This window comes from Muntiacus reevesi, chromosome 20 (genome assembly GCF_963930625.1).
Source record: "Muntiacus reevesi chromosome 20, mMunRee1.1, whole genome shotgun sequence".
In the NCBI taxonomy this organism is placed as follows: Eukaryota; Metazoa; Chordata; class Mammalia; order Artiodactyla; family Cervidae; genus Muntiacus; species Muntiacus reevesi.
In genome coordinates, this window is record NC_089268.1 from 12824286 (window position 1) to 12877250 (window position 52965).

At 52.4% G+C, this 52965-nt stretch overlaps 2 protein-coding genes across 6 annotated transcripts; one reads left to right on the forward strand and one right to left on the reverse strand.

Annotated features, from left to right (window-relative positions):
* The first annotated feature begins 4150 nt into the window (after positions 1-4150).
* On the forward strand, positions 4151-17850 carry PI16 (peptidase inhibitor 16). 4 transcript variants are annotated; one of them, XM_065913027.1, is made up of 7 exons: positions 4151-4348; positions 9424-9645; positions 12343-12452; positions 12727-12815; positions 13461-14141; positions 14354-14493; positions 16615-17849. In XM_065913027.1, exons 1-6 carry the CDS (start codon positions 4172-4174, stop codon positions 14473-14475), a joined length of 1401 nt encoding a protein of 466 aa, XP_065769099.1. In that variant the 5' UTR covers positions 4151-4171; the 3' UTR covers positions 14476-14493; positions 16615-17849. The 4 variants fall into 4 exon arrangements, with proteins under 4 accessions (XP_065769099.1, XP_065769100.1, XP_065769101.1 ...); XM_065913028.1 differs by lacking the exon at positions 16615-17849 and adding an exon at positions 14886-15362; XM_065913029.1 differs by lacking the exon at positions 16615-17849 and adding an exon at positions 14906-15362.
* A 2535-nt stretch (positions 17851-20385) lies between these two features.
* Positions 20386-37542, reverse strand: MTCH1 (mitochondrial carrier 1). 2 transcript variants are annotated; one of them, XM_065912492.1, is made up of 12 exons: positions 37206-37542; positions 32918-33002; positions 29834-29940; positions 29352-29429; positions 29024-29081; positions 28666-28717; positions 27198-27257; positions 24722-24815; positions 22703-22750; positions 22455-22522; positions 22155-22230; positions 20386-21206 (listed from the first exon to the last, which is right to left on the reverse strand). In XM_065912492.1, exons 1-12 carry the CDS (start codon positions 37524-37526, stop codon positions 21135-21137), a joined length of 1119 nt encoding a protein of 372 aa, XP_065768564.1. In that variant the 5' UTR covers positions 37527-37542; the 3' UTR covers positions 20386-21134. The 2 variants fall into 2 exon arrangements, with proteins under 2 accessions (XP_065768564.1, XP_065768563.1); XM_065912491.1 differs by having other exon boundaries at positions 24671-24815; positions 37206-37541.
* Positions 37543-52965: the final 15423 nt, after the last annotated feature.

The following is a 52965-nucleotide window of genomic DNA, read 5'->3' on the forward strand; positions in this document are numbered from 1 at the left end:
TTGCTGCTTTAGAGGTGTTTTTGCTGTTTAATAGTTAATCGTTGTAAATTGAGATTTTGTGGTTTCAGGTAAAGAAAAATATCAGGTTTTTCTCATGGTACTATTCTCAGAAATGTCAAACATGTTACTGTGACCCTTCCCATGTATTGTTTTATTGTCCAAAGAATTTACACTATACCTGAGATTTGTGGAATATTGTTTTTGTTAGAGTGAGAATGTTAGTCCATTGAGGCAAGAAGACTATGTTTGGGACATTTAAGTATAAACCTTGTAATCAGAAACGTTCTAGATGAATGCATGGGGAAAAACATGGGAACAAAATATTGACGGAAGCACAAACCAATATCTGATGTAATATGTGGTGACTTAAGGGGGAGGTAGCATTCATTCTATAAAAACTGAGCTATCCCCCTCCCCCCAAAAAAAGCTACCTCTTCTACGCAACCTTCTGTGTGTCTGTCTGTCTGTCTGTCTTCCTCACCGACGCCACTCATCCCTTGGGTATTCCTGGTCCTGCCGGGGCTGGACCTCGGCAAAGATCCATCCATATAGTCAAAGCTATGGTTTTTCCAGTAGTCATGTGTGGATGTGAGAGTAGGACCATAAAGAAGGCTGAACGCCGAAGAATTGGTGCTTTCAAATTGTGGTGCTGGAGAAGACTCTGGAGAGTCCCTTGGACTGCAAGGAGATCCAACCAGTCACTCTTAAAGGAAATCAGTCCTGAATATTCATTGGAAGGACTGCTGCTGAAGCTGAAGCTCCGATAATTTGGCCACCTGAATTGAAGAGCTGACTTATTGAAAAAGACCCTGATGCTTGGAAAGACTGAAGGCAAAAGGAGAAGTGGGCAACAGAGGATGAGATGGTTAGATAGCATCATCGACTCAATGGACATGAATTTAAGCGAACTCCGGGAGATAGTGGAGGACAGAGGAGCCTGGCATCTGCAGTCCATAAGATTGCAGAGTCTGACACAACTTAGTGACTGAACAACAATGACAGTACAAGATGCCTCAATTTTTGAATCACATGTTCAACAGACATAAAACAATTATGCCAAATTATGTCAAATGGTAACAGTACTTCAGTGCCTGCTCTTGTCTTCTGAACCTGTTGTGCTAAGGAATAGCAGTGAACATCTGGCAGAATGGCACTGGGCCATGGACCATATTTTGAGTAGCACTTACTCAAAGACTAGAAGCGAACACTATAGAGGTGGAATTTTCCCCTCTTTTTGGCTTGATTTTTTGTTGTGGAATTATATTGCTATGCAAAATTTGGGGAATTCCCTGGTGGTCTAGTGGTTAGGACTCACACTTTCACTGCTGGGGCCCCGGTTCAATCCTTGGTCAGGGAACTAAGATCCAGTAAGCCATGCAGCAAAGCCAAAAAAGTGAACGAGAGAAAAGAAACAATTTAAAATACGTACAGATAATAACTCAAAAAATAAATTTCCTCCAAGTCCTGGTTAAAGAGAAAAACGTATTTGACGTAAACCACAGCCAAGCCTGCATGCTTCCTCCCTCTCCTCCTCCCCTGACTTCACCTCCTGACCTCCACCCCTCTGTCCCCAGCCTGCTTGCCCTCAATCTCCCTCTCTGCCTGGTGGGAGGTTCCAGGCTCTGGTGCACCCCTTCCTGGCCCTGAACATTGGGGACATCACTTCATCTCTCTGAGCATCAGTTTTCTCGTGCGTGGTGATTACAGTACCCACCTCAGAGCTGTCGTCTGAGGAATAAATGAGATCACCCACACAGCAAGAGCTCTGAGCCCCTGGGGGGACATGTGCATGTGGAGTAGGGCCCTCTGGCTGCCCATAGCGGTCCCCAAACAGTCAGGCCAGCTCTGGGCAGCCTCCCAGTCTCATTCCCATCTCACCCTCCCCTCTCAGACAAGCCGGCTCCTCCTTCTCTGCCTCCGCAGTCTACCTCCCTTCCAAGTGTACACGTCCTCCCCTTCCAGCTGTGAGCTCCCCCAGTCCAAAGGGGATCCTCCCCAGAGGAAAAGTCAGGCCAGCCTGCTGTATTATTTTTCCCTATTAGAACTGAAGACCCTGTAATTCCTCCCACCTGTAATAATAATAATAACAATACATTCATACTGGCTAATTCAATGAGAGCTTAGTGTGTGCCAGGCACCATCCCAAGCCCTGTCCATGTTTAAATTCATTTAATGCTCACAACCATCCTATGAGGTAGGTTCTCTTCTAAGCCCAATTTACAGTTGAGGAAACTGAGGCCAGCAAGCAAGGAAATAGATTGCCCAAGGCCACCCAGACGATAAGCCCCACACTCTTATCCACAAAACTATACATGCTTCCTGGTGGTTTTCCTCCTTCTTGATGGTTGGGATCAGATCTCTCTTACTCACCCAGCTCAGGGCCTGGCACGATGGAGCGTGTGTGTGTACTAAGTTCTTCAGTCATGTCCAACGCTGTGCGACCCTATGAAATATAGCCGTCCAAGCTCCACTGTCCATGGGATTCTCCAGGCAAGAAATACTGGCAAGGTTTACCATGCCCTCCTCCAGGGGATCTTCGCCACCCAGAGAAGCTCTGTAAAACCTTTGTTGAATGAATGAATGAATGGGTGGATAAATTCTGCCCACTGTGCTATCTTGACTATTCTTATGTGTATAGTTCACCGAGAGTGCAGGCTTCGAGGATCCCAGCTGAACTCTGGAAGTAATGGTTCCAGGACCTCCCTGATTGTCCAATGGTTAAGAATCTGCCTGCCAAAGCAGGGGACATGGGTTAGATCCCTAATCTGGGAAGATTCCATGCGCCACAACTACTGAAGCCTGAGTGCCCTAGAGCCAGCGCTCAGCAACAAGAGGAGCCACGGCAATGAGGAGCCCGCCAACCACTGCTAGAGAGCCTGTGCTCAGCAACAAAGACCCAGGGCAGCCAAAAACTAATTAATTCATTAAAAAGATTACTGACTCCAGCTTCCTACCGCGTGAAGGCCAAGAACTTGGTCCCTGCTCGGTCATTACAATGCAAGGGCTTGACCACTGCAACTGGGCCTGTTTCCCTTCCAACACCCTCCCCTCAGAGTCCTTGCTACAGCAGCTCACTCATGGCTCTGCTTTTCTGCTCTCTCTTGATTAAAAAACAACAACAACAACAAAAACAGATACGTTCTATCTTCTATATATTCAGAGTAGAAAGGGTCCCAGCATCCCACCTCCAAATAAGCACCTCTAGTACATGCATTCACTCAGGGCACATGGAGGCCACAGTTTTGTCCAGAGTGAAAAACCCTATTCCAAGGCAGTGTGGTTGCTGTCTATTGTGAGGGCCTGTTGTTTAGTTGCAAAGTTGCATCTGACTCTCTTGCGACCCCATGGACTATATAGCCCACCAGGCTTCTCTGTCCATGGAATTCTCCAGGCAAAAATACTGGAGTGGGTTGCCATGCCCTCCTCCAGGGGATCTTCCCAACCCAGGGACTGAACCCACATCTCCTGCATCACAGGCAGATTCTTTACCACTGAGCCACCAGGGAAGGCCCATCGAAGGCCTGCAATGTGCCAGGTACCATACTGGGTGCTTTTTGTATATCTGATCTCATTTAATCCTTCCAGCTCCATCAGGTAGGTACTAAGACTGTCACTGGTTCAGTTGAGAAAACTGCCAAAAACACAGCTAGGAAAGGAGCAGAACCAGGATTCAGACTGAGGTAGTTGGCCCAACCTTTACCAAACATACCCTGTCTTCCTCTACCCTTCCACAAGGCACCTGCAGCTTTCTTATCTTGCCCAGTGCTCTGAGCGTGGAGTCCATGTGGCTTCCTTCCTCTTATGTGTCCTTAGCACCCAGTGGGTGTGACCCACGGTGCATGCAGTCATTGCAGAAGTTACTGTGATTCTGTGGACTGGAGGACCTGTCAGGAGGGACCGCAGAACTTACATGGCTCTTGGCCTGAGCCCCCGTTACTGAGAGAAAGGAGGCTCTGGCCAAGGACTCTTGAGGGGGGAGAAATGCTGGGAGTAGACTCAGCTCTGGTCGGGACCCAAGCACCCTGCCCTCCCCGAGACATTGTGTGAGCAGGGCCAGGCCTCCAGATTCAGCCCCTCCCGCCCGCCCCAGCCAGGGTGGTGCTTGTGGAGGAAGGACTTTAAATCCAGCTGCCAGACCCCTGAACGGGAGAGGCAGAGAGGACTGGCCACCATGCAGAGCTCCGGCAGTCTCCTGGTATATCTGCTGCTGCCGCTGCCGCTGCTACTGCTAGGGGCTGCCCCAGGCCCCGCCGGCGCCCTCAGTGAAGATGAGAAACACGTGATGGTGGAGCTGCACAACCTCTACCGAGCCCAGGTGTCCCCGCCAGCCGCCAGCATGCTGCGAATGGTGAGTGCAGCCCAGACCCCCGCCAACCCCTTCCTCCCCACGAGTGGAAGCTCCCTCGGATTCCTCTCTCCGGCCCCATAAGCGGTCTCATTATACAGATGAGCAAACCGAGGCTTAGAGGGGCTCACCGGCCCCTTAGGAGCTTGCAGGTCCCACACCTGGTAGAGCTGGGCTGGAAGCCCTGCTTCCTGACCCAGTGACCCCTTCCCAGCACCTCCTAAAATGCACATGCCCCTGGGAGAGGGAACCCAGGAAGCGCCTAACACCTGGGTGAAATCATCTTTCAAATGCCCTCCAAGGAGAGGAACAGAAAAAACAGGCAGCAGGATGGGAACCAGCACCTAGGGTAGGAGGGATGGACTAAGGAGGTGGGGTGAGAACAGGAACCAGAAGCAGAGAAGGCTCTGGATCACACACATCAAATTCTGCTCGACCACCCAACAGGCCAGTGATTCAGGGTGAGTCCCATAACCTAGTGTGCATGCGCGCGTTCAGTCGCTTCAGATGTGTCTGACTCCCGGCAACCCTGTGGACCATAGCCCACCAGGCTCCTCGGTCCATGGGGTTCTCCAGGCAAGAACACTGGAGTAGGTTGCCTTGCTCTCCTTCAGGGGATCTTCCCAACCCAAAGATCAAACCTGCGTCTCCTGCATTGCCGGCAGATTCTTTACCGCTGAGCCACCAGGGAAGGCCCCTTAACCTAATAAAGATCCTCAGTTTCCCATCTGTAAAATGAGGTCATAATTAGAGCTCCATAAATATCAACATACACGCTTCCTGGTGGTTCAGTGGTAAAGAATCCACCTGCCGATGCAGGAGACGCAAGAGATGCAGGTTCAATCCCTGGGTCGGGAAGATCCCCGGAGGAGGAAATGGGAACCCACTCCAGTATTCTCGCTGGGCCATGGACAGAGAAGCCTGGTGGACTATAGAGTCCATGGGGTCGCAAAGAGTCTGACACAACTTAGCTACTAAAACAACAACTAATATCAACATGACTGAATCTCAAAGATATAATATTGAATAGGGGGAAGTGAAATCTCAAAAAATATATATATATTCATTTTTTAAGTAGAGTAGGGTATATTTGCATGAGGTTTAAAAACATGTAAAAAGTTCTATTGCAAACTGGTGGAGGACATATGCAGATGGACATACCTAAGGATGACAGAAGCCAGATTTGGGGAGGTAGTTACCACTTTCAGAGGGGGAATTTTTTGATGCAGGGTTAGGGGGCAGGATGCTCGGGATTAAAAGAGAGAAAGTGAGCAATTGACCCCTTTCCTCCCCCTCCGCCCCAAGAGCTAGATCGGCCCACCTTCTCCAGTCACCCTTAGGTGGGGAGCGGCGTCCAGGGTCCCTTAGCCGGTGCCGAAGAGCAAGGCTGCACCTGTGGGGTCCAAGCCCAGGGTTCTAACAGCTTTGTCCAACCTGGTTAAGTGACTCTGGGTGACATGCCCTCAAAAGCCTCTGTTTCCTGATCACATGGCACTGGCAACCCCTGCCCTGGGGGTCAGACAGGAAGACCTGTGAGAAAGATCTACAGCTCCGCAGGTGCACGCAGCACCCCCCTTCCCAGTTCTGTTGGCCTTGGCAACCGACAGGAGCTGCAGACAACAAATTGGGAGCCCCCGATGCTGGTACCAGGGCTTCCCTGGTGGCTCAGTTGGTAAAGAATCCACCTGCAATTTGGGAGACCTGGGTTCGATCCCTGGGTTGGGAAGATCCCCTGGAGGAGAGCATGGCAACCCACTCCAGTATTCCTGCCTGGAGAATCCCATGGACAGAGGAGCCTGGTGGGCTACAGTCCGTGGGGTCTCAAAGAGTTGGACGCTACTGAGCAACTAAGCACAGCACAGATGGTGGTACCAGCTCTTCCTCCAGTTCCCTGATTGAGGCCTGGAGCTCACTGTTGGGCCTTGGTTTCCCCATCGGTAGGTTCCTGATGCCCTGCATTCTTGCTGGCTGAGGCTGGGGGCAACACAGGCTGGGAACTGCTTTGCAGTCAGAGGTGGACCTCAGGAGTGGGGCAACACTTTCTGAAGCAGTTCAGGTACTGGTGAGATATGCTGCTGCCTGGTAGGAAGTGATCTGAGGAAGGGGGGATAAGGCTGGATTGGGACATAAGGCTAAATTTGGGACAAGGTTCAGGCTCAGCTTCAGCAGTGATAAATGCGACTCTGGAGTTAGATGGCCTGGGTTCACATTTGACTTTGCCTTTTACTAGCTGTGTGACCTCAGCCAAGTTACTTACCCTCTCTGTGCCCCAGCTGTAAATCAGAGATGACAACACTAGCAATTCTCGTAGGGTGGTTGTAAGGACAAAATGAGTGACTCTGTGTAAAGTACTTAGGACAGTGCCTGGCACACAGTAAGTGCTCAATAAGTGATACAGAAGAGGGAATGGATCCAGGGTGAGGCAGGTGGGTGTTATCATAGACTCTTCTCTCTCCCTCAGCCTCCAAGTCTAATTATCACCACTTTTACCTCCCAGAAGACCCAACTGTTCTTGAATTGCATCTCCTCTCACCTCCCACCATCTCTTTGACACAACCCTGCTTCAGTGTTTCTTTTCCCACAGACTTCTAGAACAGCCTCAACCTGCTTCCCCAGCCTCTGGCCTCTACAACCAGCATGAAGATCCAATACATTGGTCTGACCTTGCTCAAAACCCTTCCTTGGCTCCCACTGGCTCCCTGCTGCCTCCAGCTAAAGCCCCAGCCCCTGATGGGCCCTGCTCTGGATGTCTGGCCCTGCACACCTCTCCAACCTTGCCTCCTGCACACTTTCTCCCTCTAACCCAGCAGCTGTCTTTCCCCCACCAAGACCTTGTTTCCCATCTCCACCTGCTGGCTCATGTTTTGCCTCAGCTCACGCTGCCTTTCCCCTCTCCACATGGCCAGTGCCTTACTTTTTAACACTTAGCTTCACGTTTCCTTCTCCATCCTCGTGCATGCATGCTCCGTTGCTCAGTCATGTACGACTCTTTGCGACCCCATGGGTCCGCCAGGCTTCTCTCTCCATGGAATTCTCCAGGCAAGAATCTCGGTGTAGGTTGCCATGCCTCCTCTAGCCTCCATTCTCAGGTTGGGCTAAATGGCCCTCTCTGGTAAGGGTTAGGCCATTGGATAGCTGCCAGTGACCACATAGTGGCCTAATTAATGGTTTATAACACTGAAATCTTGGGCTTCTTAGTTCTGGCCGTCACCCCAGGGCTGACATAGTGCCCAGGACTGTTGAATGAGTGAAGGAGTGAATGAATGGACTTGCTTTCAGATGGTGACCAACTGGCTACTGTGGGTGGGTGTTGTGACCCTTGAACCTCTCCACAAGTGTCTGTGGACAACTGACAAGCCTTAAGACCCGAGGAGCGACTCTCTAACGGTGGGGCTCAAGGCATCTAATTGGAACAGAAAATACAGCCAAGGTCTGTAGAGGAGCCTGCTTTGAGCAGGGCTGTGTCGCAGTCATTAACAGCGGACAAATGTCTTCTGAGCACCTGCTCTATGCCGGCCACCCTGAAGGAGCTTACGGTCTAGTCTGGAGCCCCGAAGGTCATCCCAGGCTCCCCGAGCCTGGTCCCCAGCACCCTGTCCCTTTCCCCCTCCCTGCTCTCCACCACTCCCCATTTGCGAGAACCTCAGAGACCAGTGACTTGGGACAAAAAGCCCACAGAGGGGAAGGGGATTCACACGAAAGTTATAGCAGTAGAGCTATCCAGCCAGGGTTCCCATTCCTACCCCAGGCAGCTCCTCTTGAGAACCGTGTCGTGTGTTGGGGGAGGAGTGGGTGTGACCACACGGCCCCCTCCCTTCGGGGTCACCCACGCTCTTGGCCCTTTATGGGCCGTCTGGCTCCTGCAGCTGGCGGGTCCCCCAGAGGGTGGAGCAAGAGTTGCTGCCAGGCCATCCATTTCCAGGAGAGGCCAAGGACAAAGTTTAATGGGATCCAGGCTTCCCTCCTCAATCCTTTGGTCAGATGCCTCGTTAATTCCCTCTTCCCACCCACCCTGGGCCTGTCCTCCCTGCCAGGGACACAAAACCTCTGAGGCCCCCTAACCTGAAATGCCCCTTCCTACCATCTCACTGGAGGTCCCCACTGGAGAATCCTGCCTTTGGGACTAGACAGCTCTCTGGGCCACCAAAGCTCTGAAATCCTTCTCTCAGTGAGCATCGCACAGAGATACTTCACTTTCTTGGGGAAAGTGGTTGTCTAGTTGACAAGAGAGCAATTGGGAGGACAGCCTGGAACTAGAAAAGTCATGGAGGCCGGGTCATCCCAAGAGGAGTGCGTGAAAGTGGTAGTCACTCAGTCGTGTCTGACTCTTTGCAACCCCATGGACTGTAGGCTCCTCTGTCCACGAAATTCTCCAGGCAAGAATACTGGTGTGGTTTGCCACGGGAGATTCTTCAGGGGATCCCCTCCTCCAGGGGATCTTCCCGACCCAGGGATCAAACTCAGGTCTCCTGCATTGCAAGCAGATTCTTAACCATCTGAGCCACGGAGAGTGGGAGGTTATAGGGGAGTGCTGGCCCCTCAGTCAGATTTCTGGTGGGTGGGTAGAGGGAACAGAATGGCTGAATAAACCACCCAGCCCCGGAACATCTCACTGGACATCTGGTGTGTCAGAACAGTTCAGGCAGCCCTAGCAGGGCACCAGCACCCACCTTTCATGTAGACAGATATTAGTATTAATTAATTCCACTGTCAAAAACATCATCCCATTTATTCCTCCCGAAGGCCTGTCTGAGTTCAGAATGGTAGGCAATCTGTCTGAAACCACACAGCTGGGGAACAGTCCCAAGTTTGGCTAACTCCTCCTGGGGTGCCACCCTCCCACCTCCCCACAGAAGCCCACCGGGACCAGAGTTCTGCTCCAGATCACAGCCACGGGTCACCCCACAAGGAGGGGAGGGTCTTCCTCCTCCAGAGGGCCCCCCAGGACACCCTCAACCTTTTTTTCTCACCCCCACAGAATCGTGGGCATCCTCCCCTCCCCTCTCCCACCCTCCTCTCTCGCCTCCCCTGAGCCCGAGGCGTCCTCACCTCCCTGATCCCTGACCCTGCCCCTGCAGAGGTGGGACGAGGAGCTGGCCGCCTTCGCCAAGGCCTACGCGCAGCAGTGCGTGTGGGGCCACAACAAGGAGCGAGGGCGACGCGGCGAGAACCTGTTTGCCATCACGGGCGAGGGTCTGGACGTGCCGCTGGCCATGGAGGAGTGGCACCACGAGCGCGAGCACTACAACCTCAGCGCCATCAGCTGCGCTGCGGGCCAGATGTGCGGCCACTACACGCAGGTGAGGGGCTGGCCGGGGGGCGGGGCCCGCGGCAATGGGGCGGGGCCGCACGGCGATGGGCGGGGCCGCACGGCGATGGGCGGGGCCACCTCTCCCCTCAGGGAGATCCCAGGAGGCCCTAAGCCCCGCTTCCATCCTTCATAAAAGTCGTCTCTCCACAGCAATTCGGGTGTTATCCAGGCCCCCAACGAAGTTCCGTTTCTCACAAACCATCTTTAGTTGTTTGTCTCTTTTGAAAACAGGCGCACCCCGTCCCCCGGCCTCCCGGTCCTGAAGAGACCTGAACTAGGTGTTCCTAAACCTCTCTCCCAGAGAAGGCAACAGCACCCCACTCCAGTACTCTTGCCTGGAAAATCCCATGGACGGAGGAGCCTGGTGGGCTGCAGGCCATGGGGTCGCTAAAAGTCAGACAGGACTGAGCGACTTCACTTTCACTTCTCACTTTCATGCACTGGAGAAGGAAATGGCAACCCACTCCAGTGTTCTTGCCTGGAGAATTCCAGGGACGGGGGAGCCTGGTGGGCTGCCGTCTATGGGGTCGCATAGAGTCGGACACGATTGAAGTGACTTAGCAGCAGCAGCAAGCCTCTCTCCTGGAGAATAGTTACTGTGCCAGCCGATCCTGACCAAACTCTAAGCTATCTTGTCCTCTGGTCGAGGTTACACATGGCTGTTGGCCCCAGCAGTAAACACATCCCTCCTTTCTCCTGTCCCTCTCTCACTGTCCTTCTTTTGTCCTTTCTCAGAGTGTCTAGGTTGCTTCTTCTAATCTGCCAGGGACTGATAAAGCAAATACACAATCTTACTCTTGTCTTTAAAAACAACATAAAAAATAAGAGAATCAGTTCAGTCGCTCAGTCGTGTCCGACTCTTTGTGACCCCATGGACTGCAGCACGCCAGGTTTCCCTGTCCATCACCCACTCCCAGAGCTTGTTCAAACTCATGTCCATCGAGTCAGTGATGCCATCTAACTATCTCATCCTCTGTTGTCCACTTCTCCTCCCGCCTTCAATCTTTCCCAGCATCAGGGTCTTTCCCAATATGTCAGTTTTTCCATCAGGTGGCCAAAGTAATTGTAGCTTCAGCCTCAGCATCAGTCCTTCCAGTTAATATTCAGGACTGATTTTCTTTAGGATGGACTGGTTGGATCTCCTTGCAGTCCAAGGGACTCTCAAGAGTCTTCCCCAACACCATAGTTCAAAAGCATCAATTCTTCATGCTCAGCTTTCTTTAAGGTCCAACTCTCACATCCATGCATGACTACTGGAAACACCTTAGCTTTGACTAGACGGCCCTATGTCGGCAAAGTAATGTCTCTGCTTTTTAATATGCTGTCTAGGTTGGTCATAGCTTTTCTTCCAAGGAGCAGTCGTCTTTTAACTTCATGTGTGCAGTCACCATCTGCAGTGATTTTGGAGCCCAAGAAAATAAAGTCTGTCAATGTTTCCATTGTTTCCCCATCTATATGCCATGAAGTGACAGGACCAGATGCCGTGATCTTAGTTTTTGAATGTTGAGTTTTAAGCTAGCTTCTAATAATTTTAAAATAAGAGAATAATAAATAAATAAATAAAAATTTAGATAAGAGACTACATGGTCACAGAGTGAAGGTTTCAGAGAGCCTTCTGAGAGTATTTCCTGACTCTTGCAGTCACTCATTGCTTTATTGCATTTTGAAAATTTGCATTTGCAGACAAGGGGTGTAGGGGTGTGTGTAGAGGAATTAACATTAGTGTTATTGAATTCTTTCTTTTTCTCCTCCCAATGATCTTTTGTTGTTCAAACAATAACACGACAAATTTTTTTTAAAAGGAAAAGGAAATGAACCAGCCACCTTCCCACCCATATCCACCAGTTCCTCTTTCCAATGTTTCTTTTGGGTGGTATTTTTAGTGCTGATCTTTAGGGAAGGAAATCCCAACATCACCCATCCATATCAGGAAGTTGTGAAACCACAGCACTCCCTGCCCTCTTCCCCCTCTCACACGCCCATACATGTATCCACCTGCAGGAATCGCTGGCAGAAGCCAGCAGGAGAGGCCTGCTCCACCTCCACCCCTGTGTTCTCCTAGGCTGAGTGCATGTGCACTCTAGGGTCATTTCTGCCTGGCAGATGCTCAACAGTGGTACCTAGGGAACTCTTAGCTGAGTCAAGCCACAAGACCCTAATCCTGGGAAGTTGTGCAGAGTTAACAGTGAGAGCCCGATCTTACCACACAAAAAATCCAAACAAAACAAACAAACAAGGAAACTGACTTCAGATTGAGTGACTTCTCGGCAGACTGAAATTAGAAATAGCAAAGGGAGGCTATATTGGCTTGTTTCAGCCAATGGCAGTGCATAAAGGTTGTTTTGATTTGTTGCTAATGTTTAAGATTCTCCCGTTTAAGATTCATTCCTTTGTTACATCCCTCGTTTAAAATGTAAGGGACTCTAGGAAGAGCCCACAGGAAGAATTCATGAGGGTCTGTCAAAGGGGGAGGTTTTCAGAGGGATAGAGTCCTGGTGAAACAGTGTGTGTGGTTGGTTAAGAGTAGAACTGCTTGGGACAGTTTTGTCCTGAAGTTGTGCATCCTTAGGAATTTGGCTCTTACATACAGGGTTTCTCCTCTCTCACGCACGGAAGGCTGATGTAGAGAGGTGCTAGCTAGGAGCCATCTTGCCCAGGCTAAACTGTTGGATTTGCCTTCCTTCAGGTGGTCTGGGCCAAGACAGAGAGGATTGGTTGTGGTTCCCACTTCTGTGAGAAGCTCCAGGGCGTTGAGGAGACCAACATCCACTTGCTGGTTTGCAACTATGAGCCCCCGTGAGTGGGGTAGGGAGCCCTGGGGGAAGGGGGTGGGCAGGAACCAAGGGGAGGGCTGGGCTGGACACAGTCTCAGGAAGAGGAAGCGGGCCGATCTGGGCCCCGTCTCCTGGGGAGCTATGAGGGCACCGGTGGAGTCTGATCTCATCGGTCCAGCAAGTTAGTTCTGGGTGAGTAAGACCCAGGGAGCACTTCCAGACAAGGCTTGTGTATGAGGGATAGGGTCAGCTGTTGGCCGGGACCCTGCCCCCAGCATTCTTCTCGCCTCCTGCAGGGGGAACGTGAAGGGCCAGAGGCCCTACCAAGAGGGGACTCCATGCTCCCAATGTCCCTTGGGCTACCACTGCAAAAACTCCCTTTGTGGTGAGTCTGGTTGGTTGGGGGGGGCGTGGCACTGGGGGAGGAAGGTGAGGCAGGGGGACACCTACTGGATGGTCTAGAGCCTCCTGAGGCTCCAGAGCAGCTGTGTGGGCCGCGGGAGGAACCCCCAGCAGCCCCAATGCATCCAGGTTCCCAAGCCCACTTGGCCCGCTTTGCCCTCCTTGCATACCCACTTCAGCACCCTGGCATTCCAAGTGACCAACTTCCTACCCTCCAAGCAGAGGGTGGAGGAGTCCGGGGCTCCTCGAGCAAGTGCAGGGGTGGGGGTGGGGGTGTGTGGACAGATGGGTGATCAGAGGGACCAGGGCCTGAGATGCAATGGGTGTGCTAGGAACAGTAATCCAGCTGAAGTCCCCTATAAAAGTGGAAGTGTGAGTGTGGGGAGAGGAAGACTTGGGCAAGGCGGTGGATGGAGGGGCAAATGTCAATCACAAGAAACAACAATGAGGGACATATTCACTGGAGAGGGTGCGTGCGTGCGTGCGTGCGTGCGTGCGTGCGTGCGTGTGTGTGTGTGTGTGTGTGTGTGTTCACAGTACATTTGGTCTCCTCACCTTGATTGTGGTGGGGTGAGAAATGCAGGATCCTGTTTGCAGCACTAATGCCAGACCTTGCCTCTCTTCTCAGAACCCATCAGAGGCCAGGAAGAGGCTCAGGATTTGTCTTCCCTGGTAACTGAGGCCCCATCTCCCCTAGCAACAGAAGCCTCAAGCTCTAGGAAAGAGGGGATCGATTCTTCCTTAGCAACAGAACCTCCACCCCTCTTGATAACAGAGGTCTCAAGCTCCCTGGCAACAAAGGTTCTATCGTCTGTAGAAACCAAGGCCCCATCTTCCTTAGTAACAGAAGACTCCCCTTCCACGGCAACAAAGACTCCACTTTCCTTAGCAACTAAGGTCCCTTCCGTTTTGGCCACTCACAGCCCGCTCTCCTTGGATAAGAGGCCAGCTACCCTCCTCCCCAAATCAACCCATGATCCCACCCCCAAATCGGCAGACAAAGAGGCCAGCAGTACAAGAATGCCTTCCAGGATCCCGGAGAGTTCTCTGCACCCCAAGATATCCTTGATGGGGACACGGGAGCTGCTACCCCTCTCCCAGGAGGAGGGTGAGGCTGAGGCCGAGTTGCTTCATTCCAGTGAGATCTTGGCCTCAGTCTTTCCAGCCCAGGACAAGCCAGGTGAGCCACAGACCACATCACAGCACAAAGGGCACTCCTCCTCCAAGTCCCTGTCCAACTCCCCCAGCGCCTCTGCCACCGCCAACGCCATGGGTGGGCGTACCCTGGCCTTGCAGTCCTCCTTGCCAGGTAAGGCCTGTAGCGCCCATCCTACCTCCCCTCCGAGCTGCAGAATGTCAGTACCCCACTCGAGCATAGGCAGTGTGGGCAAGGTGGGGTGTGCACCCCCCAAGTAAGAGCTTCCTCCCTGGCTGCTGGGTCCCCCCATGTGTGCCAGGTAGGGTGGGCGGGAGGGCAGGGAGAGACGTCCAGGCTGAGGCCAAGCCTCTCCCTTCCTGCAGATGCGGAGGGCTCTGGAAAGCATGGCTTCAGGTCAGGGTCAAATGCAAGCCCTGGGCACGTCGGGGGCCTCCTCCTGGGACTGCTGCTACTGCTTCCCCTGGTGTTGGCTGGAATCTTCTGAAGGGGTCACCACTCAAAGGCAAGGCCTCACGTGGGGATCCCTCGCCTCTGGATTGTTTTCCTCCAATAAGAGACCACAGTTTCCAGGGAGGTCCTCTCTGGGATCCAGCAACCCTCCTTCACCCCAGCCAGACCCCAGGCCAGAGGCCTTGTGCCCACAGGAGGCCTCTACAGGGCCGACCCATGGCGCTGCCCGAGTGCCTCTGCCTCTGGGGAGGTGCACCCCTTAGCCAGCTGCAGGGGGCTCTGAGCACATTCCCGTGGCGTCAGGGACCAGCTCTCCAGGTGTCTTGTGGGCACAGTCCCGCTCTTCCGGGAACAGAAGGTCTCAGGGCTTCCCAGGGGCCCCCTCGGCCCCTTCCAGTCCCCTGGCCTCTCCTTTGGGCCACTGGAGCCTTGACCTGTTCCCAGGGGTGCTTCCTGCTTCTCAGGGTGAAGAGGTCAGCCGTCCTCCAGCCATCTCCCCTACCCTGGCCCCAGCCCGTCCCAAACGAGACACTTCATGGCCGAAGTCCCTCTGGAAGGGAAAGGCTGTGGGGCGTCTGCCTGATCCACACCTCTCTGGGGGCACAGGGCCTGGCCTCCGTGAGCTGATTGCTGCCTGCTGACTGCACACATCACCTGGGCCCCTCCGGTTCCTCCCTTCTCAGTCTGGGGGTGGGGTGGGGGTGAGGATTCTGGGGAGGTCTCTGCCTGCCTCGGCCTTGGGTTGTCTGCCGAGGCAAGATAAGGGTTCTCCCTGAGTGTCCCCCTCCCTGAACTTGCCTGTATAGCTGGCAGGGGGTGCTGAGAGGCAGATGAAGGACAAGCCCCATCTGAGAGGGGTTCTACAGGAGGGCGGGGAGCAGGGACTGGGGAAGGGAGGCGGCCCCTGACTCCCGAATAAAAGCCTGTGTATGAGCGCTGGTCTCCGTGCTTGTGAAGGGTGGGGGGCAGGGGAGGGCTCGCTAGGGGCCCTGGGAGACTCACCTCTTCTGCTGCTGACTCACAACAACCGTTCCCTCTTCTTCACACCCCGTCTCCCCCAAACACTCCACTGAGTTCTTTGAAGCACCTTTCCAACTGCACACCCCTTCCAACAAAAAAAATCTTCAGGTAGCTGGCGGGAGGCAGACTCGTTGGGCTGACTCTCCCAGGAGTGGTGGAGCCCAGCTGGGCTCGTGACCCAAGATGGGAGCAGCACACAACCTCTTCTCGGGGGTGCTGCCGCCCAGGCCTGTCCTGGACATAAGATCAGCAACATACCTCAGGGATGGCTGGGCCAACCCCTGGGACGTGGAGGAGTCCTGAGAAAAGGCTCTGGATTCCCAGACACCTGTCTCCCCCTGACACTGCCTCAAGGAAGCAGGAGACAAGTGTGTGTGCGTAGAGCTCACAACGGTAGGTGACGAGGGCAGCTCGGGACCCAACTGGGGCTGGTGGGGAGGGGCAGGCAACCGTCTCCAGGCAAAGCGGGCTGTGAAACAGTTAAATAGGAAATCTGTCCAGAGCTGCACACTGCATGTGTGTATGTATGTGTATGTATACATACATATATTTATATATCTATATACATACACACATATGTGATATATACATATTAAGCAGTAACTCATAGAACATAAAATTCACCGATTTATAGTTATCACTCAGTGGTTTTTAGTATATTCACAGGGTTATGCAACTGTCACAATTTTTGAACATTTTTATCACCCCAAACAAAAACTCCATACCTGTCAACAGTCCCTTTCTCCTTTCTTCCACCCGCCAGCCCCTGCCCTAAACAACCACTCATCTATTGTCTCTATGGATTTGTCTATTCTGAGATTTTGTATAAAGAGAATCATAGAATATGTGGGCTTTTGTATCTGGCTCCTTTCACTTAGCATATGTTCAAGGTTCATCCATGTAGCATGAAATAGTACTGTATGCCTTCTGATTACCAAGTAATATTCCTTTATGTGAAATATAACTTCATCCATCCGTCAATTGGTAGACACTGGGTGTGTTCTACAATTTGGCTATTGTAAATGCTGCTGCTGTAAACATTCATGTAAAAATCTTTGTATGGTCATACGTCTTCATTTCTCTTGGGTACATGCTAGGAGTGGTATCATATGGTTAACTGGTCATGGAGTAACTCTATGTTTCATTCTTTCAGGTACTGCCAAAGACTACTTTCCACAGTGACTGCACCATTTTACAATCCCACCAGCAATGTACAAGGGTTTCAGTTTCTCCACATTGCCAACACTTGTCTTTTTTGATTATAGTCATTGTAGCAAGCATGAAGTAGCATCCTGCTGTGGTTTTGATTCTCTTCTCCCTGATGGCTACTGATGTTGAGCATCCTTCCACGTGCTTAGTGGCCATCTGGGTATTTTTCTTTGGAGAAATGTCTACTCAAGTCTTCTGCCCATTTTTTAACTGGGGTATTTGTCTTTTGAGTTGTAGCAATTCCTTATATATTCTAGATACAAATCCCCTATCAGATAAATGATTTGCAAACATTTTTTCATATTCTGAGGGTTGTCTTTTCTTGATGGTATCCTTCAAAGTTGCTCATTTTGATGGCTTCTGACATCAATGGTTTTCCTTTGTTATTTGTGCTTTTGGTGTTATATCTAGGAAACTCTTGCTATCTAGGTCATGGAGATTTATGCCTATTTTTAAGAGTTTTATAGTTAATTGTGTGAATTAAAATGTAAACATTTCTAAACTGTCAATCATATTCCATTGATTTATGTCTCTTTATGCTATTACCTACCATACCATCTTCATTACTATAGTATTGCAGTTAAGTTTTGAAATTGGTAAATGTAAGTCCTCCAACTTTGATTTTTTTTTTTCCCAAGATTGTTTAGGTTTTCTACGTCCCTTGAATTTCCGTAACTTTTAGGACCAGCTTGTCAAATTTCTGCAAATTTTTATAGGGATTATGCAATACATCATTTTGGCAATATGAAGGCTTCCAATCCAAGAACATGCGCTGTCTCACCATTTATTTAGGTTTTTCTTTACTTTCTTTCAACAATGTTTTATAGTTTTCAAAATAAAAATTTTATAATTCTTTTGTTAAATTTGTTTATAAGTATTTTATTTTTATGCTATTGTAAATGAGACTGTTTCATTAATTTCATTTCATTCTGATTACAAGCATATAGAAATACAATCAACTTTATATACCACAACCTTGTTGAATTCATTTATTACTTGTAACAGCATTTTTAGTGGCTTCCTTAGGATTTCCTATATACATGATCGTGTCATCTGCAGTTTTACTTCTGCCTTCTAACCCAGATAACTTTTCATTTTCTTGCCTAACTGCCCTGGCTAGACCCTCCAGCACAATGTCAAGTAATGGTAAGAGCAGTTTTTTCCTATTCCTGATCTTAACGGGGAAAACATTCCACCATCTGGTAAAATATTGACTATGGGTTTTTTCATAGATGCCGTTTATCAGGTCAGGGAAGCTCTCTTTTTAGGTTTTTGAATGTTTTCATCATGAACGGATGTTGACTTTTGTTACACACTGTGCCTATTGAGATGATCATGTGGTTTTGTTCCTTCTGTGGTGAGAATGTGACACTAATTGATTTTCAGAGGCTGACCCTGCTTGCCTTCCTGAGGTGGGAAGGGTACCTCTGCCTTCGTGAGCCTGTTTTCTCAAGCAAGTCCAAAGTCTTGTGAGGTGCTCAGCTGAGGCAGCCTCAGGGCAGAGCCAGCGGGTGGAGGCCTAAGCCATCCTCCTCCATTTTGGGGTGGGATCTGCTGGCGTCCCCCCAGTAAACGGCGCCTGTGTCCACAGCCTTCAGGAAACCTGTCATGTCAGGGACCTCTTTGGAAATTTTTGGGAAATAACTGAAGCCAAGAGATGGCATCCCAGAGTAGACAGGCAGGGCTGTGACAGCTGGCCAGGAGCAGGGGTGGCTGGGAGAGAACGGGAGGCACGTTCAAAAGGAGGGGGAACGGGGTCTTGCACCCTGAGCCCTCGGGGACCAGAGCGGGGTGGGTCTGCTCCCGTGCACTGCTGCATGCCGCCCAGACATCTGCGCACAGCCACAGGCTCCAGTGGGGCCCCACACACACCACCACCGCCTTTACACGTGATGTGGGCTTCATCACAAGGGGACCCGGAAGGCCTGTCAGGGGACAGTCCAGCTGTGTCCACTGGAATTAGGTTTTCTAGGAGGGGAGGGAGGTGTCCACAGGATATCCCCACTCCCATCACCCCTCCTTTTGCAGACAGCTCCGCCCCTCTCCCACTCTAGTTCAATCCACTCTTTTCTCAGATCAGGACCCTGTCACTCTAGTTTTCAGGACTGGGAGCAAACATGCCAGGTGCTATGGGGGGTTAGGGGAGCGGGTGGCAGGGGTGGATTCAATCCTCAAAGAATGAAAGGTCCAGAAAACAAAGAGAGCATTTAACATATATAATACACGCACCTGAATACTGAACTGAAAATGGTTAGGCATAAGAAAACCTTTGCTCAACTAAAAACTGAGATGGAGCCTGAAATTCAGAAATCCCAGGGTATTACCTGGGAATGGCACTGCCTCTCCTCAAAGTGACTCACCAGGCTCACCCAGGCTGGCTCTTCACCTCGGTGGCTTCTCCAAACACCTGGGAGGAGGCGGCTGTCAGAGGGAGGGGTTCTTAGGACTAGCTCAGCTCTGACTCTTGAATCTGGGGTCCCACAGGAAGCAATTAATGCAAGAACAGGACCTGAGGGTGGAGCAACGGGAAGAACAGCTACCCCAGGGCAGTGGTCAGTGCCAGGGGAGACCACGCTGAGCTAGAGAAAGGTCACGCGCTGTGTGGCAGAGCCGCCTCTGAAGGGTACTCCTTCTCTACAGAATCCACGCCAGCGAGCCCTGGCCCACTCGCCTTGCCGTGTGCTTTCCCTCCCGGGCACTTCGGTTGTCTGAGGTGGAGTGTAAGATCTTAGTGACTCCCCACCAATGTACATTTACAGGACACCTGCACGGGCAGGCTCCCGTGTTCCTGGGGAACAAGGATATGCGAGGTTAACCAGGGCAAAAGCATTCCAGGGCCGTTCCTGGGCAGGACCCAGCCACACTCTGAGGAAGTATGACCTAAGTCCCAAACCCCAACTCCCAATGCCCGCTCCCCTAGAGCAAGGGCAGAGAACACTTGGGGAACCCAGCTGGCCCTCAACTGGTATTACCACCCCATCAGCTGGAAATCTACAGTCTCCAGGGACCAGCATGTTTGATCTCTAAGTTTTGCCTGTTTATAGGCCCTGGTGTTCGGCAGAAGCAAACGGAGGGAGCTTTGCCTTTTCTAGAGAAGGCCTAGCTCGGTGCTACAGCTGGGCCACCTACCCCTTCTGCTGTACCCACGTGACTGCTACCCAATCAACTTGGTAAAACCCGACAATATTATCTGCAAATGGTGCTGAGGATACCTGGACTTTTGCATGGAACATTTTCTGATGCTGGCAGGACTTTTCAAGGGCCTGTCTCCCTGGGAAGAGGCCTGTGCACTACCTGTTGCTCTGTGAACTGGCATCTCGGCCTGTCTAATTCAGAAAACCGTCCAACAACCGGAGCCCCCACCCTCCCCCTGCCCCCGCCCACTGATCTATGCCAAGTCCGGGCTGCCCCCAGTCCTGTCACTTTATAGCCCCTTCTCATACAACAGGGCTTCTCTTGTGGCTCAGCTGGTAAAGAATCCGCCTGCAATGTGGGAGACCTGGTTCGATCTCTAGATTGGGAAGATCCTCTGGAGAAAGGAACAGCTACCCACTCCAGTATTCTGGCCTGGCGAATTCGATGGACTGTAAAGTCCATGGGGTTGCAGAGAGGTGGACACGACTTTCACTTCATTTCACTTCTCATACAACCACAAAGGACTGAGAAACACCCTGCAGACAGTTAAGCTCATAAAAATAAGAGACTCCCCACAAAGTTCCAAATCACCACCGATGCATTTATTTGCGGGAGAAAGGGTCAGATCTTATTAGGAACTTTAAACTGGATATGACTAGAGACACTGATCTGCCTAACATCTGGGTGTTCACAACTGCACAGATAACCATACCCTGCACGTGAGGAGTCACCATTAAACCGACGAGCCTTTAACTTGACGGGGAGGGGAACACATTCTGAGCAGACACATGATTTCCCATTTAGAAGGTGCTGCCGTGATCAGACAAGTAGTGTTGAGAAAAACAAAGACAGCTGCCTAGCTGGACGTGACGGCAGCCTCCTGAAAGGGGATCACCCCCTATTTACAGAGCAAGAGCACGAAGCCCCCAGCTGAGCTGCAGGATGACGGCTGGGGCTGACGTGAGGGGTGTGAGTGGGCAGCGCCACCTGACCTCAGGAGCCTGTGGCCTCCGCAAGCCCGTCTCTGGCCCCCTGCGCGAGGCCGACTGGGGAAATCTGCAGAGTAAGTGGATTGGGCCCCCACCCCCCAGCCCCACCCTACCTTCCCCGGGTCCAACAATGCCCAGGCCACTGGACACAGCCTCACCCCCACCAGGCCCTGCTTCTGGAGAGACACATGGGAAACATGGAAACTGAAGCCCAGCGTGCTAGAGCACATCTAGGTGATGCTGGGGTGGTTGTCTGACAGGTGCCCCGAGATGATCAGGCCTCACCCGCGGTGGCCAGGCTGAGACAGCATGGTTTGTTTTGTTTTTTAGGTGATTCAGGTTACTCCAGGGCAAAGCACGATCCTGATGACACCCGGCGGAAAAGCAGGCTGGAGCCTCGGAAGAGCTGGCCCTGGATTGGAAAGAGCAGTCAGGTCAGTTGAGAGGGGAGGCCAGGCTCCTCAACCCACGCAGAGCCAGGCCAGCGTGTAACCAACAAAGGGCCAGGAGCTGTGGGCCCCCAGGGTGGGAGGCAGCCGGTCTGGGTTTGCATTCCTCGGTGGCAATGTCAGAATCTGCTCTGAGCTGAAGCACAGAGTGTCCAGTGCCGACGGGACTCCTGAGTAGGACACCACCAGAGGATATTCACTGCCCTCTGGCATCAGAGCCAAGTGGCCTAGGGCTCCTCCCATACACAGGCCGCGATGCACGTGGAACCACCAGAGACACTGAAGGCCTGCGTCTGTCTCACGCCTCCCTGCTTCCCTCCCATCCATCATCCTTTTCTCAAGCCAGAGGCCAGTCAGTGTGCTGGTTCCTCCTGCCCAGGCCCCTGCCTCATCCTACTGAGGCCAACCAGGGCCGGGGAGCCAAGGATCTGCCCTGGGCCAGCCACCTGGACCTCTGACCCAGAGCTCCAGCCAGCAGGAGTGTGCATCGGCACAGAACACAAAGACTTCAAGACTGGCACTCTCACCAAGCTCAGGCTCTCCTGGGCACCCGGGGCATCCTGCGGGAAGAAGGGGCCAGCCTCCGACAGGCCAGGAGTGTCTTCAGCCCAGGTTACTCACGGTTATAAGGAGTTCTTGGGCTTCACCTCCTACCCTATGTGCTCGCCCATACCTGTTCTAAGAGTCTTTAAGAGGTGAAGAAAAGACCTAGTCTGATGTCTAATTCTTAAGGAAATTCAGATCCAAGCACCTCAAACCCCTTCTAAATATAGAGTAAAATTTACTTTTAAAAGGTATGGATTCCATGACAAGCCCTTAACTTCCCATGTAATGAAAGGTATACAAAAATCTTTCCATCTGATCACTGTTGTAGAGAAATGAGGAGAAAACTCCCTGGAGTGCATGCTTACCTGCACACTCAGGTACTTCCAGCAGTGGATCCAGGATTTGAACACTGGGGAGTAAGGAGGGAGCCCAGCCTGCAGCCTGCCCGGGAAGGAGAGCGTGTCAGACCCAGAAGACGGCGAGAGGAGCCAGAGCTGCCACCACCCACATACCGACCCACATATTCCTCCCAAAGGGGTTCAAGAACCCCAGAGGAAGCCGGAGTGCCAGGTGGGCGGAGGCCACACACAGAGCGGACGGGAGGGGCTCAGCCAGGTGCCCCCAGCACCCCTGGCAGGGTGCCTGGGGGAGGGGCACACACTTACCCGCAGTTGTTCACGGCCATGAGATCGCCAACCAGCAGGAAGGGGTAGGTCAGCATGCTCACCGCAATCTGCAGGGAGACCCGAGGGTCAGTGACCCCACCCACCGCCACCCCGGCCCCGGGTTCAGGGGGCAGGGACACCCTGTGCCAGCAGCCTTCACTGAGGCCTGCCTCCAACCACCGGAGCTGGCCTCCCAGCCGCCACCCAGGCCCCCAGCACCATGGAAAGGGCCGCGAGGCCCGACTTACCCCCATCACAAATTTGGTGTAGCTCCGGATGGCCAGCGCCTGGCTGAACTGGAGAGACACAAAGGGAGACGGGTTTGCCTTGGGAGCTCAGGAAGCAGACTTCAGACGTGCAGGTCCCGTCCTCACTGCCTGCTCTGTGGCCCCCTTCACCCTGCCGTCCACACTGGCCTCGCACCCCGCTAGCACTCAGCTCCTCACACGCCCGCCACACCCGCAGCACCCACTTTCAGGGCCTGCCCGCGGCTCCTACAGCCTGGGAGTCAGAGCCGCGATCATCTGGGGGGCGGAATTGGGTTATCCGGACTGAAGGGGCCTCTGTGACCCCACCAGGGGTGGTGAGAGGTGAGGGGCAGGAAGGTGGGCTTCTGGCCTGCAGCCTAAGTCCTGAGGACTAGACCTTTGTTTGACCAGTGCCCAGGGCTCGGCACATGCGAGTGCTGACTGAGCGGAAAGCCAGGTGCCCGTCTGAACCACCCAGACAGGACCCTGGGTCCCGCAGTGAAAGGTGAGGGGCAACCCTGGGTTTTCTGTCCCCTACCTCACCAAACTCTCACTCCCTTTAGGCCCAACTCCTGAATTCAACTTTGCCCACAAAACAGCCCCAAACCACGAAGCGTGACGACCTATCCCTCAGCCTCTGGTGGGGCCGCCCCACCAGATGGACGCCTTGCAACCCTGGGCGGAGGTCTGCTGGGCCCTCTGCTTGAGCGGCAGCCTCACCCTAGCCTTAAGCACTTGAAAAGTACTTTCAGTCAAGCGCTGACAGCTGCTGTCAGAGTTTAAGCGAAGCAGCCCCTGGCCAAACACCTGCCCACCTGGACCGGAGGACGCCGTCAGCCGTGGGATGACCGCCCCACCGACACCCCAGCTCTCCCAAGCTTGTTCTCTGTGTGACGGTAGGGCCATGGGTGTGCTACTGTAATTACTGTGACTTGCATTTGCTTACATTAAAAGGCCAGTAAGACTCCACTTACTCAATTCAAATGGCCCGTTTCCCTCTGCCCTAGCTACGAGTTCTGAGGCACTCTTCACCATGAACTCTTTCCCAGACCACCCTCACCCCGCAACTGCCATTCTGGGGCCCAGACACAGACACAAGACGATGAGCCCCCCACCCCCAACAAGGCGATTCTGGCAGACAAGTCCCCAGGCCCTCGTCAACCATCCTAGGGTGGGCGATCCCTGCTGTTGGGATGTCTGGCTACCAGGAGCCCTGGCCCATCACGGCCCCCCCCAACTCGTATCTTGGTTCAGGCAGAACGAGTCAACCTATCAAGTCCCCAACTTTCTTAACCAGTGCCTTTTAGAAGGATCAAGGCCTCCCCAAGACTGACTCAATCAGCTGAGAGGTCTGTGCAGACTCCTGCTAACAAGAGTGGGCTGCGCCTGCGTGGCACATGTCCCAGCTGACTGGAGCACCCTCAGCTGGGCCCAGGGAGACAGACTTAGCCCCAGCCCTGTCGACTCACAGCCAAGGGCCTCAGGAGAGCCCTTCAATCTCTGGGGCTCATCTGTCTGTAAAACATGGTGTCACCCCCACTCTGCTCCTTTCACAACTGGGGTGCTGTCAGGATCAGACACCCACGTTCACAAAACGGCCTGAGCGAGCCCCAAACAGTGAAGGCTGACAAGTTATCACGAGCTGGTCTATCTCCTGACTTCCTAGGGACCCCTAGCTGGGTCACTGTCTCAAACCAGCCTTGGATAAAGTCCGCATCCATGTTATCAGTGAAGCTGCCCAGGGGTGGGCATCCCGTAAGCCCCTCTAGGTCTCCTTAGCGATCTCATCTCCTCGGAGACAAAGTTCACCCAGGGACCGTCAGAGGTCTTCTGCTCAGACCCCTCCCCGCCAGGGACCCTCTCCAGCCCCCGAGCCCAGTGCTCAGAATCCCAGAGTCCTCGAGTCTGCCCCAGACCCTGGGCATCAGCAGTACATGGAAAGATGGACAAGTCCTTGTTCCAACCAACCTGGGAACCTGGATTCTGGTCGTTCCCCAGCCCCCCTGGGGTGTCACTCACGCTGTCATCCACCAGGTAGGCATTGATGAAGTGGGCCAGCAGGTTACAGCCCCACAAGAAAACGACATCGCCCAGGAGGTGAGGGATTAAGCCGCTAAAAAAACAAGGTGAGCAGAGATGAGCAGGAGAGGGAAGGGAGCAATTCCCTGGGGCTCTGCACCCAGGAAGCAGGCAAGGACGTTCCAAGCTCTAAACTTTAGCGTTATCTACCAGCACCACCTCAGGAAGGGAGCCTGCAGGGGCCGCGTGGGCCAGCGGCTATCCACACCAAGGAGGCAGTGTTCCTTTCTTCGCTGGGTGTGGGGAGGTGGGGGTGTGCGCTACATGCCACATATGATAGCACAAGTTAAGCCTATGATCTCAGAAGTGGTTTTTAAACTACAGAAGCTGGCCTTGGGATATGAATGTTGCAAAATCTGGGATTTTCAAATGCAGATAAGGAAAAAGTACCTACACCTTTGGCATTTTTCCTTTTGCCTATTTATCTAATCAACTCTCACAAAACTGCTCAGGGCGTCTGTCTTCACCCCTGGAATGTTCCACCAAAAACACTCCATACAAGCTTCTGTAAGGAGGGCTGTCTTTTGAAGTGATGGCCTTTAGAATAAGCATCTCTACACAGTAATATGAAGTTTTCCTAAGATACAGTGCTGAAGGTGAAAAGTCAGACTGGTATCAGTTGGTCCTGTGTGATCCTTGTGGTCTTTTTGTTTTTTTAAAAAAATGTGTTTATTTGCTTGTTTAGATATGAAGTGATGTGGAAAGAGCTTCAGGAGAATGGCTGTATCTTTGGGAGAGGATGCAGAATTAGGATTTTTGAATTTTTAAAAATATTTCAAAATATCTGAAAAGTTTAAAAAAAAACACACCTATTAATATGATATGAGGAATATTAATAAAATGAACCTTCATGAATGCAATTTCCAAGCCTATTGGTTCCATCTGTGTTCAGACTGACTTTTCACATATACACTCAGGGATTTCTGAGCACATACATCATGTTCTACAAATATGCAACAGAAAAAAACAATCCAATGGGTAAGCAGCTGTTGTGTGGGAGTCCTATTCACACATCAGAATAGAATGTATATATACAGTAAGAGTGAAAAATACCAGAAGTGGTGATATGCAGTGTTTTAAGGTCTGACGTACTAGTCATACAAGCAAATATTTATTCACATACACACACACACATATATAGATATACATAGATATGAACGTACATTTGAATAAGTGTGTGTATATAAATCAAAGTTTGTCAACCTTGGCACTGTCGACCTTTAGGGCTGAGTAAATTCTTTGTCATGGGAGCCGACCTCTGCATTTCGAGATGTTTAGCAACAACCCACGAGATCCCAGCTGTGACAACCAGAAGGTGTCTCCGGACACTACTCATGTCCCCTGTGGCAAATCCACCTCCTGCTGAGAACCACATACACCCGCACACACACCTACACACAGAACACCTGGCCAACTGTGACACCTCAACATGAGTTAACACAGAGCCCCACGTCTAGCATACTATGCTCATGACAGCATGTATGTCAGTGTTTAGACCTAAAGAAAGCAAAACAAAAATATCTGTAAGGCCTGGCTTTTGGGTTCTGTTCATAGTTTAGTGTCTTTTTATACAGTGTGAGTTTTCTTTACAGGTGGAACAAGGTGGGTGTGAGACACAAGTAGGGTGGAGGGTCTGGGACCCTCAGGAGATGGTGTGCCCCGCCGACAGCTGCCCTGCAGAAATGCAGGCCCGGCACGGCTAGGTCTTAACTTTTTAAGAGAAGCCAGAGACAGGGACTGTGCGAAACAATCAGTTTTATCTGATTCTTTATAACCCCATGGACTATAGCCTGCCAGGATCCTCTGTCCATGGGATTTCCCAGGCAAAAATATTGGAGTGGGTTGCCATTCCCTTCTCCAGGGGATCTTCCCAACCCAGGGATCAAACCTGTTTCTCTTACATCTCCTGCACCGGCAGACGGGTGACAGGTTCTTTACCACTAGCACCACCTAGGAAGCCCAAATGTTGAATATGAAGAACTACTTTGTCAAACGGGATTCGTCAGTTTACGAGCTGCCCAGGGCTTGACCTTCAGCCCAAGTCACAGACTTCCAGCTGTTTTTCTGCAGTGAAACCAATGACGATGGACGAGCTGAAGGCCTCCTGAAGGCCAGCCTTGTGTCCACCCCCAGCCCTGGAGCGAACGGACGGAGGCAGTGGGGTTGGGGTGGGGGGATGTTCCCCGCACGCCCGGTGTGCTGGACGGACAGTACCATCGCTCTGTGAGCCGGGTCGCGGAGGGGGCTGGGCAGCTCTGGTTCTGCCGGTCCGCAGCGCACATGCTGTGGAGCTCTATGGGCCGAGCCGAGGCGCAGCAGTTAATCTGAGGCTAGCAGCCGCGGCCTGAGGGTTGAGAACGCGCCTGTTAGTAGACCCTGCTCCGTGGCAGTTACGGGGAGTATAAAACTCACGTACACGAAGAATCCCAGCAGGCCCTCCTCTTTGAAAATCTTCCCAATGGAGCTCAACACACCGCTGTGGAGAACATAGGGAACACGAGGTCACCGGGCACCTGTGAGAAGCCCGTACCCGGGTGGGGAGCACAGCCCCCCACCCCTGCTCAGAGCCATCCGGTCCTGGCCAGGACGGGGAGGGGACATCCTCTGTCACCAGGCAGAGCCCAAGTGGAGACGGCCACAGCCCTTGTTTGGGGGTGAGGGGCGCAGCGACATAGTTCACTGAGACTCAGGAAACCCACCCCACCGGGGGCAGAACCCCAGTTCTCTATGGCTATCTTGCGTGGATCTGGAATGTAGGAATGAACCTTCCGGCCTGGGCTGCTACAAGGCGATGGGCCCTTCTCCCGGCAGGCTGTGTGCTCAGCTCTGGCTGAACAACCTTCTGGAGCCTGCGTGCCTGACAGAGAGAGAGAGGAGGTGGGTGGAGAGAGGCTCCTTCCCAGAGGGCAGGAAGGAAGAGAAGGCCCTGCAGCTGACCGCTCAGATCACCCAGCCTGGGAAAAGACACCTGGCCTACCCCAGCAGGGAGCTGGGAACGTGTGCCCCGCCCGCTCCAGCGCTGAGTCATCAGAGGGCAGGCTGGGACGTCTTAGGTGTGAAATGCAAAGGAGGCTCAACTGCAACCTCTGGGGCCGGGACAATGCAGGGAGGCTCTGCAAAGCTGAGGGGGCCGGGGTGGCCAAAGTGAGAGGTGGTGGGAGCCAGAGCCCTGCCGGGCCCCAGTACCCTGCTTCGCAGGACTGTGGCTTGGCCCACTGGGTTCTGAGCCCACTGGGTTCTGAGCCCACTGGGGGAATGGGCCAATTTCCCATTAGCGAACTCAAAAGGAGGGCAGTGGCCCCAAGGACAGCTGCAGGAAGCCACCGAGCCCAGGAACTGGGAAGCTGAGAGGGTGACAAGTGCGTGACTCCTGCACTGTGTCTCCAGGACCCCCTCCTGTCCTGCACCCAGAGGGGAGGGAGGGCACAAGTGCCCCGGAGAAGGGCGGGGTCAGCACACCAATGACCCCATAGCACCCAGCTCAGCGCCGGGCATGGCAGGTAAACAATGAGGGACAAGCGCTGAGCCCACGGGGTGGATGGCGGCTTAGCAGAGGAGGGAACCAACTATAGGCCCGCTCCTCTGACAGCTGGAGACAGAGTCAGGACATAACCCAGCTGTCAGGAGGGAACCCCGGTAGGACCCCTAATCAAATGGACTCCAATCCCACCCACCCCTCTGCAGGGTGTCCAAGCTCATCCAGGGACGCCCTAGATGAGTGAGAAAATGCCCTGGACTCAGACTACAGAAGTCACCAGCCCACTCCTCTGAAGTTGTGAGAAACAGGGCAGAGACGGGGCGGGAGCTGACCCCAGTCTGGCCTGTCCCGGCAGACTCTGAGTAGTGACAGGGCCCTCCTGCGCATCCTGAGAAGCGTTACCCACCTGTACTTGGCCTCCCGTCCCACAAACTGGACCATGCAGCGCATTGAGATGACTGAGGAGAAAGGAAACACACACAGAGGTGACACAACCGCCAAAGCCCACAGCTCCCTGGCCGCAGTGCCCGGCGCGGTGGCCATCGCACCACGGGGCCTGTGTCCGAGCCCAGGAGGGGAGGCAGCCTCTGGGATTCCTGTCATCACGTCCCACTTCTTCTGCCTGGGAAGTGCCCCAGCTCCTCTGGACTGGACGCCCGGCCGATCCCTGTAACACTACTTCCCAGGCACTCTATTGCTCCCTGTCTACCATCCACGAGGGCTCATCCCACGGCTGGGATGCAGTCTCCAGCGGGGCGGCTCACCATGCAGGGGGTGGGCCAGCATGCGCGACACGCACTGCATCATCATCTCGTAGGAGGTCTGTAAGAGAGCAGAGGCGGGGACTCGGTCTGGCCTGTCTCTGGAACTGACACTCACGGGGAACGATGAGCACTTAACGGGGAGAAACAGGATCCCGAGGCTCCCACACGGGTCGATCTACCTCGGATGGGCCCCGGTGTCACCGCGCACAACCCTGTCCTCCGCCCCCCACTGAGCACGCAGGAGGCCCCAGTTTTGACTCTTCACCGACTGGCCCGACTTGGCAGTGAGAGATAATGATCAGGCTCTTCTCCAGTTCCGGGTACCCACCTCCTTCACCACCTTCTTCAGAGAAGTCTTCATGTCATCCTTGTTGGAAACCTGCTCGATCTCGTCTGGAGGGAAAACCTGAGATGCAAAGAACAGAGGTGGATCAGAAGCAAAGTATGAGCGCGCCTCTGAGCTGGGACTGGGAGGGGATGCAGAGGGCAGGAAGCGGCTCCGGCTGCTTTTCCTGGCCATGTCCGTTAGCGGGGCCCAGCGTGGGAAATCCCCCCCAGGGCTGGAGTTAGGCGGGGAAAGCCCCCATCGAGTGTCACAGGGAGCACCGGGGGGCAGGAGTGTTTCCAACTGAGGGGACTCAGCACCGGACCACCCAGCCTTGGAGTCTGGCTATGGTGCTGGGGGGGCGGCGGGGAGCCCCGACCAACCCAGTCACTAAGAAGCAGTAGGGGTGCCCACAGTGGCCTGCAGGGGGGCCAGGGAGCTCGGGGGGCGCCGGGCAGCCGGTCCTGGCTTCGCCCCAGGCTCACCTTCTTCATGCTGCCCCGGGTCACAGTGGAGAGGGCGTTGGACATCAGCCGGGGGCTCAGGCCTCGGAACAGCCCTATCTTCCCATCCACCTGCACGATGTACTTGGCTGCGGGAGAGCAGACGGGGCAGTGTCACGCCCGGCCCCGGCGCACCCACTCCTGGGTCACACTTCACACCCAAACCAGACGTGGCCTTGTCCCTCGGTACCTGCCGGATTCCATCACGGGAGGGAGCACCAGCCACAACCCTGGGAGCACTTGGGCCCCACTCCCAAACGTCTTCTCTAGCCCATTTCCTTTTGCAAAACCTTCAAAACATATTTTTTTTTTTTGACAAACAGGTTTATGTTTTTGTTTTTTTAAGCTGTGAAAAATCTCCTTGGCAAATTGAGTGATGGGTTTTCAACTTGGTAGCTTCAGTGCTACAACCTAGGAACCAACTCTGCTGCTGATGAAAAATGGTTTCCTCTGGAAAAAGAAAAAAAAAAAGGAAAAAGACTGCCCCCAGGGAACAATGAAGTTTGCAACCTAAGGGAGGGAAAAGGAAAAGGAAGGGCTCCCGGGAGAAAGGCTCGAGAGGGCCCCATGGGCACGTCATGGAGAGGGGCACGTCACGGAGAGGGGCATGCCCACTTTGTCACTGTGCTGCACCCAGGACCCCACCGGGCACCTCCTGGCGTTTATTTATTACGGGGGTTGGCGTGGCGGGGTGGGGGGGGAACCAATGGAGAAGAAACTAAAATAGAGGCACCAATGAACTACTCTACAGAAAAAACTTAAGTGGTCAGGGAAGCTGGACCTTATCTAAGTCAGTGGTTTTCGTGAGGGTCTCTAAAAGGATACTTTCTTAACGTTTTGTTGCTTTATTTCATTAAATATCAACTTTTAGACAATGTTCAAAAAGGCAACAAGGCAAATTTTTATAAACCTGAGAGCCTGGAAGCTAGCAGAACATTCCCTCCCTGGAAGCCCTGACCTCGGCTCTCCAGCTCCGCACAGTGGCAGGAACCTGCAAGGTGCCTGTCCTCCCCTCACGGCGTCCGCCAGCAGCCATTCTGCGTGGCAGCTCCGCGGACTTGCCCGGCCCCAGGGCACCTGGTACCTGCTGGTTTGGCTTCCGGAGCCAGGGGTGGGGCTGGAAAGAGACAGGAGGAGAGGAGGCTGGGCCACCGGGAGGACGCGCCGCCTCAGAGCAGAGGGAACAGGCAGCAGGAAGGTTTGTTTTGGGGGAAGGGAGCTCCAGGCAGCCGGAAGGAGAGCTGGTGGGATAAAGCCTGAGCATTGAGTTCCAGAAAGAGAGGACACTTAGCCTCTTTCTATTTCCGCCCAGTTTCCGAGCCAGAAGAAAAGGAGGAAGCACGCCTACCTCTACACATCTCAGAGCTGAATTATGAACCAGGGCAGAGCAAGGTAGGCAGAAACGCCTGGAGAGGCCTCTGTGTGACCAATGGGCCCCCTGGCTGGCCGGGGGCTCCATCACTCCACGTTTTCTCTATAGTCCCCCAAAAAACTGGAAAGGAGGTCCTTCCCACAAGAAGGCTGGAAGACTGTCAGGCTTTTCACCGTGATGGGGAGGAAGAGATCCTGTCCAGACAGTGTCTAGACAGACAGACAGCTGGGCCCCATCCCCAACTCGAGTGCAGGTATGGTGTCCAGAAATGCCCATCGGGCATCTGATTCCACCATCTGCACTGATACCACATTTATATAAACGGGGTGGGGGGCACCTCAGGACTTGGCTCGTCTTCACAAGGGGCTGTAAGATGACTGTCAAGACCCTTCACCCTGCATCCTTTCGAGAATGGCTGTGGGACATCAACAGAGACGGTCTGGGTTCCCGTCTCTCTAGGCCTAGAGCCCGGCACAGCCATGTACAGACAGACGGCGGCGCAGGGCTGGCAGCCCGGCACCCGGCCTCCCGCAGGGCGAGTGTTCACCGTGTACACTGGCTTCATTGTGCGACGGGGGTGGGGAGGGCTTCCTAAACCCGTGACGTCCTCCTCCCCAACACTGACGATTTTTAAATGAAACAAATATGAACAGACTCCCCCCCCCAAAACGACATCTTCCACCTGGCCCATGCTGTACTCAACAAGGTGGCAAAACTGGAAGAAAAACGGGAGACCAGGTTCAGCCAAGAGTGTGTGACATGGAAAAAAGGTGGGGGGGGGGGGGCGCTAGGGCCTAAGTTACTCAGCAGAAGGAAAGCTTTTCAGAGGACTGTTCTGGACTGACTACACAGATAAGACGAGCAGGGATGGATGGGGCATGTGGGGATCAGCCCGGCTCTGAGAGCAAAGGCACCTTTAAAGAAGCTCGGGGAGGATGGGCACTGGGAGGCGGGCAGGGATGGTAGATGTGAAATGGGCCGGGGGACGAACAGTGTGGGCAGCTGGTGGGTTTTGCTGGCATCGGGCAAGCCCCACCCACCGCGGTGGGCTTCTTGATGGAGAGACCCGCAGGCAGGCTGAGCTGCTGAGCTTGTATGAAGGACCAGGGTGGGCAGCAGCTGACAAGGAGGTAGGGCCGGAGCAGCTCTGAGCTGCAGCAGGTCATCAGGGCCAGAGGTGACGCCGAGACCCACCTGAGTGGGTCTCTCCCCAGGGGATGGGAGTGCTTGAGTGAGAGGGCACTCCTGCCTGGGAAACAGGGCAGGAAAGGAACCCAGGAGGCCCAACAAGCCTCCTGCTGGAGGAGCAGGAAGGCCAAGGAACTGGTAACAGGACAGTCAGACTGCTCAGGAGGGAAACAAAGGAAAACCACCGCCGCCCTCGCTCCCAGGCACAGTCCAGGGTGGCAGAGATGATGGGAACCGCTATCCCGGACAGCCCTCTCTCGGGCACCCGTCTGCTCTCCCGCTGACCGCGGGCAGCCCAGGCAGAGGGACTGGCCCACAGTCGTGCTGATCACCGGCTCCCATCCCAACACCCCACTGTCCCTGACCCCACTCCCACGCCGGTTCTGACGCTGGGTACCCCATGTGGCCCCAAGCATGTTCCCCAGGCCAGCTAGACCTGCTCCCTGCTTGACGCTTCTTTCATGTCTCTCTGGGCATGGGCTTTCCTGCCTGGGGAGCACACTCACCGTAGGTGAAAAAGCTCGGCAGGTAGAGGACCTTCCTCCCCAGCACATTGGTCCCAATGGTGGGGGGCATCGGCTCATGGCCCACCTTCAGAATCAACAAAGGGGCAGAGTCAGATTCTCCTGCTGATTCGATCTCCCTTCTCATCTTTCCCAGGCCTCAAACTCTCCTCCCACAGAGTCCAGTGCTGTTCCTGATGATGCTTTCCCCATCAAAACACACCCGGATTTTCATTTCTGTCTGCTAAACTATCAGCATCATGTAATCACTCAAGGCACAGAAGTGTTCAGTTCCAGATTCCACTCACCACAATCCAAGCCACCCATCCCCCAACGTTATTACCTCCCAATTCCAGATATTTCCAGTGCAGGGACTCTCCCCTCACCCCATGTTCAGGTACTTCAAACCCCGTGCTCATCTCAGAAAAAAATCTCAGTTAATTCTCATCTCTAGGGGAAAAAAACGTCACTCCAGTCTCAGTCCCAAGGTGGCAACAGAAAAACCCATCACACCCAGATCTCAGCCCCAGACTTCAGATGGTCCTGCACCCCCTCAAATTTCCTCCTGCATGCCCTGGAGATGTCATAGATCCGTCCCTCTCACTCCCCAGCAGAGCACACTGTCACCTCAAACAATTCCTCACAGGTGATCTAACCTTGATCACCCCACATCCCTGGGACAGAATAACCCCCTCATTTCTGTAGGGTTATAATTCTTGCTGTACGGATGATGATTATAATTAAGGTGTCTGCTAAAGTCATGGGCAAGTGAAGGACCAAGCCACCCCAACCTCTATGAGGAGGAGAGGGCTTCTCCTGAGGGGTGAAGCCATTTGTTATGCTGCCGATTAATGAGAGAATTCTCTGCTTCCCGGTTAGAGGCAAGGTGTCCAAGAGACCAGCACCTCAGTGGGGTGTGAGAGGGCCCCTCCCTGGCAGGGAACCTTCAGAGCAGCCCAGATGAACCAGAGGAGCTCCGCTAGGACGTGAAAAAGAGTGAAAACAGCAGGATTGGGAAGTGCTGCCTTATCAGTAGAACTATGCACGCTTCCAGCTTCTTCTGGGCTTAATGTTTCTGCTTCTTCACCTTAGTCAAGTGTTTCTGGAAGTTGAGGTTGTCTCCTGCAGATGGGATTCTGAGCCGCATGACAGATTACTGATTATGACTTAAGAAACTCCCTCCAGGACGGAGAACTTCTTACAAGAAAAAATCTAGTCCAGGGGAGTTGGAGGGAAGGGCTGGGCCAGGTGACCTAAGCAGTGAGCCCTCCCCCTCTCAGACCTTTCTCCTTCGGGGCTAAAAGCGCAGACGTTCTGAGGTTAGGTTTGTTCTGGTCTTGCTCTTATACAGGCCGTATTTCTTTATACCCTCAACTCCAAGTCGGAGCCGCTGCCCTTCTGCTGCTTTATCCACTTCAGTCATGACAAATCGATGGGCAGCCCCATAGATTTCACCCTTAAACCTGCTCAGTTCCTTCATCCATATTCCCAAATCTGTGGAGTCTATTTTCTTAACTTCCACCTGTGTTATCGTAAGCCTGCTGATCATATCTCAATCCTATTCCCTTCACTCTCAAAGTTTTTGGGTCTTCACTGCTGCAAGCGGGCTTCCTCTGGTTGCAGGCTACTCTCTAGTTGCAGTGCTCAGGCCTCTCAATGCAGTGGCCATCCATCTCCTGTTAGCTGCCCCAAGGTGTGTGGGATCTTCCCCAACCAGGGATGGAACCCGTGTCCCCTGCAGGGCGATTCTTAACCACTGAACCACCAGGGATGTTCTTCACTCTCAAAGTTTTAATTATTTGTTCCCAAGTCTATTCACCCAGTTTCATCCCCAAATCTGTTAACCCAGTCCTAACCACTGCCAAAGCTGTGGCTCTATACCAGATACTGACAGAGCCAGTCCCTCAAATCCCTAACACCCATGAACCCTGATCTCAGGCACCGCATTCTTTTCACTTAACGGGTTGTTGTGTTGTATCAGTCATGTCCAACTCTTTGCAACTCCACGGACTGTAGCCCACCAGGATCCTCAGTCCATGGAATTCTCCAGGCAAGAATACTGGACTTGGGTTGCCATTCCCTTGTCCAAGGGATCTTCCCGACCCAGGACTGAACTCAGATCTCCCGCATTGCAGGCAGATTCTCTATCATTACTCACTTTTCTGGGACAACCCCCAAATCTGCCACTCCAATCCTGCCACCCAACCCCAAACTGGAATCTTCCTTTTTGCAAAATGTTATCTTTAATTCCCAAACTATATCCATTTAAGATTTCACCCTCAAATATGTTACACTCAGCACCAGCTGCGTTCAAACAGGACAGACCACCTCAGTCACCCCAACTGGGCTCACTCATCCTTATCACCCACAGACTGCCTCACTCTCTCGCCTCCCTCATTCCCTAATTCCCTGTTCTCCCTCATTCCCTATTCACTCTCATTCCTCAATTGCTTTTCCTAGTGACCCTTATTTCAATTTTCTTCTCCTACAAGAGAGAAGGGAGGACCTTCTCCTACCAAGGTCCAAATGATGAAGCCACTTCAGTTTTCTTCTGCCCAATTCTTTGTATTCCAGCAGCATCCACTCCACAGACACTCCTAATGGCCACCCTGAAGTCGCAGTCCTCGCCCAATCTCATTCCGTCATCCTTGCTTCTCATCTCAGGTACCACTGGTTCCAAAGCCTCAGGTCCTCTCCCAAACCTGTGATCTCTATTGGTGCAGATACAACCTGAATTTTTATAAGAAAAGCAGCCCTTACTCCCAAATCACAACCAGACACCAGTCTCAACCTTTACCCTGTCAGTCACTTCCAAGACTGAATGTCCTCATTCTTTGTCATGTTCCTTGTCACACTCCAAAATCCACTGGCCTGGGTTCCTCAGACCCCAGATTGCAATTACTCCTATTCTCAAGTCCCTCTCTTTCCAACTGTATCTCCTACTCTCAGTCCGTTATCAGAACAGTAAATCTGATACCCATTTGCCTCAACTCAAATCAAACCTCAAGATTTGGTTAGGTTTCCATCTCAATTTTTAACCCCTCCTGCTGCTTAGCTAAAAATTCTAGGCTGAATCTTCAGGTATCAGTCCAGGCCTGAACCACCCCATGTAGGCTGCGCTCCTCTCGGTCACGCCCACCTAATTCTGCCAAAGGCACTCCCTCCACCCCTGCACCCCACCTCCTTCCAGCTCCGTCTCTCCCTTTCTCAAGCAGCCCAGTTCATCTGTAAAGGCACTGCTGCTCCGACCAAATGCGCCCAGTGCCCCTGCATGCCTCGACTGCAGAGACAGCCTACCTTGGCCTCAGCCTGCGCCAGTCCCTACATACCCTCCCACCTTGTGTTAACAACCGGCCCCTCTGGCCAATTTCAAAACGCCCAGACCACTCCGGCCCCCAACCGTGATTTCAATGTTCTCCAAATGCGTCATCCCTTTCCCCCCTACAAAGCCTCCGCCTCGCTCCCCTTTCCAGACGGATCGCTACTCCTCCCCTCACCGCGTCTCCCTATCTGCTCCCCTCCTCCAAAGCACGTCATCCTGTCCCCTCCTCCCATCAAATCTGTCGTCGCCATCAAATCCAGAGCCCCCATCTCCTGTAAACCGATAGCTTTCCTGTGCTAAATTCTTCGCCTCCGCCAAATTCCATCAACACTGAATCCTATGCCTCTGTCCCCTCCTCTCCAGAAGCTGATGCCGCTTTTTCTTTCCTAAATTTCTGGCCATGAACCCAGTCCTTTGTCCCGCTCCCCCCATCCATCCTCCTAAATCGCTTTAAATCCATCTCTATCACATCCAGAGCTTTGGCTCTCCTTCACCCTAAACAAGTGTTCATCATCTGAATACTGTGCCTTGGCCCCCAATCCTCCTCTCCACCCTATCGCCAAAAACTTCCCACCCCTCCCCCAATTCTGTTGCTTCTTTCACCCCAAAATACGGCCCCTCCCCTCCAAGTCCAAGTCCATTGCCTCCGTTCTTTCATCTCCTAAACTTATCTCTTCGTTTCATCGCCCCCTCCCCTGTATCCCGAAATTCCTCATTCCTTCTATCTTCTCCCAAATTTGTCGCTGACCCTTTTGCCCTCGTCTCCTGCACCCCCAAACTATGCCCGCTGCATCCCTAAAACCCTCACCGCTTTAGTCTTCTCCCGCTCCTGCGCACCACTCCGCCTTCTCCGCCCCCCTCCTCAAATCCATCGCCTTCCGCGCCCCCCGCCCCCATCCCCTTCCAGACCGCGGCCGGTCACCTTCACATCGGCCCCCCATCTCCCCGTGGCACCCCTGGCCCCCACACCTGGATGAGCAGCTTCACGTAGAGCAGCGGGTGGCTGAGCGCCGTCACTCCTGCACCAAGCGCCACGAAAAGAGCCTCGGTGGTCGGGGCGTTGTCCCCGGAGCCCAAGCCCCCGGACGCACCGTCCATCCTGCGGGCCGAGGGCTGCGCCGCCGGCCGAGGGTGGCGCGGATGCGCGCGGTGTGCGGGCGGCGGGTCGCGAGCCCTGGCCTCGACCCCCGCCGCCGCCCCGCCGCGAGCTCCGGCTCCAGCTCCGGCTCCCGCCATCCCCGCGGCACCGCCGGGAGCCCAGGACGCCACTTCCGGGTCCGAAGCCCCCATGGCGCGGGGCGGCGAGGTCACTCCCCCGTCACGTGACGGGGCGGGCGCCACGCCCCCTCTGCGTCATGCGTCAGGGGCGGGCCCGGGCCGCACCACTCCTGGCTGCGGGGGAAGCGGGAGTGTGGCGTGGGGGCTGTTGGATGTGGGTCCCCCCCCCAACACACACACCGGGCAGGGTTGGGGCCTAGCTCAGCGCCGAGCCGTGGGCTGGGGGTCAGTGGTCGTGGACGGCCGGGGCCGTGGCCTCGGAGACTCTGAAGGCCGCCGCAGGCCTGGGCGCGCCTCCAGAGCGGCGGGGGCGGAGCTCGGCGGTTCTGGAAACCAGGCGCCCCCAATATGGTCTGAGGCTCTCCCAAGCTCCCCCCATCCCTGGCTTCAGGAGTCTTCTCCGCGGTTCTGGGCCCGCCCCTTTGCGGCCCGCATCCCGGGCCCCGCGGCCTGCGAGGACTCCTGTGGCAGGCTGAGTCCCTTTGGTCTCCCCAGACTTGTCTCACACCGCTGCCCTCCTCACTCGTCCAGACCCAGTTGCCCTCTCGGCGGTTGTGATCTTTCTCCTTGGCAGCTGAGCCTTCGTCAACCTGCCTTCGAGTTGGCGGTTATACTATGTATTCTGCGCTAGAGTACGTGGAATTTCCTTCGTCGGCTCGGAAGGTTTTATTAGTCCTTCAGTGTGAGCACTGCAACCATTCTCCTAGGAGCCGATAGTCTCACCTTTAGTTGATAAAAACAAGTCATAGGTGACTCTTAAATCGTACTTATTGTGCCACTTTTTGAAATGCTTTGAACAAGTTGACTCAAGTATGGCCTCTTGACAGTCCTGTGAGGAAGGTATTTATTCTAAGTGCCCTGTTCATGTTGTAAGTGTGCACATTCCCTGCAGCAACACGTAGAACCTGCTAGTTGTGGGGGTGCTCAAAAAAAGCTTCTGCTTAAAGGGAATGAATCGAGGATCCTAGAGTCGGCAGGGACACAGCAATGGGTGACCTGATCCCTTTGTACTTATCCTGTCTTCGTTGTGAGAAAGTTCTTGAGAATAGTCTGCCTTCTGAACTCTTAGTCCGGGTTTCCTGGAATCTGCTCTTCCTAACTCCCTTCCTGCCCTCTAAAAAGCCACATTTCCGCTGGCTGCTCCTGACAATAAAGACTCCATACACTTTCCACGTCCTCCACGCTGACGTCAGCCCAGGCTTGCTCTGGTCTAACTCACTGTAAAGCCTCCTTGTCCTCTCAGGTTACAGTGTTTTCATCGAACCTACCTTCCACCCCCAGGAGCACTTTAAAAGACTTCCTTTGGTCTGGTTTCTGACTTAACTTTGTTAACAGGGACCTTAAAGTCAGCTTCATTTAACGTTACAGCGCCTTAATAACTCCACCCAGAAGGGGGGTTTCCTTCCGTTTTTAGAAGGAACCCTTCACCTTCCTTCTGAAACTTCCTCACAAATCTCCTCCTTTGGGCTTTTCCTCTCCGTGTTTCTCCAGTTCTCTGTTTTTCCTTCCTTTCTGATAGGAAAGGCCATTAGCCTTTTATCTGCCTTGGGTAGTCACCTTACTTTTTGTGTATGATTGGTCCTTTCAAACTGGTTCCCTGTAAGGCAGCTTTATTTTGTTGTCTTGCTTTGTTCTGTATCTTCCACAGGAAGTGTTCAGTGAATTGTTTTTAAGTAATTGAATAATTTCCCCGAAGAAATTGAAGTAAAAATAGGTCAGTGACAGCCTTTATACCCCTAGGGAACAGAGCGGAAGCAAATGTAAAACTGCCCTGTAGCTAAATTACCACAACTTGGGGCTCCTGGGAACACCAAGAGGAAGAGAAAAAAAAAAAAAAAGAAAACTTGACAATAAAAATACTATAAGTCACTCGAAAAAAGGTCCATATAGTCAAAGCTGTGTTGTTTCCAATAGTCACGTATGGATGTGAGAGTTGGATCATAAAGAAGGCTGAGCACTGAAGAATTGATGCTTTTGGACTGTGGTGTTGGAGAAAACTCTTAAGAGTCCCTTGGACTGCAAGAAGGTCAAACCAGTCAAACATAAAAGAAATCAATCCTGGATATTTATTGGAGGGACTGATGCTAAAGCTCCAATACTTTGGCCACCTGATGTGAAGAACCAACTCATTAGAAAAGACCCTGATGCTGGGAAAGATTGAAGGCAGGAGGAGGGTATGACAGGATGAAATGCTTGGATAGCATCACTGACTCAATGGACCTGAGTTTGAGGAAGCTGTGGGAGGTGGTGATGGACAGGGAAGCCTGGTGTGCTGCAGTCCATGGGGTTGAAAAGGGTCGGACTCTACTGAGTGACTGAACAACAACAACTCTCGAAAACACATTCATTCCAACATGAAAATGAATGGGCAAAATAGGAGGATTAATACTCCCTGGAACTTGATGTAATAGATCTATCTGAAAGAAACTTTAAGGGGAAAACGGCAGTTTTCAAATTAAGGGAAAGGATGAAAAGTACTGAAAGAAAGAAAAAAAAAGGACATGACGTGAGAGAAGAAGAGGTATATTCGAAAAGGAATCAAATCATCTAGAAATAAAGAATATACTCACTGAAATGACTGAGTGAAAGAAAATCTTGCTCAGCATTCACTCAACTGAGCAACCTGTCAGTATGTACTTCCAGCTCAGCTGGTTAGTACCCGCCTGTGGTCCCTTGCCCTCCGTGACTGCCCCCTCACAGGGCTTACCACACTGCCCTATAGCTGCCTCTTTCCTCCCCTGTTAGACTATATAAGTTCTCTGAGCCCACTGGACTGTCCTCTTCATGGTTGGCACAGTGCCTGGCACATGGTAAGAACCTAGTGAATATTCACTAGAAAATGAATGAATGAGCAAAAGTACTTTTAATCATTACAAAGTTACTTATGCTAGCACCACTTAAAGAATGAAAACTTTAGGAAGACCCATATGCCCCCAAAACAGGATCAAATAAACAGCAGAAAATTAACAAGAAATACTGGGACTTCCCTGGCGGTCCATCGGTCAAGACTCCATGCTTCCACTGCAGGGGGCTCGGGTTTGACCCCTGGTCAGGAAACTAAGATCCGGCATGCCATGTCATATGGCCCAAAAAAGAGAAATAATACGTAATACTCTTGTAGACCTTGAGAGTGGTCAGGTATGTAGATTAGCAGTCCCTGGGATCATGTGGGGAACTACTATTAGAATGAAAAGGCAATACAAAATAGCAATTTCTCATTATTGCAACCAAGTTGATGTCACCCTAACCGGGTCAGGAAGCAACTTGAGGTGATGCCAAGGCCAGAGTGAGAATTCAGGCCTCACCCGGGGCGGGGTGAGTTATACCAAGTGTCAGAATTCATCCTGGTGTAAAGAAGATGGGTTTGTCTGGATGCTTCGTGTTTATTACTTTGGGGTGAAAACGTTCTGGCGGCTGCCTCTATTCACCTGCTTGCATGGAATAGGGATGGGGAGCACTGGCCTTCCTTCTGTCCTGAATCCCTGGGGTTCCATGCCTGCCTTAACTCGGGAAACACCTCTTGTCCTAATTAGGCTCAAAGAAGGTATGTTGTAACTGGCACTGTCTCAGGAATTCTGGCATATCATGCACTCACTGGGCATGTTGTCATGTGAGATCACTAAGCTTTCCAGGAGAAACCCGCAGACAGCTATGAAACTAATAGGTCCCAAGGCCTTGGGATGAAGCCTACGAGAGTGAAGAGGGGAAATGGGGCCTCTTCACTCAAGGGAGAGTGGGCATGTCACAGTGAGCGCAGTAATCGCCCCAGAGTCAGAAAGGGCCAGATGCCTAGTTGGTGTTCTGTTCTATTATTCTCCTCTTGGTGGAGAAAGGTGAGTCTTTTGTGCCCAATGTCTGTTTGTCCTGAAAGGTGGGAATAAGTTTTCTTCTCCTGCAGTAAAAGTCAAACATTAATGGACCCTTGCCCCGAGTCTGGGTGAGTCTGGAGATTAAGACATCAGGACTTTTCATTCAATGGAAGGATACTCAGCACTGAAAAGACATTGATATGGGCAATGAAATGGATGAGTCTCAAAAATATTATTCTAAGTGAAATAATCCAGACACACAGAGCACATATATAATTCAATTTAAATGAAGTTGTACAACAGGCAAAATGAATCTATGGGGTTAAAAATCAAAACAGTGGTTGCTTATGGAGGAATGACTGAAAAGAGGCAGGAGGACGTTTTGACGGGGGGAATAAAAGCATTCTTCATCTTGATTGGGGTGGTGGTTACATGAGTGGGTACACTAGTAAGAGCTCACCAAATTGTATTCTTAAAATCTGGGCATTTTCTTGTAAGATCATTATTCCTTAATTAAGGAAGAATTATTGGAGTAGGAGATGACAAGCCACTCCAATATTCTTGCCTGGAAAATTCCATGGACAGAGAAGCCTGGCGGGCTATGGTCCATGGCTCACAAAGTGTCAGAGATGACTGAACATGCATGCATACAAGGGAAAAGTATTTTAGAACTAAGATTCTTATCGCTTCCTTTTAGTAAGTATTTAAGGGTTTTAAAGGGAAGGTGCTGTCACAACGTCTATTGCACACATTCATGTGAATTCTTATGTAGCTAGAGAAACAAAACCATTCTTTTCTCCCTTGCTTCCCTACCAGCCCATGTCAGAGTCTGAATCCTTCTGTGCAGGGCTGTCCTGATAAGTGTTTAAGAACTAGCTTTCTAGGAAAAGAAAAACCCTGATTCATAGCACTTGCTGATAAATGTGGTATAAATACTCTCACCAGGGCTGATTTCATTGCTGCTGATGTAATGTCAACGAGCGTGGACTTGGGAAGAAATGGGTACAATTGGATTTCGCAAGCCAGCAGGAGCCAGCTCCAGCACACCCCTGCGACAAGCCTTTATTGCAAAACTTCAGAAGAGTCTTGGCAGAGCTGAGGGAGCAGCTGTTAAAAGTGGTGTGAGGCTCTGGGGCAAGCAGTCATTGCCTGTTAGCTTGAATGTGAAGGGTGTCAGGAGGAAGGGACACTGCACTAAAGTGGTGGTGTGAAAGACCACCCACTTGTAAGAGCGGTCAGCCTTGCTAGATATGGTGGTTTAGCAGCCATGTAACTGGGGTTAGCAACCTGTTGGCAGCATCAGGATTTTTAAGTGAAAATATGGATTAATAGATAGCATCACTGACTCAGTGGACATGAATTTGAGCAAACTCCAGGAGATCATGAAGGACAAGGAAGCCTGGTGTGCTGCAGTCCATTGAGTCCCAAAGAGTCGGACATGACTGAGCAACTGAACAGCAACAACATCCGTTAGTTCATTTAAAGTTCCTGAATTCTGATTTCTCTTTGGAAGAACAGAGAGGAAAATCTGGCACCATGGGGCCTGCATTCCCTCCTGAAAAGAACAGGTCATAACAGGGTGAAAAGCTGCATCTCAGCAACACACCTACTGCAATCCAGGGTTTGCCTGCATGGCTCTGATTGGCATGTGAGTTTGTAAATCCTGCTTTAGGTTGTGCCGCCTCTGAGAATTGGTTTGGTTTCTGGTAAAACTGTGCGTGTGTAGATAGTTACCTACTGGATGAACAAGAATACCCATGCACAGCCACAATTCTCCAGTTGGAGGATCTAGACTTGATGTCTTAGGGCACCCATGTTCACTCTGGGCACTCTTGGGACCCTAAGGGACAGCAGCATCTGGCCAGGGCATTGCCTGGACCCCTCATTCTCTTTTCTGGCAGAACATTAGGATCACTGAAGTGAAGTGAAGTCACTCAGTCGTGTCAGATTTATTGCGACCCCATGGACTGTAACCTACCAGGCTATTATTGGATGGAGAATCACTGAAGGAGTTTTAAAAAGAAAAACTCAGCTCTCAGCCCAGACAGTTGCCTAAGAATCTCTGGGGATAGTCTGGAAATTTAAATGTTTGAGAGAAGCTCTGCAGACGATCATAATATGTTTTTTCTTTGTTTTGTTTTTAAGGAAGGCACCACTTAAAGGTGCTTTTTCCTTGGACCAAAGGAAGAATCCCATGTAGCCTCCAGCTTACATTCTCTTTCCTCCCTCAAAGAGAGGGACAGGGCAGTAAGGGAGGTCTGGCTGGCTCACCCCACCGCTGCAGGGAACCAGGTAGAAGTTGTATCCTGTACAGAAGAGTAGGGCCAGGGTTCCAGCAGGACCCAGAGGCAGAATGAACTTTGGCTCACAGTGAAGCCAGGTGAGAGTTCAGGAGGGACAGAAGGTAAAAATGTCCCTTGAGTCCTTCAGCCAGTATGCAGAGAACACATCCTATACGCCAAGCACTGTTGCAGATGCTGGAGATACAGCAGAAAGCAAAACAGGCAAAAATGCCTGCCTTCACGGAACTGGCATTCTTATTTAGTTTTAATTTTGGCTGTGCTGGGTGTTTGTTGCAGGGCACAAAAGCCTGCTCACAGGCTTTCTGTAGTTGTGACGAGCAGGGGCTACTCTCTAGTTGCAGTGCATGGTCTTCTTGTGGCAGTAGCTTCTTTTCTTTTGTGGAGCATAAAAATTAAAAGATGCTTGCTCCTTGGAAGAAAAGTTATGACCAACCTAGACACCATATTAAAAAGCAGAGACATTACTTTGCCAATAAAGGTCCATCTGGTCAAAGCTATGGTTTTTCCAGTGGTCATGCATGGATGTGAGAGTTGGACCATAAAAAAAGCTAAGCACTGAAGAATTGATGCTTTTGAACTATGGTGTTGGAGAAGACTCTTGAGAGTCCCTTTCACTGCAAGGAGACCAAACCACTCAATCCTAAAGGAAATCAGTCCTGAATATTCATTGGAAGGATTGATGCTGAAGTTCTAATACTTTGGCCACCTGATGTGAAGAATTAACTCATTGGAAAAGACCCTGATGCTGGGAAAGATTGAATGCAGGAGGAGAAGGGGATGACAGAGGATGAGATGGTTGGATGGCATCACCAACCCAATGGACATGAGTCTGAGCAAGCTCCAGGAGTTAGTGATGGACAGGGAGGTCTGACATGCTGCAGTCCATGGGGTTGCAAAGAGTCAAACACGACTGACTGACGGGCTCTAGAGTACTTGGGCTCAGTCATTGTGGCACAGAATGCAGTTTCAGTAGTTGTGGCACATGGGCTTAGTTGCTCCACAACATGTGGGATCTTCTTGGGCCAGGACTCAAGCCTGTGTCCCCTGTATTGGTAAATGGATTTTTTTTCATTTATTTTTATTAGTTGGAGGCTAATTACTACAATATTGTAGTGGTTTTTGCCATACATTGACATGAATCAGCCATGGATTTACGGTAGATGGATTTTTAACCACTGGACCACCAGGGAAATCCCAGAGCTGGCATTCTAATGCAGGGGGGTGGGGGTGGCAATAAACATGATTAGAAAATCAGTGTAACAGAAAGCAGTAAGTGAGAAAAATAAAGCAAGGGAGGGAGACTGTGAACATGTTGTGGTATTGCACTTTGGGGAGTATGCAGGAGTGAGGAAAGGACATGGTGAAAAGGTAACACATAAGCAAATACGTGAAGGAGGTGAGAGGGTGAGCCAGATAGGTATATGGCAGAAGAAAGTTCTAGATAGGAAGAACAGTCCGGCAGGTTAGAGGGGAAAGAGGTCAGATGCCTCGAGCAGAGGGAGAGGAGGGAAAACGGTGGAAAGGAGGTCAGGGAGTTGAGCCTTGTAGGCTATTGGCTGTGGGCTTGGCTATGACACCCCAGGTGGTGCAGGCGTAAAGAATTTGCTTGTCAATGTAGGAGACTCAAGATCCCTGGGTCAGGAAGATCCCCTGGAGAAGGAAAAGGCAACCCACTCCAGTATTCTTGCCTGGAGAGTCCCATGGACAGAGGAGCCTGTGGGCTACAGTTCATGGGGTCGCAGAGCTGGATGTGACTGAGCCCAGCACAGCAGCAGCAGAGATATACACTGGATATATCCCTAATGTAGACCAGACAAAAGGTGGCCCTTGAAAAGAGTGGGGAAATTGAGGCTAGAGTCATGGGCGTTCAGCTGGCTTTCTTTCTGATTTGCCCTATCGCAATCAGAAGGGTCAGCTGGGACAATATTGGGGGCCGGGACTGTGGTGGTGGCTTGCTGAGCCCTGAGATGGGTGGAAAACTGCAGGGTGCATGTATGTGTAACCCCGAAGGGTGGGGCCTGACAGAGGAGGCTGGACAGGGCTGGGGCTTGTTGGAATTCGGTCAAGGAGGAAAAAGGACCCTCTACTGTCCCCCAAGTGCTTCCTACGCACTCCGAGCATCCTGCTCCCTATTCAGGAAAGATTTGTGGAGGGCCTGCTCTGTGGCGGGAACTGTGCTACCTTCTGGGGACACAGAGACACAGAAGCCAAGATCCTGTCCCTCAGGGTTTTGTAAAGACTAAAGCCTCTGGCAAGATTTAACAATGTCATTTGTGGGACTTCTCCAGTGGGCCAGAGGTTAAGAATCTGCATGCCGGTGCAAGGCATATGGGTTTGATTCCTGGTTCAGGAAGATCCCACATGCTGCAGAGCCACTAAGCCCATGTGCCACAACTACTGAGTCTGCGCTCTAGAGCCCCATGCTCGGCAACAAGAGAAGCGATTGCAATGAGAAGCCTGCACATCACAGCTAGAGAGTAGCCCCTTCTCTTGGCAACTAGAGAAAGCCCAAATGCAGCAGCAAACACCAGCGTAGCCAAAAAGATTTTTTATTGGCGTCATTTGTTGCATTTCCTCACATTCCTAGCACCGTGCCTATTTGTTAAAAGAAAAGAAGGAAGAGAGAATCCTGGTGGGAAGAAAGAAGAAATCACACAGCTCTTTGATGGAAGGAGTGGATTTTAGTGGTTTGTTATGTAACTCTCCCAGAGTTACAGCTCTCCCAGAAAGATGTAAAACAGGAGCTCTGTGCTGGAGAAGATGCACTGATGATATATCTCAGATGGAGAATCACTGCTTCTTGGATGGAGGCTGGCGTGGGGTTGTTGCAGGGAGGAAGTCAATTCTGACTCCATGTTGGAAACTGTTTCTTTGACTTGCTTTTCATCGCTTTTATTACTATAATCATACTCTGGCTTGCTTGGAGGACCCTGCCCCTTTGCTTGACTGTAAACTAAAATGTCTTTGTTCAGTTCATGGAGAGATGGTTTGTCCCTGCCCACCAGTGAATAGAAGAGATTAGCCTACCCCTTCCAAAGGCTGGCCATTCCTTTGGAGATGTTTTGCAAGACTGAAGACCCTTTCACTTTACTTCCCCACTGCCTTTTGACTTTGGTTCCTCATTGCTTCTTCCTCTCTGATCTATAAAAGAATCTGGCATCCAGACCCCATTAAGATCGTTATTTTGAGGCACTAGTCTGCCATCTTCTTGGTCTGTCGGCTCCCCGTTTAAAGTCTCTTCCTTGCCTCAACACCTGTCTCTCGGATTCATCGGCCCATTGTGCAGCAAGCTGAGCAAGCTTGGACTTGGTGAACAGGAGGAGACAGCAGAGTAGCTCAGGCTGGGAAGTGCTCACGGGAGAAAGGTCACTGGGACAGGCAGGGCAGCTGGCTGCTTGGAAACAATCTGTCCTTTCTCCACTTGGAAACCTCCAAGCTGCTCATGTTTCTCCATGAGCTGCTGTGGAGGGCCCTTTGGGCCTCAAGAAAGGCCCAGAGCTGTTTGGAGATAAAAGAGAGCCCGACCTGGGGTGTGAGGCCCCACCTGCTGGCCATGTGCTCGCCCTCTGGGCGCCTGGGAAGGAGCCTCCTGGCACCGTTCCAGGGCTCAGACCCTGCGTTGCTGGCTCCCATCTGGCGCCTCTCTGCCCAGACCCCTGCCTTGGCTCTGAGGGTGAGGGGTGGGGGGGCTCTCCTCCCCAAGAAACATGATCCCTCCTTCTGCCCCAGCCGGCCCCCCTCTCCTGGGGGCTTGGGGCGCAGCTCAGCCTCCTGCTTGTTCCCTGTTAGGCCAGGCGCCGCCCCCCCCACCCCGCTGCTGTTTCATGCAAGGGCCTCCGTCCTCATTCCCAGGACGCCTCCCTGGGCCCCCTTCCATCCCCAGGCCAGCCTCTGGTGACCTTGAGACCTTCTGGAATAAAGAAGGGGCGGGGCCCGAGCCTTGCACAAGCCTGGCCCAGTCCCCGAGAACACCAGCTTTGAAACTAGATCGTTCACACGCCAAAGAAGAGCTGTTTACGGTCCTCACTGACGTCCTCCGGGCCACCCGCGTCAGGACGTGACACGTCTGCTGTCTTGTCTTTCAGAGGGATTCTCCCCTGCGGAGGGCAGGTGGTTTGCCGCCCTGGGTCCCTCCAGGCGCCAGTCGGCTCTGGGAATAATCACATCCCGCCGACTGACAAGTTAGGAGCACCCGAGGCAGAAAGGGGCCAGGGCGCACAGAAGGGGAAATGTGGGGGGCTTCCTGGGACGGCGAAGGGCAAAAGCAGGGCTGCCTGAGCCTGGCAATCACGTCCGCTGACAGGCAGCTGGCAGCACCAAGCCCTCCCAGGAGATGGGAGGATCAATACTGGAGGGACAGGATGGGGACATCCTGGCTGTTTGGAGGAGGGAACAGGAGAGACTGGTCTGCGAGGGAGGCGAGCTTTCTTCATCCCTCCTCCTCCAAAGCCAGGGGCTGGCGGGGAAGGCCCACCCCTCCACTGGCACTGGCGGTTGGCCTCTGCCCACCACATGACTACTAGACAGCCCACCCACTCACCCCGTCTGGGCCCGGTCGGGGGGGCTAGAAGACTGCAGGGGGGCGGGGAGGCTGTGAGGGGAGGAGGGGGAAGGGCAGCGTCCGCCGCAGGAGCAGGTTTCAGCCAGCTGCCCAAATCTCCTCTGGAGCCTCGTCAGCCCTCACTCCCAGGCCTGACGGTCACAGCAGACTAAGCTCTTGGCAGGTGCTGTGCTGACTGAGGCTGCAGGCCGGGTTGAGGGGCAAGGGGGGTCCCGGGGAACATGCCAGCCTGTCCCCTCCGGGCCGTGGCTCACTGAGGATAAATGCTTCTCCGGAGAGTCCTCACTCACCCCTGAAAACCCCCCTCACAAACCCCTCAGATCTCACGGGTATTTCTCTCTCTTGCTCTCTCACACACACACATACACACCATCCAGGTCCCAAATGTTGACGTTTCCTCCCTAGCAGCCCCCAAATGCCCTCTGATGCTCCAGGACTGCCCATGAGGAGCCCTTTGGGTGCCCCTGATCTGCATACAAAGCTGCCTTTGCATCCCAGGGCAGAGCTTTTTTGCCAGAAAGCCAGTCTGCCTGTCATGTGACTGCTCAGCCCTGCAGTGCCTGCTTGGGCACCCCTCCTTCCCTCTTTTCCGCTGTGTGGGCTACAGGGAACTAAGTTCTTCCATCTTTCTTACGGCTTGAAAGCAGAACTAAGAAGAGGAAAAAATAATGAAGATTATCCATGCCAAGGACCCCCAAAAGCCCTAAATGGATGCCCCAGCACTCAGAGGGAGATGTGTTCATGACCATTGGATAAATAAAATTCTGTATCCACTTCCCTTTGTTTGAAAGAAACGCCTTAGCTCAGCAGACAAAGCCTGCCAGGGCCAGGCTCCTGTGGCCCCCTCCTCCCAGGTCCCGCCATTCCCCAGGCCCTAGACACCAAACTGTGCGGGACTCCCTGCTCTTTTTCCTGGTCTTGCCCTGGTTTCTCAAGTCCATGTCTTTTCTGCTTTTAATGCCTTTTCCCACCTTGTCAACCTGGGGAGTATACTCATCTTTCAGGCTGCCTCTGCTGGAAGCCTTCCTTGAAGGCACCCTCTGCTCTCTTCAGGCCTCAGTGCCCCTTCTCTGAATGTTCACAGGCCCCTGTTCAAAGCATTTCCTACATTATATTTCAGTGGTTAATAGGCCCATCTTCCTCATCAGGCTATGAGCTAAGTGGCAGTTTAATTCATAAACTCTACCTTAGGGCTGACGCACATAGCATATACCGCCAACTGAATGCATGAATTTAATGAATGGGGCAGAAGAGATCAAAGTGAACAGAGGAGCACCGGGTCTGTGAGGAGGGAAGGGTATTCCAGCCGTGGATATTAAGGAAGACTTCTTGGAGGAAGTAAACAAGTTATTGACTGGGTGGAGACATTCCAGGCAAAAGGAACAGATTAATCAAGAGTAGGGGAGTGGGGTGGAGAAGGCAATGGCAACTCCCTCCAGTACTCTTGCCTGGAAAATCCCACGGATGGAGGAGCCTGGTAGGCTGCAGTCCATGGGGTCTCAAAGAGTTGGACACACCTGAGTGACTTCACTTTCACTTTTCACTTTCATGCTTTGGAGAAGGAAATGACAACCCACTCCAGTGTCCTTGCCTGGAGAATCCCAGGGACGGCGGAGCCTAGTGGGCTGCCATCAATGGGGTCGCACAGAGTCGGGCACGACTGAAGTGACTTAGCAGTAGCAGTAGCAGCAGGGGAGTGGGGAAGCCATAGAAGAGGTCTTCTGTCAGGAATAACATTCACTGAGCACCTTCTCTGTACCAGGCCTTACTCTTAAACCCTTACACCTGGTATTATCTTATTTAATAGTCACAAACAACCACAGGAGATTGGTACTATAAATATCCCCATTTCACAGATGAGGAAAGTGAAGTTTAACTACTGGCCCAAGATGCTGAAGTCAGATTTGATGAAAGAAGTAGATCAACCATAAGTGATCAACAGAATATGGAATTTGACTTTAAACAAGGGATCAGCTACTTAAATCACTGATGCTGGGTCTTCCCTGGTGGTCTAGTGGTTAAGACTTCATGTTCCCAATAGAGGTTGCTCTGGTTTGATCCCTGGTCAGGGAACTAGATCCCCTTAGCTGTGGCTAAGACCCGGCTCAGCCAAATAAATAATTTAAAAAAGAAGAAGAAGAATTGATGCTTCTGAGTCCAAAATCCTCAGGACAGTAGTGGGGAAGGGAAGATGGATGTGAAGTTGCAGGGAACAAGAAGGAAGAACCAGTGAGAAAGGGCTGAGACTCTAGAGGATGAACAGGCAGCCACGCCAAGACAGCAACTTCAGGGACACAGGTGACCTAAAGGAGAAGTTGGCATCCTTTGTCCTGGAGTTAAACACACACACCCGGGTCCGGACTAGACAAGCTGAAGGAGGTTCATAGAGAACCCCCAGATCTCCATCAACATGCATGAGCTGCAGCAGTGCTGGAGCCCTGCGCCAACCACAGGAGTGAGCAAGGTTCTCGTGTCCCGTCCTGCCTCCATGGTCAGCTTACAGGAAAGGCAATCTTGTGACCGTGGTTCAGCTTAGTTCAGCTGGCACAGCCCAGAGCTGCCACTCAGGGTCCCGACCCAGACCTGTGTATAAGGAAGAAATGACTGGGAAGTCAACCAGAGCCAAACCAGGAGGGTCTTGGCAGCACACCAAGGAGTCTGGGATTTCTTCCATGTGATTTCTTCCGTGTGATCACCATGCTGGTTTTCGAGATTGTGTGTTGAATTAGAAGCGAAGGTGGGACGAGCCCTTGGTGATGTCCTGAAGGTGTTGGGCATACTCGGGCTGGGGTGGGAGGCAAGAAGAGATGCCCATGGATCCCTGGAATAGATTCTAAATTGGGTGGTAGAGGCTGCGTGTAAATGAGGGGACCAGAAGCTGAGCCTCGGGTGGTGCCCGAGGGCAAGAAGCAAGTCAGGCAGAAAGCCTGGGAGAGTGGTATGGGCCGAGGTCAGGGAGGTAGGAGGACCAGGGAAGCAGAGCACTGGAAAATCTGGGGGAGGCAGGGGTGTGTGGGCATCTTGGATCCTCCTTCTTGGGCAGCTCAGATGGTGCCTGGCCCCGGTTTGGAGTTGGGCCAATTTAGTGTGGCCTCCTGTCAGTGCCCTGGCCCACTCAGCCCCTCCACGCCCACCCTGGTGTGAAGGGCAAGTTCAGATGTTCAGCCACTGCTCTGGAAGCCCAAGGCTCTGGCAGCTGAAGGGTGAGATAAGCCTCTGGGCTCAGGGTGTGACGTTTGTCCTTCCTGCATGCCTCCCAAGGTTCCACTGTGTGCAAGACACTGGGCTTTGCTGGGGACGGGGCCCTGCCTGTCAGAAGCCTGCAAACAGTCTGGTGGGAGGCGGAGGAGGAAACTGGGCCCCGCTGTGGAGGGGAGAGGAGCACCAAGGAGGGAGGCCTCCCCAGATGTGGGAGGAATCCAGGAAAAAGTGATATTTACATATGTTTCCCATCAAGCCCCTAGATCTAACCACGGGGACAGGAGATTCAGGGGCCAGCTCTGCAGTCAGCAGACCGTGGGAGCTGTAGGCTCAGCGACCCAGCATCTTCCTAGTCCAATGGTGTGAGAAAACAGAAAGAACGAGGTGAACCTGTGCATGAAAAGAAAGCTGATAGACACAACAGCCCATTGTAACATATGGACCTTATTAGGATCCTGGTTTTTTTTTTTTTTTTTTTTTTTAATGATGATCAGTTAGTCTGCTCAGGCTACCATAACAAAATACCACAGACTGAGAAGCTTAAAAACAACAGGAATGTATTTCTCACAGTTCTGGAGGCTTGAAGTCCCAGATCAAGGTCTGGCAGTGTTCTGTTTCTGGTGAGGATTGTTTTTCTAGCTTCAAGACGACCACTTAGTCTCAGGTGGCCTTTCCTCGGAGTGTGCAGGGGTGTGTGTGGGAGTGGGTGTGTGTGTGTGGGAGTGGGGGAGTGGGGGGTGGGGAGAGAGAGCACTCCTCCCCTTCTTAAAAGGCCACCAGTCCCATCAGATCCCAACCTCACTCTTAGGACCTCCTTTAAACTTTGGCGTGTGCTAAGTCGCTTCAGTCATGTCTGACTCTGCGACCGTATGGACTATAGCCTGCCAGTCTCCTCTGTCCATGGGATTCTCCAGGCAAGAATACTGGAGTGGGTTGCCATGCCGTCCTCTAGGGGATCTTCCCAACCAGGGATCAAACCTGAGTCTCCTGTGTCTCTTGCATTGGCAGGCATGTTCTTTACTGCTGAGCCACTGGGGAAGCCCCATTTAACCTTAAGTACCGGGTAATGGCCCTCTTTCCAATTTCAGCCACCCGGGAAGTTAGGACTTCAATATGTGAATTTAGGGCGGACACAAGTCAGTTCACAGCAGGTGACATTTGTGAGGCATTGGCACTTTGCTGACTAGGCATTTGATTATATTGAGGAATTACTGCAAATTGTCTTCTGGGATGGGCTTCCCAGGTGGCGCTAGCGGTAAAGAACTCAGCTGCCAATACAGGACACATGAGAGACACGGGTTCAGTCCCTGGGTCGGGAAGATCCCTGGAGGAGGGCATGGCAACCCACTCCAATATTCTTGCTTGGAGAATCCCATGGACAGAGGAGCCTGGCGGGCTACAGTCCATGGGGTCACAAAGGGTCAGACATGATGGAAGTGACTTAGCATGCACACATCTCTTGAGATATGATAATGGTATTAGTGTTTCCTATGTATACATATGCATATACATAAGCATGAAGTGAAGTGAAGTTGCTCAGTCATGTCCGACTCCTTGTGACCCCATGAACTGTAGCC

Bases quoted from the DNA above. Each gene is read 5' to 3' on its own strand.
- PI16 (XM_065913027.1), top strand. From the start codon at position 4,172: ATGCAGAGCTCCGGCAGTCTCCTGGTATATCTGCTGCTGCCGCTGCCG. The intron at 12,453-12,726 runs GTGAGTGGGGTA...CGCCTCCTGCAG, and splicing joins GTTTGCAACTATGAGCCCCC to GGGGAACGTGAAGGGCCAGA. The intron at 14,142-14,353 runs GTAAGGCCTGTA...CCCTTCCTGCAG, and splicing joins CTTGCAGTCCTCCTTGCCAG to ATGCGGAGGGCTCTGGAAAG.
- MTCH1 (XM_065912491.1), bottom strand. From the start codon at position 37,526: ATGGGGGCTTCGGACCCGGAAGTGGCGTCCTGGGCTCCCGGCGGTGCC. The intron at 29,430-29,833 runs GTGAGCCTGGGG...TTTGCATCTCAG, and splicing joins CCCGGGGCAGCATGAAGAAG to GTTTTCCCTCCAGACGAGAT. The intron at 29,082-29,351 runs GTGGGTACCCGG...GCTCTCTTACAG, and splicing joins TGAAGAAGGTGGTGAAGGAG to ACCTCCTACGAGATGATGAT.